General features: G+C 40.2%; 1 protein-coding gene and 1 long non-coding RNA gene across 2 annotated transcripts; one reads left to right on the plus strand and one right to left on the minus strand.

Moving 5' to 3' along the window:
- Positions 1 to 11,305: 11,305 nt before the first annotated feature.
- MTX3 (metaxin 3) lies at positions 11,306 to 20,445 on the minus strand. Its single transcript, XM_081088788.1, has 9 exons — positions 20,335 to 20,445; positions 19,767 to 19,836; positions 19,309 to 19,385; positions 18,027 to 18,119; positions 17,374 to 17,556; positions 17,152 to 17,228; positions 16,495 to 16,652; positions 15,046 to 15,134; positions 11,306 to 12,123 (listed from the first exon to the last, which is right to left on the minus strand). Exons 1-9 carry the CDS (start codon positions 20,413 to 20,415, stop codon positions 12,013 to 12,015), a joined length of 939 nt encoding a protein of 312 aa, XP_080944914.1. The 5' UTR covers positions 20,416 to 20,445; the 3' UTR covers positions 11,306 to 12,012.
- Positions 20,028 to 47,763, plus strand: LOC308517584. Its single transcript, XR_013995855.1, has 5 exons — positions 20,028 to 20,473; positions 41,828 to 42,008; positions 43,180 to 43,281; positions 45,315 to 45,398; positions 47,355 to 47,763. It is a non-coding gene; the product is annotated as an uncharacterized lncRNA (long non-coding RNA).
- The last annotated feature ends 9,142 nt before the right edge of the window (positions 47,764 to 56,905 follow it).

Consider the following 56,905-nt stretch of genomic DNA (forward strand, 5'->3'; position numbering starts at 1 on the left):
TTGATTTTCCTCTGATCTCATTGCTGCTTCTCTCCCTGATCTTTTAGTATGCAGAATGTCCCTGGGCTCATTTCTAAGTTTTCTTCTTTTCTGACTTAAACCCCCTTGATGATCTCATTCTGTCTCATGGTTTTAAATAACATCTTTATCCTGATGACTCTTCTATGTGTATCTCCAAATTTGTGTCTCCTGAACTCCAGACTCATATCTACTCAAGTGTTTACTCAACATTTCCACTTGGATGTTTGAGGCCCCACAAACTCAACCTTTCAAACACAGAACTCCTAATCCCCCTCAAAAGCTATTCTACTCTGTCTTCCCTGTCTCAGTTGATGGCAACTTGATCCATCCAGTGCTCATGTCAAAAGTCTTAAAGTCACTTGACTTCTCTTTCTCGCACAACTCACATTTAATCAGTCAAGAAAACTTGTTGATAGTACCTGCAGAATATATCCAGAATCCAATCCTTCTTACCACTGCTCATTCACCTGAACCACCACAGTCTCTTAGCTGGGGTACTATAACGTAGTCAACAACTTGTCTTCCTGCTTATATCCTATCCCCAGTGCAAAAGCTCAGGTAATCCTTTTAAAAAGTAATAGTGATATCACCTCATTACACAAAGGCTTACAAATGCCTACAAGTTCTTACCTGGTCTGCTCTCAGCCCTGAGCTCACTGACCTCATCTTTTTTACTTTCCCCTTTGCTCATTCCCTATTTCTCAGACATGCCAGACAAGCCCTACCTTGGGGCCATTATTCCACCTATACCCAATGCCTGGAAGGCTCTTTGTCAGATATCTGCAACCCAACACTTCTTTCAAGTCTTTGTTCAAATGTCATCTTCACAATGAAGTCTACCCTGCCATATTTAATACTGTCACTTGGCACCAACCCCAGCACTGCCAGCCCTTTTATCCTGCTTTATTTTTTCTTTCCCATAACATTTATCACTTTATACTATATTATATCATCAGCTTATTCATTAGGTTCATTATTGTCTCCTCTGCTATAATGTAACTACCGCAAGGACAGAGATCTGTGTTTTGTTCATTGATATATCCTCAGTACCAAGAACAATGCCTGGAAATAGGAGGCACTCAGTAAATACTTGTTGAATGAATGTTTTAGCCACAGGGGTTCCTGTTACAGACAAATATTATTGGGAGAGGTGACACATTTAGCTGCAAACTTCCAATTGAGCCACTAACACATCTTATAAGCTAGAACTGGAACTACAAGTGACATATCTTTGACATCTCTCCTTTACAGCTCATTCCTTCAACATATTCTTTGCACCAGTGTTCTGGTCTTCTCCTCAGGATGGGGAATAGGTACAGTCAACATCACTTGCTTAGGTTTGTCCTCCCTAGAATAATTTGGTCCTTTTCCTCTTCATCTCTCTGGAGTCCTCACTCTGACCCAGTTCGGCAAGTCCATATAACTGAAAAAATGAGAAGTGGTGTCTCCATTAAAAATAAATAAATAAAAAATAAAGGAGATTCCTAAATTAGGCCAAATCTATAGCTTGAACAAATCTGATTTAGCTTATTGACATCTAGAGAAAATACAAATGGCCACTAGACTTTTATAACAAGAGAGAAGGATAAGGGATAGTAGTAAAACCAGCAAAGGGCTGGGATAGGAGCTCAGTGTTACTAGAGGTTAACATGAGAGCACTGGAAGCAAGAGAGATGAGCATGGATGGAAGGAATGGACCACCTCATGGGGCAGCCATTGTGAGACACAGATCTTATTTTGGCTTAAGCTGGACTCCTGTGTTAACTCACCAAATGTTTTATGGGGCCACCATAGTGCTGCTGGATAACCTAGAGGAAGCTGCTCCAAGAATTCTTGGAAACACCCACTGAATGAGAAATGCCCGTAGAAATATAGCAAATAATCTTTCCTGCTAAAGCTTTTCTGAAGATTCCAGGCCACTTCCACAGTGCTCTCTATACTATAACACTCTAATAACCATATGGATCAACCAGAGGGGAGCTGAGTTCTTGCTTCATTAAGTACTGGGATCTTGCACATAATAAGTCCTCAAAAACTCTGCTTCTTACATAGCACTGAATTTAACCTTGGTCCAAAAAAAAGAAATCAACACTGAAAGTATCAAATCATAGTAGTGGGCATATGTAAGCATTCGATAACCATTAACTCCTGCTTCCTCTTATTCTCCTCTGGTACCCAACCCATCTCCTTCCCCCCCCCCCCCCAAACCTCCTTTGAGATGACTATGTTCCATGTTTGTCTCTTTCATGGTGTATCTGTATTTCTTATTTGGCCCCAGATGTCAGATTGGCTTGCATTACTCCAGGATGAATCATTTGATTTCCTGTCCATGTTCCTAACCTTTCCAGCTCCTCTTGTATCATTTCTCAGTCATCCCTGCTGTTTACAATACCTCTCAATTTAAAGCCATCTGCAAATCTCATTAACGAAACACTGATCCCTCTCCCCCACAATCACAGGACATGTTGAATAAAACAAGACCTATTCTCTTCCTTCCATTCGAGGTACTAGCACCCTAAGGTACTTTAATTTATTACCATTTTTAATATGACTATATTATGCATTTGCTTCTATTCTCTGCAAATCTAATGTGAAAATCAGGATTAATCATTTTTTAAATTGTTATTCACTTTACAAAAAATGTAATACCTTTAACTAGTCATATTTCTGAGTATTCTTACTCTTTACCTTACAAAAAATAATCACTCAACTTTTCAAGGCTAGGTATAGACTTGGATATAGGTATTTAATGTCCTTTCACCACTTCAGTTTGTAAGAAATTGCTTCTTTGTAGAGTTTTGAGAAAACTTAAATTCTTCTATTTTAATAGTGAGCTTCTGAGGAACCCACCACTTTTCTCACTGCTGATTCACTGGATCTTGGCTTCAACTTTTCTCACTCTTTTTCCTGATATACTAAAAATGTTTTCAAGTCTTCCTTCCTTCCTCAAAAAACTTTTTGAACCTTTTCAATGTTCCAAGCATTGTGCTAGGTGTGGGGATAATAGAGCTCCATCTTTTATGATGTTCTTGATCCAGGAAAGAACCTGAGGGAAGTAACACTGTTGGCACCTGCCATATTCTGGATCTGCGGTGTGTTGTCCCATTTACCAGTAGACCACACGAAAGCCCCATTTTACAGGTAAGAAAACATGTTGCAGAGAAGTCCGGAGATTTGCCTTTTATGTGGAATATGAATAGACAAGTCACAGAAATACAAATGGACAACAGCCATATGGGGAAACATATTCAACCTTACTAATTATCAAATAAATGCAAATTAAATAAATAAAAATATTATTTTTTACCCATGAAGTTGGTGAAGAGAGAAGGAATGTGTAAAGCTGGTGGGGTTGCAGTAATCAGGCTCCTCCATAGGGCTGCAGAGAATATAAAGTTCAATCTTCCTGAAAACAATTTAATATGTAGCAAGGACCATTACAGAGGAACTTACTTTAATGTCCCTCACAAGGAAATGAAATAAACAATGCTACATTTATACAATGAAATTACACATAGCTTTTAATAATCATATAGAATATGTAATGACCTACAAGATTTTCTGAATACTAATTGAAAAAGCATATTAAAGAATAGTACATACTATGGGATTACAATATATACAGGGTTGTTCATGTGTGTACTAGTATATAGAAAAAAAAAAAGACTGGAAGCATAGATACCCATGTTAACAGGGTTTTCATAAGAGGTGGAATGGGGCTCTTTCTATTAGTATCTTCTACATTTTAATCATTAAAAAAACAAACACATAAAAATGTTCATTCATTCAGATTCAGTTATTCCACTGCATTGCAATAAACAGTAATGCAGATTAAGAATCAAGTAATTTGCTCAAATCGCCATTTTGGTATCTTGTGTTAAGCCTGGCTTTCAACTCTAAAGTCCACTGTCTTTCTACATCCCATTCTTCATCTCCGTAGTTCCAATTATATCATATCTAAACTTCTTTGTGTGTGTGTGTTTTCCTCTTAATTTCTACTCCTACTATACCTCTTTTCACCTTCTTCTAAACCATTTTAGAAGTAAAATAGTCACCCTCTGAATTAGTTGCTATATGTAATATAAAATGTAAAACATCTTCATCATATAGATGAAAAAGGAAATTTCCTCCCTCATGGTAAAACTGGGACAACCCATATCATCAGAATAAGCACAATCTGACAGTCTTCAAATAAGTTAGTTTGCTTCTTGCATTTAAAATAAAACTGAAATCTGTTTGATCTTAACTGTGATATTTAGTAAGTGTCATCTTTCTACACAAAAAGATTTCTTAACTTTTTCAAAGTGGGAATTCTTGAGAGGATCACCTTTCCCAAACTAGGATCTGAGCAACCAATCCTTAATTGTATTCGCACATGTTAACATTTTCCTATTCTTTTCACTCCCTTACTCAAAAAGTAGGATAAATGTAATAACCTCTTTCCCACTTGGAAGAGTACTTTTGGAGCCTTGAGTTGGCTGTGTTGGAAATTAGAAATGTCTTTGATGATGCACAGCCGTCTTCATTTCTTAATCACACAGGTCTAACGCATTCCAGGAGGCTGACTAATGTACCTAGAGAAAGGGACCCTAGTTTCTCATTCTTTCTCCTAAAGTCTTATCAGTTAGATCAAGAAGGGACCAGTGTCTCCTTTGCTCTACAACTGGAAACTTTCTGACATGATGATATTGAGTCAGACAGATCCTTACATTTCCCCACCACCACCCCTTCTTGCTCTCATAACCAGTCCTCTCAAACATATGGGCAGCACTCAGTGATCTCACAGGTTCCCTTGATCTCAATCTTCCTGCTATGGAGATTCACTTAGGACAAGATCCCATTATGGCAGAACTTAAGTTTTCCTACCAATAGCTTCTATTAGTGGCAAAGGAAAAACAGAGCACTGTTTATCTTGTAGCGTACCATCACTGGACAAGTAGTTACCCAGGAGTTTCTGAGCACCCAAAATGGCTCCAGACCAAAGTCAAGCCTCTGAGCTGGGCAATTAAGAAGCAAAGTTTCTGAAGTTCTTTGTTGTATGGTTCTCTGGTTTGTGACTCCAAATGCTGTCTTCCCTCAAAAGAATTCCATTATTCCATGATACTATTCTTTCCTGCTCTTTTGCTGAAGATAAGTAATCATTGTCATCCACCTCAATCCACCCAAGGACTGTTCATCTGGAACCCAAAGTTCATAAGCAACTAAGATTTGTGTTCTTTAGGGATAGCGGGCATCTCATATGAGAAAAATATATACTTACCTGAACAGCTCTACTTGGAAGACTGATGCATTTTACTATATGTAAATTATACCTCAATTTAATAAAATACATTCTAACGAAGATACTCATTCTCTCAGGGAACCTGCCCTTACTTGACTAACAGCTCTACCACGGTTCTCTATACCCGTATATCCTACTCCAGCCAATGTTGCTCAATGGTTGAGCATCAACCTATGAACCAGGAGGTCATGGTTTGATTCCCAGTCAGGGCACATGTCGGGGTTGCAGGCTTGGTCCCTGGTAGGGAGCATGCAGGAGGCAGCCAATCAATGATTCTCTCTCATCACTGATGTTTCTGTCTCTCCCTCTCCTTTCCTCTCTCTGAAATCTATAAAAACATATTTTTTTTAAAAGCAGAAAAAAACGTATCTTCCCTCCTAACTAAAATTGCACTGTTTTTCTCAGTGTATGTCTTCCATTCAATTACATGGGACATTGCTGGACTATCTAGGTGGACAAAAGGGAAACTTTTCAAAAACTTAGACTGCCAAAGGGATGAGATAACTGTAGCCCTGAGAAGTTGTGTGAGTTGTCTGAGGTCATGCACGTACCAGTGGTCTAGGGAGCAGGCCACTAACCTCACTTGGCCTGGGTGGAAGGAGCACAAGTGATCTCAATGCACCACAGAAGAATAAACATTTTAAAAAGAACAATCCCCTACCTAGCTCAGCCCCAACACTGAGTAACTGTTTCAACCACCCAAAAATTCACCTCAAGGAATAAATAACATCAAGTCAGGATTTAATAAACATCCAGGCAATTAGAGATTTTATTGTGAAAACAGCTATTTTGACATTATATCCAGTTTCTCATTTATCAGAATAAATTCTTTACAACATTATCTTCATCACCAATTCTGGGCATTTATATATTGTCTCTGAGTAAAACATATTCACACTAGACAAAGCTAGAATATTGAAATTATGACCAAAATTGCTTATTTTAAGATTGTTTATAACAAAACCATAGTATTTGTACTGGAACTGATATTTAAAATGTTTACCATTCAAAGATAAGCTTGGTGGATCAAAGCCAATAATTATGTACACACATATATTTCTTACTCATCTTCTCTGCTGTCCTTCTTCCAGAAAGCTAAAGTTACATCCAAACACCTCAAATTTCCACTTCAAGACAAACAGAAAAATGGAAAGACATTATTTCCTATTTTACAAAATAAGACATAAAATCAAAAGAGAAATAAAACTCATCTTTATGTAATTAACATAAAAGCTTGAGTACACCTTCCTTTGCCAAGAAATAAAGACGCCAGCAATGCAAAAGGAGCCAACAGTGCAAAGAACGAAAGGCCAGCACTACCTTCTCTGTAGTTCAGGACTCGCTAAGCACTGATGCAAATTCTGGCACGTCATTTTCCTTGATCTCCAAGGATCTGGGATATATAAACTCAATGATTAAAAGGCATTTCTCTGACTTTGCATGAGGAAAACTGAAGAATCAGAACAAAGGTTCAACTGCTTTTCACATGGCTAGATGTTCCCCATTACACAACTCAAAACCCAAAGGCAAGCTTTCCATCAAATGCACTCCAAAGCATTGCAGGTGTTCCAAATCTGCAACTGTACACACTACAGAAGACAGACAAAAGCATCCTTGTACCTGATGAGTAATCTGGTTTTATACTGGAAATGAAATTAAACATACTTAGTCCTCTGCAATGTGGAGGCTAGTGAGGTTTAAAATTTGGGGGATATAGAAACTGCTGAGAATTTAATAAGAACTATAAACCCTCATGCCAAAAAATATACAATTCATGTTTAGACTGTCTTCAGGAATGTCTATCAGAACTTGAAAACATTAACCTTCCTTTGCATTGTTCTTAAAGCAACTAAACTTTCTAGGACACTGTGTGTGTGTGTGTGTGTGTGTGTGTGTACGCGCGCGTGCCCGCGTGCATGTGTGTATACACACACTTATATACTAGTATGTGCATGTGTATACATACTTATGTGTGTACATATTTATATATATATATATAAAATAACCAGCTTGTATGTGACTTCAGTGCTATAAAAACGGTTTGGACGATTGTTCTGGAATTCCAAGTTGATTCCCTCTATCTCCTAGATGCCTATGAACTGGTTAGTTTTCTGAAACCACCAATTCACAAGCCGACTGGGATTCTAGGGAAAGTGGTGCTCGACAGGCCATGGATCTACCATGTGCCTACCTAACCAACCAGCACACCTGCAGCCACCCATCTCTCAATTTACGGTCCAAGGGGGTCTTGACCTGTCTCTTCCCATGTACCACCATTCACCAGAGGGACACCAATGGGAAACCTTCGCAGTGAACACAAACACCCAAAACACTCTAGGGCAGCATTTCCCTAAGTGTATTTCTCAGAACACAAATCTCACAAAACAACTATTTAAAGAAATTCACACAAAAATAAGATACAGGTACTTCTTGGAGATTGAAACCACACGATAGCCTACCAAAGGTTCTGAAAGGCCTGCAGTAACTTAACTTTGTCTAACCCAGGGGTGGGCAAACTTTTTAACTCGAGGGCCACAATGGGTTCTTAAACTGGACCAGAGGGCCAGAACAAAAGCATGGATGGAGTGTTTGTGTGAACTAATATAAATTCAAAGTAAACATCATTACATAAAAGGGTACGGTCTTTTTTTCAATAGTTTTATTCATTTCAAACGGGCCAGATCCGGCCCGCGGGCCGTAGTTTGCCCACGGCTGGTCTAACCCGACACTTCCCAAACTTATTTTACTTTATTCATATAATAACGATATATGCTGCCAAAATACACCTTTAGGAACTACTTCTCCAAGAAACTAAAACATGTCTTTAAAAAACTTACAGTATAATTTCCAATCAATAATAAAGATACAAAACGACTTATTTTCCTGTATAAAGAAACTACTTTGTTTTGCTCTGAATACTTTTCTATCAAAACAAAAAACCCATTCCCCTCTCTATTTAAAAATGGCCAAGTCAAAGTTACCCTTTCTTGTATCATTGTTCAAGAATGTTAATTCTCATCATTGGCCCCTTCATCTGGAACAAATAGCTGCTGTCCATTTTTGATTCTGAGATTACGTCTCCACCTCAGTCACAATAGTTTTAAGTCTAGGGCAGGTAATCTGCATCCCAACTACATCCCAACAAGAGTTTGGGCTAAATTATTTTGCAAACCCTTATAAAAATATGAAAACATTGAAATGTAAATTCCACAGAACTGAACAAAAAGAAAGGCAAAAGATATAATTCCTAACACCAACAACATATACAAAAAGTCCATCCTCACAACCCAAATTATACTCTGTGGCTGTGCTCAGGATTTCAATTAATAAATAAGAAAACCAAGACAAAGTCAATTACTAAATCCCTGTGAGCCTAAACCAGTGGTCGGCAAACTGCGGCTCACGAGCCACATGCGGCTCTTTGGCCCCTTGAGTGTGGCTCTTCCACAGAATACCACGTGCAGGCGCACACGTACAGTGCGATTGAAACTTCAAGGCCCATGCGCAGAAGTCGGTATTTTGTGGAAGAGCCACACTCAAGGGGCCAAAGAGCCGCATGTGGCTCGCGAACTGCAGTTTGCCGACCACTGGCCTAAACAAAAAGCACAGAGGCATGCTGCACCTTCTTCATTGGAGTGAGAACCCCCCGTTCATCTCCGAACTCTGGGCGGTTAGAGAGGTAACACATGCAAAGCAAAGGACTACCACCTGGAGACACAGAACTATTTTCAAAATATTTTATCCTCAAGAGTAAACCTAGGTACCAAAGGAAGAAAAAGATAAAAACATTTGTCTTTTTTATGCCTTTTTAATACAAATCATAAATGACAGTTGATGTGGGATCTTTATCAGGTGGGAATCGCCTGACAATTTTCTAATACTATACCATAAATATAAACACGAAAATAGTCTCTTTTATATTCTCCTCCACCATCACCTCCAAAAGAAAGTAGGTCACAGCATTTTGTTTAAGACTGTGGACCATTTAGCTCAACAAACTCGAACTTTATACAAAGCATATCCTGACAGGCTGATCACAAGCTCTCTGTCCAGTCTGGAAAGCTGTTTCTAGGTATGCAGCATCTCTGCGGTGGTTTGCGCTCACTGATAGCTTCCTAGTATCTCAGTGACTTATACCAAAAGAGCTCAACTAAGTAAACCAACATATAAATTTTCACCTATCTAAACTACATTTTGCATCTTAGAAGTAGTCTGGAAGCATCATGGCCTATGTAGTGTAAGGCTAAAGGCAGTTCAGAGCAGGAATGACCAAAAGGAAATAAATCAAATTTAGTCATCTTTACTAATAAAGGACAAATACTTGTTATTCTAAAACTAGAGGCCCAGTGCACGAATTCGTGCACGGGTGGGGTCCCTTGGCACTGGCTGGCAATCGGGGCTGATCAGGGCTGGCCGGCCAGCCGGCCAGGGAAGGGCCCGCGGGAGGTTGGCTGAGGGAGCGCGCGTCATAGCGATCAGTCGACCGGTTGTAACGATCGCTTAGGCTTTTATATATATAGATGATGTCTTTTGATTAAACTTTCAACACATGAAATCTTACAGTATGCTTATCGGCTGAAGTCTATGTTGTAAGAACATGAGCTCCCACATTCTTATAAAAACTTAAATGCATTTTTGTTATTCATGGCCATTAGTGGTTTTACTGACATAAAAACTTACATAGCCCAGTATTATCTCTTTACTTTGCCTATAGAGAAATTTGGAATTAAATTTACCATTCAATTTTATAATCTGTTAGTGTTGGGATAGCTCTTTCTCCCACAAATTTTTTATTTTTTAAAATTTTTATTTTTATTGCCTGTTTTACATGTGTTTGACAATTGTAAGCCACTTCAAATGCATTTTGGAAGTTTTAATACAAATCATAATGAAAATGACGAACCCTGACTAAAGCATAAACAGATGTCTAGTCAATGTGCTAACCAACCTCTTCCAACATACATCAGTCCTAGAAGACAACACAAAGCCCTCTGATCATGATTTCTAATGTAGAAATATTCATATGGATTTTGGATTGCTGGAAACTAAAGAAGATTAATGCATAATGTGTGCACACTCACTCTCTCCCACCTGTTGCAAAACTTACATGAAATTCATTAGTTACTTTCCCTAAATGCATCCAAACAGATGAACAAGATATTGAAGACCACCTTGTTTCTCACTTTTAAAAAGAAATATTTACAAGGACTTAAAGACTCCTACATAAATAGTTACTGAAATACAGAACAAATTGAGAGATGCAGGTCAAACACAGCTGAGCTCACATGAGACAAGTCTTGACTGCAAAGCTGTTTTCTTAGCCTGTGCGTTTCTGCAGGACGAGATAAGGTTTGCTGAGCACCATAGTAATCTTTTAAGACACTAATCAAACACAGGGTCCTATATTTTAAAAATCCCAGAAGTGGTTTTAGGACAACAGAAGCACCTCAGCCACTAAAGTAAGATTCTATTATAAGTAAAATTACTTGCACAGCAAATCCTTTAACAGGTCAGCATCCAATAAATAGAAAATATGCTTTAAAATGTACTGCTATTCCCAATTATTCCACTGGATCCTTTAACTATAGTTAAACTACATAAAAAATAATTAGTTGTCATGAAATTTTTAATTACATGATATGCTTATTATGAAAGAGCACTGGTGTGAGCCAAGCATGATGAACTTGGACTGGCACACAGTAGGTACTTCTATTACTCTAGTGGGGTTCCTTTTCAGTAGTGTCTAAGAAAGGGACAAGTTTCAATAAAACTTTACAGCCTGGCATAATAACGATGAGCAACACATTCAGTTCTCCTGAAATCGATTCCAGAAAGAGATGACCAGAGTTAAAGATATACTGAAATACAAAGGTCTAAAGTTGCCACATTCACCCAATAAACTAAAAGAGCCCTTACTAACCTAGATTGAACATGTCAACAAATACTAAAGTGCATATACATGTCAACAAATGCTAAAGTAATACTGAAGTGCATATGGTCAGATTTATATTTATATAACCACTTTTAATATTTACATATGGTACTAACCCCCCCAAATGATTAGTCTTATGAGAGCATAATTAAAAAGCACATTCCTCATTGCTTTTTACAATTAAATACAGGCTTTTCTATGGAAGTAAATAGAATATTAGGATAGTATATTTTTCCTAATGTCTAAAATTAGGCATCTAATTTCTAAAAAGAAGTAAAAGGCCTCAGCCATAGGACCACATATTAGTTATTTATACTGCTTTAAGAAAACTAAAATTAATAAATTAGCTTGAATAAATTAAGAGTGCACATTCAGAACAGAATTGTAGCTTTTGGTCAGCAACATGTGAACCATGTTTTAGCACAACAGAAGCACCTCAGCCACTAAAATAAGATTCTCTTATAAGTAATTTTTCTTTGCAAAAGGCAAAAATCTGCCAAGATTAAGACTGGTTGTTGTTTTTTAAATATATACAGTACATTATGTTTTCTTTCCCACCCCACCCAAGTTCATTTAGTATTTATTTTGGTGGTATTTAAAGTGCATTGCCAGCTAAAAGACAAGCTTCCTAATTTAAAAAAATAGATGTCACAGAAAGTTTCTCTTGCTTTAGAGTCTTCCTCATACCTATTAGCAGCATTTTCTTTTTGTTTTCACACAATTAGTATAAGAGATTACTGCAATGATCATATGACTTTGACACAAAGCATGCTGTCTGTCAGGGTGATAGCCGCTGTAAGGAATCGCTTATTTCTGCTGCTGGAGTCAATTTAAGTGTTGGCAATTTCCGAGGAGGAAGTTGAGGGCTTTGGCGAAGATTGTCATCCATCTGTGGAAAGCACAAAAGGTACATCTGACTAATGACTGTGGCACCCCTTATGTGGACTGCGGCTCCCCATCCAAACTATAGCCTAGAAGAGTACAGAACCATATGTCTCTAAAACTGCCAGAAAACCTTTTTCTTGCAAATAATCTCTCAAGAATTCTAAATGTCATACCTCAAATACCAGCTGAATCAGTATATGTAAAAAGCAATATAGCTCATCCTTGGTGCCTTCACAGTATTATAGTAAATCCACAAAATGAATGTTCTGTTGAACTCAACCATAGCATGACTTGGTTTAAGAGGTCTTCTAACAGTAAAAGCAATACTTCTGTTATTAAGCTCCACAGTTTACACAGTTTGTACACATACAATACCTCATTTGTTTTTCCCAACATCATTGTGAAGGAAAAAACAGATACAATCATTCCCTATTTTACAGATTAGCAAAACACAGCTCAGAATGGTTAAGGAATTTGCATTCAGTTGCAAAGCTAATATCAGAGCTGACATTTGAACATAAGTCTTCTAGAGAAACAAATTAATACGGAGCACATTGAAAACATGTCCAAGGGTTTCAGACTTACCCTTAGGAGTACATTAGCATCCCTGGAAACACTAGGAGAGGCGTTATTTAGAACTGAGTCAGATCTTAGAAAACTACCTTTAACCAGAGTACCCTGCAAACAGGGCTCAAGACTCCAGTGCTGGTGCCGAGCTCACTGTCAGTTTCACTTCAAAAAGACAGCTGCCATCAAAGATTCAAAGCCAACAGAATATAGCATCTTTTTACCCACTTGATATGCATGTTTTTTAGAGTTTTGAACACAACTTCCTTTTATCTTCTCAAGATGTTCTTATAAAGCAGAGTGCAAATGTTTCAGCAGAGGTACATAGGACTTGCAGGACAGGAAAGAGAATAAAAGATTAACTTTTAATTTGCCAATGAAAAGAGTATCTCCAGTGAATTCTTTGAATCAACTGTGTTAAGATGTCTTCTTTTCCTTGCCAAAACTAAGTTCCTGAAACATAACTCTTAAAAAAAAACACTCTAGATTTTCTGTCCAAACAGTGAGCAATAGTAGCCATTAGGATTTGTTGCTCTAATGCAGCGGTTCTCAACCTGGGGGTCGAATGACCTTTCACAGGGGTTGCCTAAGACCATCGGAAAACACATATATAATTACATATTGTTTTTGCGATTAATCACTATGCTTTAATTATGTTCAATTTTTTTTAAAATATATTTTATTGATTTTTTACAGAGAGGAAGGGAGAGAGATAGAGAGTTAGAAACATCGATGAGAGAGAAACATCGATCAGCTGCATCCTGCACATCTCCCACTGGGGATATGCCCGCAACCCAGATACATGCCCTTGACCAGAATCGAACCTGGGACCTTTCAGTCCGCAGGCCGACGCTCTATCCACTGAGCCAAACCGGTTTCGGCTATGTTCAATTTTTTAACAATGAAATTGAGGGTCACCACAACATGAACTGTATTAAAGGGTCGCTGCATTAGGAAGGTTGAGAACCACTGCTAATGACTTGTAGCAAACAGTGAAGCAAACTGAACAGCAGGTATGAAGGGGTGGGGCAGTGCTGAAATAGGGTCAAAAAACTTCCATATATTGATGATGACCCAAGATGAAGTGTACATGAATTTGCCGCATATAGACAATGGAAACTATACTGGACAGCTTTCACTTAGCAGATAATAGTTTCAGAAATCTTTCCATTATCCATACTTAACAGAATATATTTCCTCTCATGAGAGTTACTGGTTTAGACAAAGAAGTAAAACAAACTAGGCTTTTACTTAGCTTACCCAAACTTTAGTAATGAACTCTTACAATTTTACTGCCGTTTTACTCACTTCTCAAGTTCTAACAACACATAAAATACAATAAAAAGAAACAGAACTGTCATTCCAGAGAGTGGCACTTATAAACCTAGTAGTACTAGTAATGGATACATAATCTCATCCATGAGTTAGATGGCTGACTAACTGCAAAGCCCATGCTGGATTCCGATTTCTAGGGTTCAAACAACCTCTCTAACTTTTGTCACCTGAATGACCTTGGGCAGGTGACATAAGCTACTCTTGAAGCTTTAGTATCTTCATCTGTAAAATGGGGATGATAAAGGACTTGTACGCATAGATTAAATGAGATAACTCTTATAAAGCTAATACAATATAGTGCCTCTTACTGCTAGCCAGTGTCATTAGGGTACACTGCTCCATTAGTTTTTGAAAGAATTAAGTATTAAGGATAAAAGCTAGCTTACCAGACACTTGCGGGGGAGGGGAGGAGAAATGCATAACTCTCTTGTAATTTCCCAATTAGAATCACCTTTGAAATTTTCATTGTTGGCTCTCTTGCCTACCCAGTTCCTCAATATCTCTCTCACCAAATGAATACCCCAAAATGGCAAAATATCCACACTGATAAAAAAAATTGTGCACCACTTTTAGAACAGAGAAGGACAGGAAGGAGAAAATATAAAGCAGTTCATGTGGAAGAAAGAACAAGACATCATAATACAATTAACAAGAAAGGATAAGCACAGATGCTTCCAATCTCAAGAAATGTTAACTTTTAGAGACAAGCAAGCAAGAAGTATTTTTGTCTTCTTTATTTTTAAGCCAGGCTTTTGGTCTCCTAATTTGAAAAATACTAATTGTGTGGTAAACGTAAACCAAAAACCATCATCAGATCTTTCCCCAAAGTTATCAAGCCACTTTTGACTTCAAAATACTATATTATACTATACAACTTTAGTAAATGTATATTTAAACAGCTTTCTGAAAAAAAAAATTAGCTCTTTTTAAAGGTAAAGTTAATTCATAACCTAAATTACAATATTAACTACAGAAAGGGAAATACTAAATTACTACTTTAAAAAATGATTGAAGTAAACCTGACCTTTTCAATCAAGTTGGATTCCTTATTTACAAGCTGTGTGAGTTTCTGCAGATTTGCATCTACCGTTTCTTGTCCAGCAGGAGAGATGCCTAAGAAGCCAGGGACAGAAATCAGAAAGACAGGAAAATTTGAAAGCCTTTAAAGCTGTTTACATTAAAAGAATTTTGACCCTCCAAAAAAAGGCAAAGAGAAAAACCATTCTGCATTCAAAAGCAAACTTAAGTGGGAAGCAATACTCCCTAAACAAAAGGACTAAATTTGTCCACAGAGTAGACAAAGTAACAAAGTTGGCCAAGTGGGTTGCAGCTAGCCAAAGTGATTAGTAAAAAAGCACAGCACTCCTCATTTCCTTCTCAAATTTAAGTAGTGCCTTTTCCCCAACCATTCCAAATATGTCTTTAGTTACAACTATTTGGATAGCTTTCTAAGGCAGTGACTCCAAACAGGTATCCATCCACCTGACATCCAAAGTATTTGGAGGGACTTAAAAAAGAATACGGATTCCTGGGATTTATCCTGAAAAAACTCTAATTTGGCAAATCTGGTAGAGGACCCAAGCTTTTGTATTTGTCCTGTAGACAGGTCTGCCAACCACTGCTTCAAAGTAACAAAGTTGCCTGGCCAGCTGTGGCTCAGTGGTTGAGCGTTGACCTATGAACCAGGAGGTCACGATTTCATTCCCAGTCAGGACATATGCCCGGATTGCAGGCTTGATCCCCAGTGTGGGGCGTCCAAGAGGCAGCTGATCAATGATTCTCTCATCATTGATGTTTCTCTTTCTCTCTCACCCTCTCCCTTCCTCTCTGAAATCAATAAAAAAAAATATACATTTTTTTTTAAAAAGGACAATTTCTGCCAAGTCTTCCAATACAAATTTGGTATCCCAATCACTTAAGCGTAAGGCCTTACACTCCTAACAAATCATTTTCTAAATGACAGGTGCCCTCTGTTTACTGTACCTCCAGTCTGATGTAATCAGTTTTCAAGTAGTAGAATTATAGGGGTGTACCTCACCAAAATCAATCTGCTACTGATTTCTGTTCATGCATGAAAATGCTAGAAGCAACATTTAAAGTAATTGCCCATTTGCATTAGGAAAAATGCTATCTAGAAACACCTCAATAAATATATGTAATTTAAACTTTTTGAAGAAAATGACCCACTTCAAAGGGGCAATATTTAAAGAAGAACAAAAAGCAAGAAATGTATAAAATCCAAAAGAATAGGGAAAAAAAGCAAATATTCATTCCTCTATTTAAATAAGAACTAACATATGGGAATAAAAATAAAGTTGGAGAAATGCAACTTTTTGAAGCGCTATATATAAACCAGCTTTTAAAGACAATACACAAACTTCTTTAGTAAGTAATGAATCTTGCTTATGTGTCCTTAGGAAAATTTGCAAATCCTCTTTACAAACAAAGATTAGCTGAAGAGAAGCCACCTTACCTCCAAGACTAAGCCTAAAATAAGTGTTGAGGATGTCATCACAAAAGCGACACAGGTTGGAGAGCTGTTTCAAATGTTCTTGTAACTGAACTTTAGGGAAGCGTACTTTATAAAGAGGTGCGAGAAAACCAAACACATAGGCATCCAAGGTAGAAGGCCTAAAAATAAATTCAGGATTTTTTAAAATCACTTAAGAAAATATTAACTTGGGATTATAAAAAAAAATTTTCTCAAATATAGTAATCAATTCTGAAGTATACAATTTAGTGTTTTAAAAAGTTTACTATCCATTATAACTTATAATAATGATGCAAGCAGAATTTTACTCAGTTGTTTTTTAATACTGTAACCATTTATTTTATTTAGAAGAAAATCAGTTGCAAATTAAAATGCATTTTTACTCACGTGTATTATATAGTAACTGGAGACAGGATGGAAATAGTCTTAGATGTTTTCAATATATATATGCAGTATATTAAGTCAATGTTAGATTACCACCAACAGAAAGTTTCCCCATAGTAAAAATCCATTAAATGTTTTTAAAGTGAAAAACTCACTTTTGGGAGAGCAGGAAGACAAGAGGACTTGCTTTAAATAATTGCTCATTGAATATATGCACACAAAACATCAGAATGATTTTTAAGGGAATGCACTCACGTATCTCCAAAGAAAAACTGAGATGTTCCCAATCTGTTTGACAGAAGATTTAGGCACTCCTTGGCATCTCTGTATATCTAATAAGGATGACATTACATCTCAGGAGGAGGACAGATACTCCAGAACTCCTTTTTAGGTAGGTATCTATGGATTAGCTCATCTCTGCATCTCTCTTGTCCCTCCTCAGGAGGGCCCTCGCTCTGATAGTAACCTCGACCGTACCTGTGCTTCCACTTCTCGGAGGTGGTAGAGGGGAGGCTCTCCTCTGGTCAGGAGAATCCTAGTCAGTGCTCCCTTAGACATTCTTCCAGGAAGGATCAAACTCAAGGGAAAGGGAATTCGTGAAGCAAACCATGGCTTTGTCACAGTAAAGTAATTGTCACTTTCAACCCAGAATGTGTGAAGCTGCAAAAGAAGAGAAAAAATACTACAATGATGTTATTTAATGAAAAGGTCACTCTATTGATGTGCAAATTTTTCATAAACATCTTTGTATAAAATGACTTCATACAAATTTTCCAGGTAGAAAGACTCAAGGATTAAACAAGATTTTAAATGTGAGTTTTGTTGGTTACTATATCCCAGGCACCCAGAACCAGGCCTATCACATAGAAGGTGCTCAATAAATATTTGCTGAATGAATGGAATATATTTCACCCAATTCTATATATGGAACAATAAACTCCACCTCCCAAAAAGAATTTTTATTTCCAAAATGACATTATTTTTCACTTTATTGTTTTGCATACCAGTTGAATGTCTAACAGAATAAGTGAAATTTCCTCTCTTAAGCCCTTTTCATTATTTTCCTTCTAAACAGACTAAGTGCATTTTTGGTAGATCATTAAAATATTGTAATATTCACCAATGCTTACCACTGCAGGAAGAAGCTTCTCTTCAAGGAGAGCAATGTAAGCCAGGGTATCTGCCCCTTGTCTTGCAGAGAGTTCATAATCAGCATTATATTTCTATTAAAAAGTATAAAATAAACAAAACACCTCAGAAGTCAAGAGCATCCCCAAAGAGTGAAGCTAAATAAATTAGGATTCCTATTTATTCTTCCACAAAAATGGCAAACATGATATTAAAAGGGGGAAAAAGAAATATAAATTTAGTAACAAATGCTGTTTAACGCAAATGTACAGTATCATGCACACAGTAAAGTCAATAACTTACGATTTTTTATTCACTACTACTATTTCAGTAATTATTAATGACCAATTTCGTACAAACTTATTAAAAGAAGCTATTATTATTTTTGTTAACAGTAAGGATAAAGTTCTAACTGGTTACATTTTTCCCAGTAAAAAAAGAAAGAAAAACTTCCAATTTAGAAAAATTCTAAATTTTGTTGCTGCGAAATTTCTTTAAGAGGAAAAAAAAAAGTGGCCCTGGTTTGTGTGGCTTGTCCCATATACCAAAAAGTGGCGAGTTCAATTCCCAGTCAGGGCACATACCCAGGTTGCCAGGTTAGGGGTTCAATCCCTAATAGGGGTGCATGTGGAAGGCAGCCGATCAAAGTTTCTCTCTCACATTGTTGTTTCTTTCTCTTTCTCTCTCTTCCCTCCTCCACCTCTAAAAAAAAAAAAAAATCACTAGAAAAAATTTAAAGTATTGGCAAAATCAGTGGTAACTTTTGCATTTATATGTCTTAACATATTTATACATTTTGAATACATCATAAAAATCTTTACATATTCAAATATCTTGAATATAGTATTGCATGAAACATTTAACTACAACTATCAGTTAAGTGTTTTTTAAAAACTAAAATAAATAGTTGCTTGTTGGTGGGATTCCAGATGTCATACCTAGCACAAAATGTGTAGCAAGTATGTAACTAAATTGACAATCATGTCAATAAGTGTAATAGCAAAGATGGTTAAATTGAATCTGCTTATATCTAAACTTCAATAAAATCTAAGCAAAGTGCATAAAAATATAAGTGGACTATACCTCACTTTATAACTTCCAAAATCACATTATAACTCATGACTTGAAAGTTTTTTTATATTAAACTCCAGGTATCCTCAGGTGTCTACTAACTTGGCAAAAAAGAATTTTTTAAAAATCTGCAAACCTTAAGATGTGTTGTGTGTGTTTTTTAAAGCAACATGCAGGGATCAACAATCTACTTCTTCAAAAAGAACCACCCACCTGTTTTCTTAAAAAGTTCAGTATTTTTGCTGGTTGAGAAACAATCTTGTCTTCAGTGGTCAAAATTGGTACATCTCCTATAATCAAAACAACAGTCTACATACAGGAAACATTTTGATCTCCTCTTAAGATATTCCAGTACTCTAAACACTATACCAATTGCACATTTGAAGGGGGGAATGAGTAAGCTCATCTTCGTTTTTTGCAATTTCACAAAGAGCACTTGGATAGAACATTTTAATTTCTCATAATTTCCACTGATTTGGCTTGCACTTTGAAGTATTATTCAGAATGATCAAATCATAAGCAAAACACAGCCAAGGTCATGGTAAAAAAAAAACAAACAAAAAAACAAACTAAAATCCCAAGGTACTCCATGGCTGTATGCTTCAGCGTTTTAAGGGGGGGGGGGGGGGCCTTAAAGAAGGTAGAAGGGGCGTTAAAAGTTTACACTGTACCTCTTGAACCTCTCCAGGTGTTATCTATGACACTGACTTTCAAGGGTGCGCCAGAAAATTTGGCGTAAGCCTGAAACAGAGTTTGCAATAAAACCTTTTAGACTGAGCACGTAATGCACATCTGCAGAGCTGCTTTCCTTCACAGCCGGTTCGAAGACAGAACCTCTCGCCGAGGGGGCGCGGCCCTTCCCCCATCTCTAGCCCCGGGAGCACGCGCGCCGCTACCCGGCTCTCGGGAACCTAGTTCTTCCCCGGAGGATGGGGGGGGGGGGGGGGTAGGAATGCGGCGCGTGCCCCGCTTCGGGCTTTCACTCCACCGCCCAGATAGCTTTGCAAGGACGAGAATAATAACGCGGGAGCCGGGAGGAGGAGCGGGGAGTCTCCCGCCACGCCTCGGCGGGGTCGCAGGCCAGGGGTAACTCTTCAGCTGCAGGCAGCCCGGGGCCGTGCAGCGCCCTGCCCGCCTCAGCCCGCGGGAACCGCTACCGGCCGCGGCGCCGGGCCGGCCAGCCTCGCGCCTCCGGCCCCGCCCCTTCCTGCCCGCCCCTGGCCCGAGCAGCGGCCTCACCATGACCACCAAGGACTCGCTGTGGACCGACGGGAGCCCCCAGCCCCCTCCCCAGCAACTGAGCTCCAAGGGGGCCGCCATCTTGCCGGGGCCAACCTCTGCTATCCCGGAAGTACTTCTGCTGCCCGATTTCCGGCAGGTGAAAGTGAGGGGCGGGGCTCGGGAGGGAAAGGGCGGCAAGGGCCGCAGGTGGGTACAAAGCACGGTTAGGACCAGCTTGGCCTAGGCGTTAGGAGTCCGGGGCCTTAACTCAGACCCATCAGTCATTCTGTAAATATTTATTGGCTGCCTAATGCGCCCCAAACCCTTAAACCTTACTACCCTGAGCCTAAACTAACCTGTTCGTAAAATAGGTAAAACAGCTTATTCACAAGATTGTTGTGTTTAACATTATGACAGGGGGAAACATATTTAGCATACAGTAGGCACTTAATAATTGCTCAACCCCTTCACCCACACATTTGGCCTCTGCCTCTTTCCACGCTCAGTCTCAACTATGTCATCCTCATGTTAACTTGCTCCGCCCTCCTTGAAAGGAACCCTGTTCCTGAAATTTGTCAGGTGAATTCTGCTGTCTTTCAGGATAAATTATGTTTGTTCCCTGCCATTGCTCTCTCAAAAATGAGCTTAATTGTCACTTTCCCAGGGATGATTTTACAAAGTTAGGAACTTCTAGGTTCCTGCAGCCCCTTGTACATATTTCAATTGTAGCTTCTATCCCTAGATACAGACCTTTTGCTTTTCACTTCAGGAAGCTCTTTGAAGATGGGACAAGGCTGACTTCATACTAGTAGAAGTGAGACCTGTGCATTCGCATAGGGCCCTGTGCTTAAAAGGACCCAACTTCCTTAATGTTCTGCTGTTATCATGATATTCTTAATAATTTTTGAAAAAGGGACCCCGCATTTTTATTTTCAATTGGGCCCTGCAAATCACATAGCCAGTTGTGTCTGTGAGCCTAATGGGCATGAACTAAATGTTTCTGGAACATCAACTAACAATTTCTCAGAAAACTGTTAAAAAGAGAAGATAGGTCTTGCGAATGCCATGATCCTAACATGCTTATGGGGCCCTGGAGTTAGGACTCGTGTTCTATGTCTTTTTTTCTAGAAAGCACAGTAGTCTTTCTGGAATACCCTCCCAGTCATTCCTCTCAGTTTTCTTCCTTACCTCTGCCCAGCTGAGATAGATGGGTCCCCTTAAGCAATTGAGAGCTCAAAACAAACCTCTGCAACATTTCATAAAGTTACAATTCAACAAATAATTGTAGGCACTCCCTTACTGTTTACATATCCATCTAAAGCTTTTTGTCATGTTTCAAAGGCAAGAGTTCTCAGAAATAGGAAGGAAAAGGCATGTCAAAGGTGGAAATCCATTAGTAATATGGTGTAATTGGGAGATAGCTAATATATGTATTATCAAAACTAAATATCAAAACATTTATTGTGCAACTACTGTGTCCAAGACACTGTAAGGCTCTGGGAGAATACAGAGATAAATAAGTCACGAATTCTATCAGGAGTTTATAGTCTACAAAGGAGACATACAACTAGGTGTAACAAGTCATGTTACCATGAGTAAAGTTAGAGATATAAATAAAATTTTATGGAAGCACAAAACAGGAATGATGCCTCCACTGTGAGACTAGTGGAGGCGCTCTCTTCAGTTTTCAGTGAACAGAAGGCAATTCAACTTTCAGGGAACTGTTTTAAAGGTCAAAATTCCAAACCATAAAGTTCAGAATCCATATATTACAATCAGGCATTTTAAATATCATACACAAAGAATGTGACTTCCCTGAGTCTTGTCTGTGGGGTAGATGGGGGTGGAAGTGGATGCACATTCCTAGTGGATACATAATTCCTCAGTTTAGCCTTCTCCCTTACTGCTGCTGTTACACATGTCAACTGCATTTGTTTTAAAGAAAAATTAAATTTCTTCTCTTAGTATTGAATTAAGACAGAGAATAAATAGCATGCTGTTGCATCTAATGAGAGAATCCTTCTCACAGGTTTATTTGTGCTTGTTTAATAGCAATCTTTTATTGCTGCAATTCCTTTTGAGAATCTGTATTTGCTAGATTGAAGTTAAAATCAAAGTACTGCTGATTTCACAACAGGTTGAATATTGTTCCAGAGAACCACACAGAAAGCTGAAACCTTCAGGAATTATGCCTGGTATGGGTAGTTGGCCCCTGTGTCTTTTTCTGGCTGCTAAAGAGTATTGTTCAGAGTTCATCAAAATCATTTCAGATTTCTGCCAGGAAGCATACTATCTGCAAAACATTCATGTATGAGTGGGATGACCTGAATCACAGCTTTTTAATGAGTATTCCAGACAATGTTTTCCCTGCAAAAGAACTGTTATTTTTCAAGAGATGGACAATAAAAATGACTTCATGTAGTCATAGTCATCTAAACTCAGGAGACCTGACCTTGGCTTCTATTCCTACCCCTCATGAATTTCTTAACTTGGGAGCCATGGTGCAGGTTCTACTAGAATCTGTTTATCTGGGTGATTAAGCATCTGTGAAATGGTGCTATAGGCAAAGATGAAAGGTTTGTGACAGTGCTCATGTAGTGTGATCCCTTATGGGGAAGTTGAACTAGAGAGCCTTGAATGGCCCTTTCAACTCTAAACTTCTATAATTCAATTCCATGTTTAGACATAGAATCCTTGGGAAGGAAAAAAGCAAACACTGAGTGCAAGTCAGGACAGCTGGTTTCCTGGCTGAGTCTCCAATTAGCTATATGAATTTGTGCCAATCATTTTACCTTTAGTCCTCAACTTATTCACTTAAAAAGCAAAGGTGTGTGTGTGGGGGGGGGGGGGGTAGCTCTGAAATACTATCCTTCTATGTGTAATGAACATTTAATAATAGATTATATTCATGGAGCAATTTCTATATACCAGAAATTGGTTGAATTATCCAAAATAACTCATTGGATCTTTATAATGACTCCATGTGGTAGGTACTATTATGTTCCTGTATTTCCAGGAAAGGAATTAAGGCATAAAGATGTTAATGAACTTGTTAAGGTCACCTAGTTAATAGGTGATAAAACCAGGATTTGAACCCAGCCAGTCTGGGCTTATACTCTTCACCACTATGGCATACTGCCTATAGACTTCTACGTAATTCATTAAAAATCCTAGTTTCACTCAAACTGGAGTTATCAATGCCATAATATTGCTATTACAGTGGGGCCTTGACTTACGAGTTTAATTCGTTCCGTGATGGAGCTTGTAACTCAAATTACTCTTATGTCAAATCAAAAAGTGAACGAGTGAGACACGTAATGCTGGGCTGATGTTGTGGCGTTCACTGTGACGTTCGCTGCACCAACTAGCAGTGGGGTATCTGAAGTTGGTTCGTAACCCGATTTTTAGCTCGCAACTCAAAGCAAAAAATCAGCCAAGAGACGGCTCATATCTCGAAAAACTCGTTAGTTGGACACTCATAAGTCAAGGCCCCACTGTATTAATTCTTTTAGTAGTATTAAGTCACTAAACAAGTTCACTAAGCAACTTCTATATTTGCAGCACACTGTAGGCCAGTGGTTGGCAAACTGCGGCTCGTGAGCCACATGTGGCTCTTTGGCCCCTTGAGTGTGGCTCTTCCACAAAATACTACGTGTGGGCGCACATGTACAGTGCGATTGAAACTTCGTGGCCCATGCGCAGAAGTCGGTATTTTGTGGAAGAGCCACACTCAAGGGGCCAAAGAGCCGCATGTGGCTCGCGAGCTGCAGTTTGCCGACCACTGCTGTAGGCTATCAGGGAATAAAAACGCATGTTCATAGTTGATAAAACAATGCCTACATATTTGAGGTAACTGTAGATGATTGGGAGGTACCATTTTGTCAAGCAGATCACAAGTCTAGTGTGGTTTTAGACAAAGGCTTTCACATGCTGCAATGCTTGGCAAAAGCCTAGCAGACAAATTAGGATGTTAGCTGACCTTGGAGCGTACATTGGATTTAGAGCATGGACTCCGCTGCAGGAGCAAAGCATAGAGATGGAATGACTATGGGAAAGAATCTGAAGATAAGTAAATGGATGCTAGATTCAATAAAAATTTGGAGAATGATTAGAAAAACTGTTGATTGATTAACCTGAGAACCAGAGGTGGTGAGAGTGAAAGGCCTGGGGATATACAGTTTCGAGAAGGTAAAAAGGAAGAGTAAACATCCAAATACAGTATTAACGGATTCACATTTTCATAGATGAAAGATGGAATGCTATGTTGCGTAGATAATATGAACCCATAAATTGTATTAAATTAAGCAAAATGTTGTGATAAATGAAGTGAAGAAATGCTGCTGCATTAGAAGAAAGTTACCTGGCACCCTTGCACTGAGCATTTTTCATTGACTAGGTTGTTACAAATCAAATGGCAAGGGATCTCATAGCTACTCCCCACTCCAGGAAAAAAGAAAAAAACTGCAAAGAATAACTGAAGAAATTGGTATTAGGAATAGGGACCCCTATGGTAAGATCATGAGGAATGTGACACAGATAAAGGAAGGAAAGATAATGGACAGGAACAGAAGACCCAAAATAAAGTTTTTGCAGGAGATGACAGGGTAAATCTACATACATTGAAGGTAAAATTGGCTACTTGTGAACAAAAGCCTTAAGATGCCAGGGAGAACAGGGATGGGATCCTAGAAATTACCCTACAAGTTAAAAGGCTGAGATCAGTAGCTTGAGCCGTGGAGCTGGCATTGAAAATGAGAGACATGCTTTCTCTCTGACACTGGAGAAAGTTTCAAGGGGAGCATGGGATGCTGAGTTAGCTCAAGTCAGTTACCTTCAAATTTCCCTGTTACATTAGGAAAAAATGTAAAAAGCCTGAGAGAAAGAGATTTGGGCTTTGAAAGAGAGAGAATAATTTAGAGAATGTGCCAGGGAGTTAGTAAAGAAATGAGTGGAAGAATTGCTGACGGTGGCAATGTTTAAATTTAAATTAGTATGAAGGAGATAAATCAAGCGAGAACCATAGGCATGCTAATAATTAGGTGCCCTTTCAAACAGATATTCTTTAAATATTTATTCAACCTTTTTTAAAAAATGGAAATTAAGTTAGCTAGAGAATGTAACAGGATCAATTTACATTTTGCCAATTCTGTCTGTTAGAAGTTCTATGTGGTGACCTGGGCTTAGTATCCCTTAAAGTTGGGTCCTGAGAATGATGTAGGGAAGAGGGAGGAAACAGTCCTAGGAATTGCCCTAGGAATTGACAGAAGATGGAATCTATAACTTCAGCAATGGGGCTCAGCCATCTGTAAATCTAGCTAAGGTAGCACAGTTGTGTGGAATCTCCCTATGGTACTGTGCTGTCCAGAAGTTTAAGTGGGGAGACAGGTTCATTTATTCATTTGCTATCAATTTATCAGGCAGTGATATAGATTAAAAGTGATTCATTTTGCTCCTCTAGCATAGTAAGCCTATTGTCTGTATTTTGTATTAAAAAGAATTACATGAAACAAAAATAATACCTTCTGATATAATGATCAATTTATGTAAAAACAGGAATATTATATTTTAAAAGTGAGGATGGTAAAGGGTCCTAAATGGAAATAAGGTTTCTATGCATCATTCAAAGTGATAAAACATCATATACCAGTAGACTGTGATAAGTTATATGTGTATATTGTAATACCTAGAGAAACCATTAAGAAAACTATACAAAGTGACATAGTCAAAAACACTAAATAAATCAAAATAGATTTCTAAGAAATGTTCAAATAACCCACATAAAAGAGAGAGAGAAAAAAGGAATAATTAAATGACTAGCAGGGATCGAACAGAAAACAATCAAATGACAGACTTAAACCCTACAAAAATCACTAATTTCTCCAAATGTAAATGGTCTAAATACATCAATTAAAAGACAGATTAGCAGAGTGAATGAAAAACAAACATATGCTATCTACAAGAAACTTCAAACATAATGACATAGACAGGTTAAAGATAAAAGGATGGAAAAGCTATACCATGCAAATAATGATCAGGAAAGAAAAGTAAGAGTTGGTATATTAATGTCAGATGAAGTGGACTTCAGAGCAAAGAAAAAAATGCTGGAGACAAGAGGGTATCATATAACAACAAATGGGCCAATCCACCAAGAAGTCATAGCAATCCTAAATGTGTGAACTAAACAACAGTGCTTCAAACTACATGAAGCAAAAACTGATAGAAGTGAAAGAATAAATAGAAAAATTATAGTTACAATTATTCCCCACTCTCAGCAATTGATAGAATTACTATACATAAAATAAGCAAAGCTCTAGATAAATTAAACAACAGGATCCAATTGACATTTATCGAATGTTATATCCAACAACAGCAGAACCACATTCTACCAGGGTAGTCCATATACTGAGTCATAAAGCAAACCACAACAAAAAATTTTAATAAAATCATACAAAATATATTATTTGACCATACTAGAATCAAGCTAGAAATAAGTAACAGAAAGACAACAATAAACTCTCAAACACTTGAAAATTCAACAACATACTCCTAAATAATCAATGGGTCAAAGACAAAGTCTCAAAGGAAAAAAATACATACAATTAAATAACAAAAAAACAAATTCTATTAAGAGAATGAAAACATAAGCCACAGACTGGAAAAAATATTTGCAAAACACATAAGTATTAAAGGACTTGTGTCTAAACATATACAAAGAACTCTTAAGGCCCCACAAGAAAATAAACAACCAAATTTAAAACTGGGAAAAAAGATGTGAATAGACACCTCATCCAAGAGTATCTATAGATGGACTAAGACACCTCATCCAAGAGGATCTACAGATGGACTCGACATCATTTGTCACTAGGGAATTGCAAATTAAAGCAACAATGAGATATCACTATACACCTGTTCGAATGACTAAAATGGAAAAAGGAAAAAAAACTGACAATGGCAACTGATTTACAAGGGTGTGGAGCAACAGAAACTCTCGTTCACTGCTGACATGAATACAAAACTGCAAGACAGTTTGGCAGTTTCTCCTGAAGCTAAACATTGTCTTACCATATGTTGTAAGTTGAATGTTCCCCTCCCCCTAAAAAAAGGTATTCTGAAGTCTTAACCCCTAGTACCTGTGATGCGACCTTATTTGGAAATAGGATTTTGCAGATGCAATGAAGTTACAATGAGATCATACTGAATTAGAATGGGCCCAAATCCAATTACTGTTGTCATAAGGAGAAGGAGACGGAGAGACACAGACACGTACAGAGAGAAGATAGCCATGTAAAGATGGAGGCAGAGCCCAGCCAGCATGGCTCAGTGGTTGAGCATTGACCTATGAACCAGGAGGTAACGGTTTCAATTCCCAGTCAAGGGCACATGCTGGGTTGCAGGCTTGATCCTGTGTGGCACCTGGAGGAGGCAGCCAATCATCGATTTTCTCTCATCATTGATGTTTCTCTCTCTCTCTCCCTCTCCCTTCCTTTCTTAAATCAATAAAAATATATTCTTTAAAAGAAGAGGGAGGCAGAAATTGGAGTGATGCACCAACAAGCCAAGTAATACCAAGGAATGTGACAACAACCAGGAGCTAAGAGCCTTTTTGTGCTGAGCACATGAGTACAAGAGATATTCAGAAACTTCAATGAGATGGCAATTAAAAATGTGGACCTTTGTATTTAGGACATCTTTTCATTAGCAGGGCCCTGAGATTTAAATGTTTTCCCAGAAGTGCTGCTGAGTGATATTCAGCTGACCACTGAGTGATGTTCAGCTGACCACATGGCTCTCCACAATTGGTAATGATGAATAAGATGTACAGCTGGGATTAAGGAGCTCTCCAGGACACAATTTTAGCACTAGATAAACTCCTGGGATTGAGTCTACCTTGGGAATCATCCATATGATATACAACTAATCCAGCATCCTCTATTTTGGCTAAGGACACATTTTCAGAGTTTTCTTAAAGAAAAAGAAATGCTATGTTTGAATGTATATACAGAGGTGAGCAAAAGTAGGTGTACAGTTGTGAGTATGCCAGTTTATTCTTGTATTATTATTTATTTATTATTATATTATTTATTTTTATACAACTGTAAACATATTTTTGCCCATGCCAATATATCCAAATATATTACATACTAGAGGCCTGGTGCACGAGATTCATGCACTTGGGGGGGGGGGGGACGGTCCCTCAGCCTGGCCTGTGCCCTCTCTCAGTCTGGGAGCCCTCGGGGGCAGTGGGGCAGCAGCCCTCTGGGGCAGTTGGACATCCTTAGCACTGCCGCCACCACAGCTGTGCTTGCCAGCCGTGAGCAGTGAGCCCAGCTTCTGACTGAGCGGCGCTCCCCCTGTGGGAGCACACTGACCACCAGGGGGCAGCTCCTGCATTGAGCGTCTGCCCCTGGTGGTCAGTGTATGTTGTAGTGACCCATCGTTCCGCCATTTGGTCTATTTGCATATTACCCTTTTATTATATAGGATATTCAATTCAGTGGAGGAAATATAAATGAATTTATATGTATACTAGAGGCCCAGTGCACGAAATTCGTGCACTCAGAGGGGTCCCTCAGCCCGGCCTGCACCCTCTTACAGTCTAGGAGCCCTTGGGGGATATCTGACTGACAGTGGGCCTAAGCCGGCAGACATCCTTAGTGCTGCCATGGAGGCAAGAGAGGCTCCCACCGCCGCTGCTGCGCTCGCCAGCCGTGAGCCCAGCTTCTGGCTGAGCAGCGCTCCCCCTGTGGAAGCGCACTGACCACCAGGGGGCAGCTCCTGCATTGAGCGTCTGCCCCCGGTGGTCAGTGAGCATCATAGCTACTGGTCAAACAGTAGAATGGTTACTTAGGCTTTTAAATATATAGATATTTATAATGTACATATACACATTATGTTATAAATAACATAATTACATTTTATTTATATAATATTTTATATACTTATATGACAATTAATTATACTATATTTAATATATATTAATTATATATATTATTATATAATTGTGATATTAAATACAATTATGTTTATAAAGTATATTATGCAATAATTTATATGTATATAAATTTATTTATATTTCCTTTAGTGAATTAGTCCCATTTACTAGGAATAAAACACATTAAATTCACAAGCCTCACTTTTAAAGGTGGTAATTAAAAAGTTATGAACAAAGTATAATTTGCTGAAATGTTTGAAAATTAGTTGGTAAAATAATCCTAGTTATTTCCAGAACTTAAGTCATTCCATGGTATTGTTCAGTTGTGAGGGAGCTGTAGTAACTTTTCCAGGTTAATAGGCTACCAGTAATAATGGAGAACAAATAAGCACTGCTTTGTGAACTTCTGCCATCTGGATAAGTGGGGTTCATTATTGAGGCATTCTTCACTTTATACATAAGTTGTTTTATTTTTTTAAATTAAGATCTGTGTGTTTAGTTTATTTTTTACTATATATTTTATTGATTTCAGAGCAGAAGGGAAAGGGAGAGAGAGAAAAAAACATCAATGACGAGAGAGAATCATTGATTGGCTGCCTCCTGCACACGCCCTACTGGAGATGGAGCCTGCAACCTGGGCATATACCCTTGACTGAAATCAAACCCGGAAGGAACCCTTCAGTGCACAGGCTGATGCTCTATCCACTGAGCCAAACCAGCTAGGGCTATACATAAATTGTTTTAAATAGCAAACTCCCCTAGCATTTAGAAATTAATATATATATATAATTCTATCTATACACAATTATATCAGTTGTGTAAGATGACACATATCTGGTCTGAAACCCCACTTTATTCCTATTGAAATGTCAACCATTACATCAATGCTTTAAATGTCATCTTAGCAGACTAAAAAGCATTAGTGTATATTTTGAGCAATGGAAGTGATTTGGAAAGATGAAAGAGTCCAATGAGTTTGAAATGGTGTCACAAGACAGTTTTACATCTAGATTATTCACAGCTCTTAAAATCTTCTGCTTCCCATAGTCATCAAGGTGTTGAAGCCACAACATTAGAATCAAGCCAAAGGTATATTTAATAGGTATATAAGAGAATATATGTTGACTACTTGGTGAAATGTCTCTGTATGTGAATACTTGTGAATTACTATTCATTTTGTATTACTGTATCTACTCACACCATACGGTAGCCCACACATAAATGTGCCTCTGGTTTTCTATTTCAAATGCAGAACTAAGTCTTATATCCCCACAGCCCTCAGCAAACACATAATAGATGCTCATAGTTGAAGGAGTTCCCTTAAAGGGGAGGGAAGGACACAACACATGTTCAACTATTTAAAAAACGGAACTTGTATTGCCTATTCAGTTTGCAGTGTCTGACTCATCCATTGCTTCTCATCACAATGTCTACCACTCCTTATAGTGGTTTCCACTGACGTCTGTTCTATCTTTCCATTGCATCTTCTCCCCCACTTTTGGAATCTTCCTTCTTTTGCTGATCCCTGTCTCCAAAAAGTATATCCATCCCTTTGCTTCCCAATACTTCTGTTTCTGTCACCATAGCCTTCCATTTCACACGTCTGATTTCCATTATAAGTATGGGACAATAAGACTATTACATCAATAAACACCATTTCCCCCTCTTTATTGGAGTAGATAATTAAGTGACCTTGAACTTGCATTCAAGACTAATTAAATACTGAAAACCAACAGGATAAAGGAGAATGAGCAAGGCAAGTCCAGAGGGGATTCTCTTGGGTATATTTTCCACTGTGGAACAGTGACTCAGTATAGCCGGAGTGGTGCTCCAAGAACATGTATGTGTGTTCAGGGGTGGGGGAGGAAGGCTTACAAGGCAGGAATTGTTGTAGAAGCTTCTTCAGGCAAAAGAAATATTCCCAGAGGATCTCCATTTTGAAAATTTTATTTTTGCTGATCTTTTTATGTGTAGATGTATTCATTATGTACATGGACCTGTTTTTAAAACAGTGTCTTTTTACATTTATTTTTAAGATAATTTGAATCTTTAGCACAATATTAAAATATTACTCTATAATTCAAGGTCATATTTGCACTGAATAAATTAGCTTAATTCAAGTGTCACATTGACTAGGAATATTAAGTATATGAGCACATGTTCTTAGTGCTTGGAGCACACAAGGAATTGCTAGGTAATCTTTGGATGTATTGGCATAAACATCCTCTTCAGAGGAAGGAAGATGTTGTTTCTTGACTTTCCTTGAGTTACAGAGTAAATTCCTCATTGGTTGGAATCTGGAGAATGTCTTCCTCATAACCATCAATGATTATTTGAAACATGAAGAATGAAGTACTTCTTGAATATATGGTAAATAAGAAGAAACTCTAGGCATTCTAGAGCAGTGGTTCTCAACCTTCCTAATGCCATGACACTTTTATACAGTTCCTCATGTTGTGGTGACCCCCAATTTCATTGTTACAAATTGAACATAATTAAAGCATAGTGATTAATCACAAAAACAATATGCAATTATATATGTGTTTTCCGATGGTCTTAGGCGACCCCTGTGAAAGAGTCGTTCGACCCCCAGAGGGGTCGCGACCCACAGGTTGAGAACCACTGTTCTAGAGAGTGGGAAATTGCTTAGCATTTAAAGGGATTCTAAAATAATACAGGCCTACAAATTAGTTGCATAGACATTAATTTCAATCTGTAATGCAATAAATAATCTTCATTAGACATAAAAAAGATAATTTGTATTTACAGATATGGCCAACAGTTTATAAAAATTAACACAGACCAGTTGACTCTAAATTAAACTGCTCATCTGGTTCATAAGTATCTTTCTTCTATTTGGATTTCATAAGCCAAATGGTGTCTTAAAATTGGCAAGCATAGTCCCAATTCTGTTGAATGTATTGAACATATTTTTCTATGGAAAAATGTTATGAGTACAAAAATGACATCTAGAGGTGACTGTCAATATATATATTTTTTGCATGTACTTTGTATTTGTTTTTATATTTGAAAAATACCTTAGGAAAAGTTTGGGTAACAGAATTAGCAATAGAATTATTGGATTCCTCCTCACAATAACTCTAGGGATAGTATTATACTCATTTTATATTTCTATCTCTTTCAGTTTAACAAGCATTTATTGAGTTTACTAAATGCTGGCACTAGTGATACCAAGATAAGTATGATGTAGTTACTGAATGGTTTATTAAAGAAAATAATATGACATCCATTCCATGTAGTTCATGCTGGTGGGGTAAGTTCAGGGTGTTATGAGATATGGAGGAAGGATAATTCATTCACCCATCTGCAGAGGGCTTGGAGATGAAGCAGTGTCAGGTAAGCTCTCTGCAGGCAGCTGACCGGGGGAGGAGTTCTCGGCAGACATAATAGCTTCAGTAAATCCATTGGGCAGAGAAATAGTATATGTGGTTTCAACATTCAAGAGGGCAAAGTGAGCAATAAATAATGATGAGAAATAAGACCACATAGTCAGAGTCCTATGTAGCCACCCTAAGGAATTTGGGCTTGGAGGCACCAAGAGTAAATATTTTATCCCGAAAAGTCATTACATGAAAATTTATTTTTATTTTTATTTTTTTTACCCAGTTCTGTTTGTCTCCAAAGTCTATACCATTGATGGCGAACCTTTTGAGCTCGGCGTGTCAGCATTTTGAAAAACCCTAACTTAACTCTGGTGCCGTGTCATATATAGAAATTTTTTGATATTTGCAACCATAGTAAAACAAAGATTTATATTTTTGGTATTTTTTTATATATTTAAATGCCATTTAACAAAGAAAAATCAACCAAAAAAATGAGTTCGCGTGTCACCTCTGACACGCGTGTCATAGGTTCGCCATCACTGGTCTATACTTTTTACACTAAATCATACTTACTTCATAGGCATTCTCAAAGTTAACTATTTACCAAAGGTGTAAATAAAATAAATCATATTATAACAAGGACAAAATACTAATTTGGAAAATAATATTATTTGCAAAAGCTAGTATTATAATCCTACTTTCAACATTCTTTGAACTTTGAGTCATTGATTAGACATCTTTTACTCTCATATTTTATACCATACTATGCACTCTATTTGGTTTTGTTAACTGTCATTAATATTAAAATAGCAAACTCTCCAGCATCTAATATTGGACTTACACTTGGTGGCTGCACAACAGGCACTACTGCCTTCAGTAGCTGCCGGACATAGATGTGCACCTGAGACTAGACCTTCACATCAAGGGCACCTCCTTCAAGGCATATCTGCTGGGCCTGATGGGAGCAGAGGTCTCTCCCAGTCCTGGCATCAGGGATTGACATCCCCTCAACGGATGTCAGGGGAGGCCCAGTTGCTAAGGATGACTCTGCTGCCCCTAAACCATTAGCATTTCCCAAACAGGAACAGAGGCCCAAGGACTCTGCCCTCGGCTGTGTTTACCAGTCATCCTGACCCAGGAGGGCGGGGAAGCACCCTTCTGGATGACCTCATGCTCCTTCCTAATGTGAATGGTCTTCATCCTTTTTTACCAAGTCATTTAAATAGAGAGGGTGCCGAAAAAGTGAACTATAATCGCTTGGTGCGGAGCAGAGAGAGAACATTTTATATTCAAGAATAAATTGTCCAAGCAGTAAATGTCATTGGGGTGAGTCCTGTAATGAGTCAGGAGAAAAACATAGGACAGTTGAGAAACTCCAGAAAGAGAAAAAAGGAATGCCTGAGAACTAAACAAAAGAGCATTAAATGCATACAGATTCAGAAAAAGACTTCCTCACACAGTGCACTGATGGGGAAGCCTAACTGGTACGTACCCCTGCCCAGGAAGTGGGTGGAGGAACTATTATTTCAATGAAAGTTCATTGCAAAACTTTTATTTCATATTTATCTTTATAAATTTAATTAAATGCCCTGATTCTTATCATAAAACCAGGGAATGTAATTTTTCAGTAAGAGCAAGTTTGTTTTTTTTAGCACTTTGTATTATAGCCTGTAACAGGTGAATGAGCTGCAAGTTCAATATTGTGGTTAATTCCTGGGATGGAGAATGAAGAGTGGAATTTTCAGGAGAGAGATAGAGAAGAGGCTTCAATAATTTGTTGTAACAAACAACTGAATAGTAGGAATGAATGTTTGTTATATTATTTCTTACACCTTTATAAATGCCTGAAACATTTCATAACTTTCAAAAAGTGAATTGGACATTGGGGCAATAGTTAGGGAAAGGAGAGATGGAGCAAGACAGGTGTCAAAGGGGTAGGAGATGAGACCAAGAGAAGAAATAGGGAGAGAGAAAAAGAGAAGGGAATATTTTAGACCCGAAGAGCTTTGTGAAGGGTTAGAGTACAGGTCACACCATGCTGTTTGCTAGGGATTTGCCCTGCCAACTATTGCCCTGATTGAATAAGCTCTCCAACCATTTCTCACCAAATATGAGGCCAAGCAGCTGCCCATGGCACTCTGATATCTACAACCCAGACACAAAAGAAGTTCTTCCAAAGAAGGAAAAATGGATAGCAAATGCAATTCCCTCAAAAAGAAAAGAAAAAAAAACAATGAACATGTAAGTATGAATGAACCTAAAGCAGCTCTAAACTACTCCCTTTGGGGGCAGAAGCAGATGCCTCAGCCCAGTTCAAAGTGAAATCCTGTATCCCTCAGGACCCCTTTCTTGCCATTACATATAATTTACATGCAAGTTGTCTGCATGGTTAATCTTCCTCTATAGCATCTGGTGTTTATAATTAGAAACAGATTGGTGAGAGATTTTGGAGTTCTTCATATATTGTGGGTTTTGAACATTTCTCTTCAAGTCTGTTTATTTAAAAGTTAAAAGTGCAGCTGAGTACAGGGAGATATGTGATGGGAAGTAGGAGGACAGGTCATTCATACTTGGGGCTCCCCTAATGTGGCATAATTGAATCACAGCCAGAGAGGCAAAAATAAAGGAAACTAAAAAGGACAACTCTTTTAAAGGGCTTTGAAAGCCTTCCAGCTTAGCTTTCTCACTTTCTGCCCACAGCAGGTAGCTTCCACAAGGAACCCTAACTACAGTGGCTGAGCTGAAGTTGGAGTTAGGTCTTCTGAAGTGTTGTTCAGGGTTGCCTTAAGGTTTTGGTTTTCTCTTCAAATTAAGAAAATGGAAAAGTTTTAGGGATCAGCACTGCATTTGACTGGCCTGGGGAAATCAGGATTCTATACGTTGGGGCTAATGCTTTCAAATGTTGGTGACATGGTGCAATTCATCATGCTCATTCTCAAGCACAGGTCTGGGATCCTGCCGGACACATCATGCGGGCTAGGCCTTGGCAGGACACTAGGTTGGACCCTTCTTGCTTCTCACCTGCTGGAGTTTCCCTTTCTCAGTGGCCTGTGGATTTGATACAGAAATTCAGAAAAATCTAGAGATAAACAAGTAGATGAAATATGAGAGAAGTGTTTACCCACTGGGGCAAAGCTGCAACTTAGAGCATTTTAGGCCTGTGGTAAATAAAAAGTAATGATCAATTAAAAATTAGGATAATAATGATAACTCAGAAATGACAGTAATTAGACAAAGTTCATGTGGGAAAGTTGCCCTCGATATATTTTGGTGCCACAGAATTCCAGTGAGTTTCCTTGTTGTTTTTCTTAGCTCCTTGTGTGAACATTTATCTTAGTGCCTCACAACCACTAAACAGAAAATTCAGAAAACAGTATGAATGCCTTCCTTGTTAATGTAATATTCTCCAGCTTTTTCTATATTGGCATAAAGTAATACATTATGGATTTTTTAAAGCTTAGCAGCTTGTGGTTCCATATGTAATAAAAATAAGTATAAAGGGTAATGTAATTAGTAAATTGGCAGTTATCTGAATTAACTATTCTTTAAATTTTACTTTATCAGACATGCCATATTGTGATTAAATTAAGTCATCTTTAGTATATTCTAATATTCCTAAACCACAAAGCATCTTCAACTTGGTAAAGAGAGCCTGGCTAGGAAGGAGGGGCACTAGATGTGAATTCTGGTGAGTTGTAGTCTGGGCCAGGTTCTGCCGTGTGTTGGCCTGAGGGGTTCACTTCCATTCTCTGAGCTTCAAAGTCCTGTTTTATGTAAAGAGGGGCACCGATCCCCCTTCTGCCTGGCTGGTGCAGAGCTGCAAGAATCCAGAGAGATAGTACATGTTAAACTTGTTTGTAACCTGGAACACTATGCACACGTTTATACTTTGTGGCATTGTTTTTTAAGTGAAGGGTTTTGTATACATTTTCATTTTCCTGAAAAATAATAGTTTCCAGAAAAGGAACGTGGAAACTCCTTTTTTGTTGTTACAGCTATAAAATACAAGGAGGTTTCATTTCCCAGCTTGGTCAACTCTCCTCTGCTCTAGTTCTTTTTGGAGCTTGACCTCTGCCCTCGGATTCTCTTATCCGTCACCGTCAGATTGGAAACTGTTCCTCCATTGTAACTCAACACCACCCTGCTGGCACGTTCCACAGAGAAAATGTCTGAAGTGGAAATGGCTGAGGAAGGATTCTAACTACAGTTGCAAAGCTGGCTTGGAATGAAGGAGGCATGCCAGTCATTTATTCAGGAAATGTTTACTGGGCACCAACTATGTGCCAGGCACTCTTCTGGGTTCACAAATAAACAAAACAGGCAAAAATGCCTTCTGTCATGGAGCTTACATTCCAGAATATGAGACCAAAGACACCGAAGTCCCAGGAGGATCAGATAAGGAAGGAGAATGGATGATGCCCAATGAATAACAGTATGAAACCCAGGAGGTGTTCATCCTTATTCATAGCTCCACAGCCCATAGACATGCACAGACCCAGACTTGACCATATTGGGACTGGATACTAATAGGCAGTCATTAAGCTTATTTTTTCTTATGCATTTCATAGACATATATAATAACATGGTCTAAAAAGACTAAATTAAACAGTAGTAGTTTTTTCTTGTGTGAATACTTATTTTAGTGCCTCAATGCTACTAAACAGAAAATCCAGAAAATAGTATGAATGTCTTCCTTTTTAAGTAATACTTAGTGTCATTTACCACTGGTGCATCTGCAACCTTGCAAGGAGATCCTCCATGCTGTCCCGAATCATCAAAAACAGAGCTTAGTGCCGGGGCATCCTCGCACGTCCCGGAATTCGTTTGTACCATGAAGTCAGGTAGCTAGTATTCAAGGTTAGCTCCCTCTAAGAAGCAGACATTCCTCTGCTACCCACTATGTATGCCCGTTCTGTAGGACTCAGCAGCTACCCAGGTCCTGGTTCTCAGTCAAGTTCAGCCTCAATACTAGAATCCTGTCAATTGACACAGTTCTTGAGGCCCATCTGCCTCAGGGGCCCACCTTGTCTGTGAGTGAAACTGAAGCGCAGAGAATTGATGAGAAGTTCAGGGTGAGCCAGTGGCAGAACCTCAACCAGGATTCAAGTCTTCCAACCTCAGCTCATGTTGACATAGCATTTATTTTTATGAAAAACAAATATTATAGTTTGGGTCTTGTTGTCACTTTTCTTCTGGTGATGTGAATGGTATATTGGATTTTATCTGAGACTAGAGGCCTGGTGCACGGATTTATGCACCGGTGGGGTCCCTCGGCCTGGCCTGTAACCTCTCTATCCAGGACACCTTGGGGGATGTCAGAGAGTCGGTTTCAGGGCCGAAGAGGGACCATGGGAGGGACCATGGGAGGGGCCATGGGCGGACTCCAGGGTGTGTCCAGCCTGTCTTGCCCAGTCCCAATCGGCCGGACTCCAGCAGCAAGCTAACCTATGAGTTGGAGTGTCTGCCCCCTGGTGGTCAGTGTGCATCATAGCAGCTGGTGGAACAGTTGGATGAATGGTCAGACACTTAGCATATTAGGCTTTTATTATATAGTAATTATCAGTACTGATTATTTATATTCTTCTCAAATAATAACTACTTAGTTTTATTTTAAGGGTGAAGAAAGTAGTAGATGCTCCTACAAAAAAAGGAATGGAAAGACCCTGATTTGTATATTTGGGGTAAAATCTTAGGACAAATTGGGCCTAGGTCCAGAATAAATTGGACCATTCCTATCAGAGCATAAGAGCATAAAAATGTTTATTATATCACATCAATGTTAACAAAAATCAGATTGATAGACTTTTCAAAGAAGAAACTAAAGATAATCTCAGGCTGTGCTCATAGTAATATAGTCTTTCTGAAAGATGATTAGCTTGTTTACATACCACGTTAACATAAAAGATTTTTTAAACCAGTGAGCATCTTTTAATTAAAATCTGTGCTTTAAATAAAGACATAAAAGCAGTTCCAGCAGTGAAAAATTAAGGCAAATGTCTCCATCTAAGGTGGGGCTGCCAGATAAATACAAGATGCCCAGGTTAATTTGAATTTCATATGAATAACAGATGATTTTTTTCATATAAGTAAAAACCAAAAATCTAACTCAGCTTCCTGTATTTTTACTTCCTAAATATGGCAACTATAATCTAAGGGGGCAAATTCTGTTTCCAAATACTGCTCCTGAATAAAATCCAAAGTACATGATAGACAAGTAATTTGGAAAATAATTTTATATCTGACTGAAACAGGGTTCCTTGACATCAGCACAATTGACATTTGGGGCCAGATAATTCTTTTTTTTTAATATAGTTTTTTATTTATTTCAGAGAGGAAGGGAGAAGGAGAGAGAGACAGAAACACCAATGATGAGAGAGAATCATGGATCAGCTGCCTCCTGCATGCCCTGCACTGGGGATCGATCCTGCAACCTGGGCATATGCCCTGACTGGAAATCAAACTGTGACTTCTTGGTTCATAGGTCAATGCTCAACCACTGAGCCACACCAGCTGGGCAGGGGCCAGATAATTCTTTGTTGTGAGGCTATTCTATGTATTGCAGGATGTTCAGCAGCATTCCTGGCCTCTACTCAGTAGATGCCAGTAGCATCCCTCAGTTGTAACAACCAGAAATATCTGCAGACATTGCCAAGGACACTCCTGGATGGGGGAGGGGTGTCTGTGTGTGGTGGGGGGGGAGGGGCAGGAGGGGGGAGGGGGAATTAACCCTGTTTGAGGACCACTGTTCTGAGGGAGGAAACTTAAGTAAGTGTGATACATGTATTTTAATAGAAAACTAGCCTGTCCTGGACTTGAGGACAGAAGAGAAAGCCATACTCTGGTTTCTTCCTTCCTTCCTTCCTTCCTTCCTTCCTTCCTTCCTTCCTTCCTTCCTTCCTTCCTTCCTTCCTTCTTTCTTTCTTTCTTTCTTTCTTTCTTTCTTTCTTTCTCCTCACCTGAGGATATTTTTCCATTGATTTTTAGAGTGGAAGAGAGAGGGAAAGACAGAGAGAAATATTAATATGAGAGAAACACATCAATTGGTTGCCTCCTGCACACGTCCCATCTAGGGCCTGGGCCGGGGAGGATCCTCCAACTGAGGTACTTGCCCTTGACCAGAATCAAACCTGCAGTCCGACACTCTGTCCACTGAGCTAATTGGCTAGAACTCTGGTTTCATTTTACAGCACCTTGGGAGAGACACCAACGAGAACTGATGGGAAGTGGTGAGAGGTTGCAAAGCTGGCGGATGTGGGATTGCTTTGCAATCTGAGGCACTGTAGAGAAGGTCCTGCTTCTCAAGGGCTTTGAGAGGAAAAGGCCGTAGGAAGTACTTGTGAGAAGGCTCTGATTCCCAGCATAGTCTCATCCAGGCTCTGAAAGAACAGTTAGTACAGAGTCTGCTGATTTCTGGAAAAGGAGTGTTTTATTTGGATAGCAATAAGTGAAATTCCAACCTAGACCACCTAGCTGAATAATCATGCGTTTGTGTCCAAAACAAACAAATTGCCAAGAGATGTGTAGAGAACCAGAGTGGGAAACTGTTTACGACATGATTTTCAGAAAACAATTTGACAGGGAATTTTGCTAAGGTGCTGTTGCTTTTATTTTCCCCAAGAAAACATATGAATTTAGTTTGCTGTCTAAACCAAAAAGGTAATGTGGTTATGCATATTATAGAGAAGTTTTTAAAGCATTAACCTTTCAAGTCCTTGTGACTCTAATTACTGTTCTTTGTTTGTATATAGAGAGTCACTAATCATTCCTTCCTGTAAGGAATTTTCAGTTCTAATCCTATTTTCCACTCAAATTCTGCATGGTTGCCAGATTGGAGTGAAAAATCAAATCCACTTCCAGTGAAGAGAGACTCGAAAGAACAGTAGTTCAAAGAAAATTCCAAAGAAAATGCATGAACTTCTTATTCTGCCTTTATTAGTTTTAAATCTACAACTTCATATTTTGTGAGGATAATGCAAAAAAAAATTTTTAATTGAGTCATTCTAATTTTTCCTCCTGCATGCCCTCTACTGGGGATTGAGCCCTCAACCCAGGCATGTGTCCTGACCAGGAATCGAACCAGTGACCTCTTGGTTCATGTGTCAGTGCTTAACCACTGAGCAACACTAGCCAGGCTAATTGAGTCATTCTAACTAAATGTAAGAGATGTATTCCTATTATGTCAAGACAATTCTGCTGTAAGGGTGAAGAAACTCAGTTCTTGTCCTCAGTTCTTTCTTTAGACAAACAAAATAAATGATGCCTAAAGATGCAGCAAAGACCAATTGCCCTTAAGATAAAATCCAGAATCCTTACAGCAGTCTACAAGGTTCTAAATTATCTGACAGGAATAGATCATTTTCCCCAACTCCTAGGATAAACTCCTCTAATATATAGAGCCCAATAGAATAGCTCAAATAAAACAAATTTGACCAATCTCTCTTATAACAGATTAGAAGTATGCAGATGGTCAGTGGTCCAGGATTCATGGGGAGCTTGATCCATGAAGTCATCCACTGACCCAAGTAAAGGGTGTCCCAAAATTCACGCAAGAAGTAATTTTGATAGAAAACACAGGTTTATAATTAAAAATTGTAAATTTTTTATTGATTCATAAAGTATACAGTATAGGGTTATGTATGGAATAGCACATTGGGTAAATGGCCTCCACAAATTTGCTGGCACATACGCAAAGCCATGGTCTTCATTGGTCTTCATTGTCCCTGCTCCTGGGCCATAACTGGTGCTTGGTAATGCTTATCAAATTGAAGGGATTGAAATCAAAAGGCAACAGATATTAGAATCTGATTCAATAAACCAACTAAAATTAGGCTTTTATTTTTTGTTGTTGTTGTTAATGCTCACACAAAATTCAAATCTTGCGTGAATTTTGGGACACCCTTTACTTTCTATCTTGTTGCTCTGAAGTCATTCTCCTTATCCATATGTTCAAAGCTGGCTCACCACTGAGAGGGCAAGGGCTACGCCCTCCATCTTACCCCGGATCCTCCATATTTAGGCAGCAGCCATCAGCCATGTGCTCGGCAAGGAGCTTCTTCCCAGAAGCCCAAGCCTCTGCTCTTTAAACTAACCAATGATGATCAAGGGAAGTGCGCACCATAGACACAACCACATCCTGTGTAAAAAGACCCCGACTTGCACCTGGCCAATTGGCAGGGCCCACAGTCCTCTCTCCTCCCCTTACTCCAACCCCCCTATAAAACCCCTCTTCCCACAGAGCTAGGTCTCTCTCTGCCGCTTGCCGCTGCGTCGGTGAGTGTGGTCGGGGAGCCGAGATAGCTCGAATAAAGACTCTATCTGCTTTTGCATCGGACACGGCGCTCCCTGGTGGTCTTTTGGGGATCCTGAAATCTGGACTTAACAACCACCACCCTTCTTGTGTTCCAACCTGTAGAAAGGTAAGCAGAGAGGTGGGCAAATAGCTTTCTTTTAAAGATGTGTTACAGGGTGAGTTTCCTAGGAAACAGACTCTGTGGTGTGCATTAGTGTGTAGGAGGTTCCTTAGGGAGTACTCCTGAGATCAACACCTGTGGGGGTTGGAGAAGAAGGGGGAGGAAGCCTAACTGGGCAGAGGGAGAAGTTAAGCCACAGGATAGTCTTAAGGTCTCAACTGACCTTTTGGGGAACACTGATGAAGACATGGCCCTTAGAGTTGGGATTTGAATTTGGGCCTTGTGTCCCTTGACCAGACTCAAGCTATTCCAGGAACGGGGCATGGCCTTGGATGAGTCAGCTCTTTTCAGCTGAGGCAATTCCCAAAGATGGCTGTCAGCTAATAACCTTCCAGGTGGCTAGGTGGCAGCACAACACAGCAGCTATGAAAAGATATAACCTGGAAGTTGCAGAAACCCATTCAACTTACATCTCATTATCTAGAACTCCTAGGGCAGCCACCATAGCTGCCAAGTTGGCTGGGAAATACAGTCCCTGGATGGAGGCAATATACTCAGCTATGAAGGGGAAGGAAGGGGAGAGTGGACATTGGGGAACAGTTGCAAGAGGGAAAGAAAATCATTGCTTCAGTTTATTCCGTTTATTGACTATTTTAAATCAAAAACTATTTTACCAAAGAAGCTACCCACAAAGCCCAGAGGCAGAAAGAGAGCTAAAAATGGGACAAGAACTGAGAGGTGATGTCTTGAGTAATGATGACTACACCAAACTTAGTTAGATTTTGCGAATGAGCCATCACAGATTTCCCAGAGCTCTGTACAAAGGGGTTCCTGTTCCCCACAACCCCAAGTCACGAGGAGAACTAAATGAAGCAATATCTGACTTTGAGCTCTATTTCTATTTCTACCTCTGGAATTAGATGCTTCTCTAAGACCTTCTACATATCAGAGCAAGTCACTTAATGTAGAATATAAAAGGTACTGAAATGTGATTCTGCTTCTATAAAGAAAACAGTAATTATATTGACCGAAATCAGACACAAATCAGATAGCACTAATACAAATTAATTACTTTCTATTAGTGGTACTTGGGTATTTGACATAATAATGGTGTGTGGAAAGAAAGGAAACTAAGAAAAGCTTAAATGCCTGCTTCCCCTCTTTCTAAACAAAACAGCTGGACAAGTTCCTGCCACTGACTGGACCAGGGATTGGAACCTATTATGAAAAGCGCCATCTATATGCTAAGCACAAGATCAGCAGCCTCTGAAGAAGCCTGGTAATAAAACTCTTACCAATAGCAGCACTGTATTAAGTAGCATGGGACTAAACAGCCAACTGATTCTCTCATGAAGTTGGAATATGACAGAGAGAGGAGCCAGTGTGCAGGAACAGGAAATCATAGTAGAACTGTAGAGACAAAAACTGAGGGAGATGAGCGACCAATTTCTGACTTCTACAATGGCCAATGGGCTCCTGAAAGTGCTTTGTTTTCTTCTTTGAGGGCAAATTCCAACCACAAGTTGAAGCTAAGATGCTTATGAAGCCCCAGGGCTTCTTACTGAGACAGCCCCCCACTCCCTAAGGCTGTAGATTCCTGTGCTTCTCTTGCCCCAGCATCCTGACCTCCAGCATCCATCACTTGAAGCTATCTGAGTGACTCCACAACTAATAACTTAAACATGCCTAGTGAGAAAGTCTCCATCCCCACCCACAAGTATGGTGAAACTAAGACCCAAGTTTACAGCTCAGGAAACTTCATTCCTACTGAAGTTGTGGTGTTAATATCTTCAGATTAAAAGGTATCTTTAGGAAATAGTCAGTCTTTCCACTGGGACCTCATCCTAGACTCTCCTGCACAGCACTCGACTCTGCCAAAGATCCTCTCTCCTCTTCCCTCTGCCTCGTCCCCCTCCTCCCACCACACCAGTGCTGGCATCCATGGGACTCCTTAGCTGCACATGAAGGGGCCTACGTGGAATCCTATCTCTCCCCACCTCTGGGATTTAGCCATAGCCAAGCACATGGAATAGGTAAGAGTAAGAATTCCACAGGTCTGGGTTTAAATCTTAGCAGTGTGGTCTTGGAAAAGTCATATATCCGCCCCAAGCCTCCAACTCCTCATTTGTAAAATAGGAACATAATAAAAAGTATGGACTTTGGTAAGAATTAAGTGAGGTAAAATTAGCTCTTGGCACAGGGCCTAGAATGTAGTAGGTACCCAATAAATGACAGCCGTAGCAGTAGCTACCTCATAAATAAGCCTATTTGGAGGAAATTTACCCTAAGGTAAGATGAATGTGAACTTGACCCAGTAATAAAACTTCACAAGTAGAGATTCTGAATATAGATTGGTGCCCAGCTCTTAGTTCTGTCTCCTGGCCCAGTTTCCCAATAATTCATTGTCAAGCCCCCTATAGAGGTGGGGTTATACTAGTAAGTAAATTACGAACAGAGCTGTTTCATTAAAAACTCATTGAAGCTTTTGGGTGTTATAAGGCAGTGTTGCTTTGGCACCACCACAACTTCCTAAAATATATATACACCACCTAACCAGGAAAGAGTCAGTCTATCAAACTGCACTTCAAAATGCTGCACAGCTTTGGAATCTCACAGGATCCAAAGCATCAGAGGGTACTCAGCAGATTGGCACTAGTATCCAGCAGACATGACTATGGTCCCCAGCTGATGGGACAACAGTACCTAGTAGACATGAGTATGGTTCCCAACAGATAAAATAATGATCTCCTACAGACATGACTGCAGTCCCCAGCAGGCATGACAGTGATCCCTAGCAGAAGTGGTGGTATTTCCAGAAAGAGCAGAAGAGTGCTCTCTTGATATAGCAGGACTCTTGGAAGCAGCAACCAGCTCAAGCTGATTGAGACCAAGAGCAGTGCTGGAGCCCAGGGATGTGGTGCTGGCCAATGGTTGGGAGAAGAGTGGAAGAAAATGGGGTGGCTGCCCATATTTATTTATGAACATATGCATATTATAGCCCAAGGTCCAATTTGGGGTATGAGTGTAGTGGAGGAGACTGTGAATTGAAGCAAAGTGAGGAAAACAGGCAGGGAGCTATGGAGTGCTCTTCTGTTGCCCAGGATCCTCATAAGAGTCAAATGAAGACCTTCATTTACAGCCCAGTATTTCAGTGAGAAAGTAGAAGAGCACTGGTCTTTCCTCCCAGTCTGCTGCTGACTCTCTGGGGGAAGTAAATGAACACCTGTGGACCTCAGCTTATCCATGGAGGGAAGAGATTGTACTCATAACTGAGAGGCCCTTTCTTTGATGATTTTATTCCATCACTTCCAGATTCAGATAAAACCAAGAGCTTCCTCATACTCCTTCCCTGTTGAAATGTTTAACTCCAAAGAACTTGGAAATGTTAGCATTCCGGTAAGTCATCTTTTAAGGGACACTTTACATCCTTTAAAATAATTAACATTCAATACTCAACCTTAGAACATTATCCTAATTTAGATGAGAAAAGATGAAGCAAGGAAAAGGTGTTACCCTCTCATGGTTTTATTTTTGGCATTAAAACAAAGCTCCAATAGGAGATGGGAAGGTTTTGTTTCTTTAGTACTGAGTTGGTGGCAGCATAAGCTAAGTAGGAGTTGACTGTCTCAGGTATGGACTTCTCCTAAGTGGCCCAAGTATCAAGTGCAGCCTAGATGAAGGATGCCCAGGGGCTTGCATGGCCTGGTCACAAGCGGGAGACCTTCTGTGAAGGTCTACAAGTCCCTGGGGAGATAGGAGGGCATATTCTAAAGAGCTGAAGCTTGCCTTACTGTTGGGGGTGGGAGTGAGATCATCAGTAATCTTCCCCACCACCGCTGCCTCCTGCATGTCCCCTACTGGGGATCAAGCCTGAAACTCAGGAATGTGCCTTGACCGGGAAATCTAACTGTGACCTCCTGGTTCATAGGTCAATGCTCATCCACTGAGCCACACCAGCCAGGCCATCATGTGTTTTATTGAAACTACATCATTCACATCATTAGTAAAATGAGTGCTGATTATTGACACTCATGGAGCAGGTCCCCGGGAGGCCAGGTGTCACAGGGAAGACTGGCAGATGGTTCCTTTTCATAGAGAACAGTCTGTGGATTCAGCCTCGGAGCTGAAACTCTTCTCCTGTCAGTGTGTGAGGGAGGCTGAGGAATCATCAGCAGACTAACACTATTGTCATTAAAAGGTTTCTCTTTCGAGATGGACATCAGCAGCAGCAAGTCCTAGGCCAGTGGTTCTCAACCTTCCTAATGCCGCGACCCTTTAATACAGTTCCTCATGTTGTAGTTACCCCCGTCCATAAAATTATTTTCGTTGCTACTTCATAACTAATTTTGCTACTGTTATGAATCATAATGTAAATATCTGATATGCAGGATGTATTTTCATTGTTACAAATTGAACATAATTAAAGCATAGTGATTAATCACAAAAACAACATGTAATTATATATGTGTTTTCCGATGGTCTTAGGCGACCCCTGTGAAAGGGTCGTTCGACCCCCAAAGGGTCGGGACCCACAGGTTGAGAACCGCTGTGCTAGACAAACTACAAGGAAGCCAATTTAATTGAAAGTTGCTCAGCAAGCAACAAGGCTGATGTTTAATTGGATCAGCTTATAATTACCTGATGCATCCATTTGCACCATGTGGCCTGTCTTCCTCTTGGACCCGAAGGGCTGTGTGTGGGGCCAGGACAACCTTTCTCTGGACAGTACTCGCATGTCCACCGCCAGCTTTTGCCTCACTGACTCTATCCATGCTACCATTCCCAAACATCAGTGTGTGACCAATTCCCTTTCTGACGGAGAAAGTCTTTCCTTAGATGTGTTAAAACCTTTCATGAGGACAGGTTAAAGTCAAGTCTCTCCATTGCATGAGAGGGGACTGCATACTGGGTTACCCATTACTTGTGCTCAGCTGGCAAAAGGCTATTTCCTTCCATAGCCTAATTCTCAGGGTCACCCCATTGTTGCCCTCCTCCTATGTAACACCTACACTGTAGTCTTAAAATGTCACTTTGTTTTATTTCATTTCATTTTTATTTTCTATGTTCTTTAGAATGTCTCCACTGTTTTTTTGAGTGGGATTGCTCTGGAAAAGGTTGTTATATTTAGCATAAGTTGAATCAAGTGAGATGACAAATTCAACTGCCATAATCAGCTTTAATGCATCAAAGGAGAGCAGATTCTGTCCCCATTTCAATTTCAATTTCAGAGACAAAACTGTGTCCATAAATGATGAGCAAATATACTTACATTATTACTACTAGCTCTAAAAGTTGGTCAGTAAAGTATTACAACATGAGGTAATAAGTTTTCATTTCTCTTTTTCATAATAGATTTCGCTTGTCTTGTTAGAGGCTTGCACTAGCAACTGCTGAAAACCCACAAACATGGACAAATTGCTTTTAATTCCAACCTTGGATGAACTGATTCAAATAGGATGGATTAATCTATTCCACACTCTCTGTGCTGCTGCTAATGAAGAAGACTAAAGAGCAAATGAAATACCTCTCACCTTTTCTTTTGTATTGTTGTTGGGCTTGGGATGCTCCAGACCAAGCTACTCTATGAGGTTGTGACACTTCCCTTAACACAAGCCTCCACTTAACAGCCAGGGGAAACCTTTCCCCTAGATAGCTGAATAGGTTACCATCAGTTTCCTCAGCTGCATGAGCTCCACCTCAATTGATAAACAGGAATATTTATAAAGAAAAATAGAGAAATAAAGGAAAAGTAAGCAAACGTTATCTATTGTGCAACAAGCAAATCTCAGAATCATAGCATTCCATGATACCTCACAGCCCGTGACAATAGAATAATTATTCCCCAGTGTCAATGGCAGGTTATTTTTATTCTGGGACCTTACTTGGCCTGAACCAGCCCCCCAAATTCTCTATTTTTCTGATCTGTATGTTGGCCAACGTATCTAGCTGGACCTGTATACAAAGAGTTACCCAGCAGTGAGATTTCTCTGTGTTTATATATAGTAACACAGCTTCTCCCCTGATTTGGAAACTCAATTTTTGCCCTAGGTTACCACAGGAGCCAAGAGCACTAATTCTGCTTACAGTCAGGGTACTTAAAATTTCCTCTAAGCCAGCGGTTCTCAACCTGTGGGTCGCGACCCCTTTGGGGGTCGAATGATCCTTTCACAGGGGTTGCCTAAGACCATCAGAAAACACTTATATAATCACATACTGTTTTTGTAATTAATCACTATGCTTTAATTATGTTCAATTTGTAACAATGAAATTGGGGGGCACCACAACATGAGGAACTGTATTAAGGGGTCGTGGCATTACGAAGGTTGAGAACCACTGCTAAGCCCTGCTGTCCTTTTTTTAACAAGAGGGTTTGGTGCCCCCTTTCTCAGAGAACACACTCTGATTATTCAAAGATTGTCACGGCAACCTACTGCTTCCCCACTCCTCTCATTTAGGCCCTGGGTAATATATCTTTAAAAAGTCAATTACAAATAGTAGTATCTGAATGAGAGAGAGAGAGAGAGAGAGAGAGAGAGTTAGAGAGAGAGAAGAAAGAAGGAGGAGGAGGAGGAAGAGGAGGAGGAGGAGGAGGAGGAGGAGGAGGAGGAGGAGGAGGAGGATTAAACAATATGTGCCAGGAACTTGTTTAAATATTTATATTTATTCTCTCACCTAACAAGTGCTATTGGCATCTTCACTCAGCTTACAACAGGTACCATTAGCATCTCCATCTTACAAATGACATCCCATCTAAGGAATAGGGCCATTTAATAACCTCCCAAGGACATACAGTGATGGAGCTAGGATCACAGCCAGATAGTATGGCTACAGAGCCTGCTGCATTACTGCTTGTTTTCACCAGCCCTTTTCAGAAATATTTCAAATTCACAATGCCCTGGGGATTGGCTTCAGGAAACTGAAGTAGATCCCCAACCCTGGAATAAACAACTGCTGTTAAGTGAGAGCCACAGTTTGTAAGGCACCATCCTAGACCTAATTCTCATACAGCTCACACAGTAGGTGTCATTACCATGTCCCAGTGAGGAAACAAACATCACCTACTCCCCAGACAGGAGTTTAGGGACCACTCAAAGGCCATACACCTAGTAAATGACAGGTGGTGTGGCTCTGTGTGCCCTTTCTCCAGATTAGACACAGCATCCATGCATGGACAAGGCTGGGCCATGACATACTGCTGACCACAGCCATTTTTAAAAATATATATTTTATTGATTTTTTAGAGAGAGGAAGGGAGAGGGATAGAGAGTTAGAAACATTGATGAGAGAGAAGCATTGATCAGCTGCCTCCTGCAAAGCCCCCACTGGAGATGTGCCTGCAACCAAGGTACATGCCCTTGAATGGAATCGAACCTGGGATTCTTCAGTCTCCAGGCCAACGCTCTATCCAGTGAGTCAAACCGGTGAGGGCAACCACAGCCATTTTTTAATGGTCTTTGAAAAGTATAGAGGAAGAAAAAACAAATACTAGAAAACTGAGTTTTTGGCCTCACAAAATCCTATCCAATAAAAGAGAAACATGGTAATTAGCGTACGACCGCTACCCTTCCCATTGGCTAATCAGGGTGATATGCAAATTAACTGCCAGCCAAGATGGCGACCTGCAGCCAGGCAGCTTGAAACTAACATGAGGCTTGCTTGCTTCAGTGACGGAGGAAACCAACATTCCTTGCCTGCCTTGCTGGTCTCTGAGCCTGCAATTTGAAACATTGTAACAAATATAGAAGCTAAACAAAACCCCAAAACCTGCTTTCAGTGAGCCGGGATCTCAGAGCTGGAGTTGATACAGAGTTTCGATTATAGAACCTAAACAAACCAGATACCTGCTTTCAGCAGCGGAGGCCTAAGAGCTGGAGCCTCAGAGCTAAAGCTGGCCCAGAATAAAAAAGAAAAAGAAAAAAAGGAGCGGTTGGGAGCTTCCGTCACCCGCCAGCCTGAAAACAGCCCTCAGACCCTCACCCAGGCTGGCCAGGCACCCCAGTGGGGACCCCCACCCTGATCCAGGACACCCTTCAGGGCAAACCAGCTGGCCCCCACACGTGCACCAGGCCTCTATTCTATATAGTAAAAGGGTAATATGCCTCTTAGCACCGGGATCAGCGGAGCCACGAGGCCTCCCGGCACCAGGATCAGCATGACGGGGGCAGCGCCCAAACCCCCTGATCGCCCTGCGGCTCTGTGTGTGACAGGGCGTGGGGCCACAACCTCCCTATCGGCCCTGCTCTGTTCCTGACAGGGGAAGGCGCCCCAACCCCCTGATCGGTCCTGCTCTGTGCCTGATAGGGGGGTAGCTCCCCAACCCTCTGATTGCCCTGCAGCTCTGTGTGTGACAGGGTGCGGTGCCCCAACACCCTGATCGGCCCTGCTCTGTGTGTGACAGGGTGCGGCGCCCCAACGCCCCCCCCCCCACGGGCCCTGCTCTGTGTGTGATGGGGTAGAGCCATAACCTCCCCATCGGCCCTGCCCTGAGTGTGACAGTGGCGGCGCCCCAACCCCATGATCAGCCCTGCTCTGTGGGTGATAGAGGGTGACACCCCAACTGCCCCCCACAGGCCCTGCTCTGTGTGTGATGGGGTAGAGCCATAGCCTCCCCATCGGCCCTGCCCTGAGTGTGACAGGGTGTGGCACCCCAACCCCCTGATCCGCCCTGGTGTGTGTGTGACAGGGGGCGGTGCCCCAACTCCCCTATTGGCCCTACTCTGTGAGTGACAGGGGGAGCTCCCCAACCCCCTGATGGGCCCTGCTCTGTGCGTGACAGGGTACCGAGCTCCAACCCCCCTGATGGGCCCTGCTCTGTGAGTGACAGGGGGCAGCGCCCCAACCCCCTGATTGGCCCTGCTCTGTGTGTGACAGGGGGTGGTGCCGCAACCTCCCCATTGACCCTGCCTTGAGCGTGACAGGGGGTGGTGCCCCAACCCCCCAATCAGCCCTACCCCGAGCGTGGCTGAGGGTGGCATCGCAACCTCCCGATCCGCCCTGCTCTGTGCATGACAGGGGCGGCGCCCCAACTCCCCAATCGGCCCTGCTCTGAGCCCGACCAGGGGCTGCACCTAGGGATTGGGCCTGCCCTCTGCAACCCGGGAGCAGGCCTAAGCCAGCAGGTCATTATCTCCCGAGGGGTCGCAGACTGCGAGAGAGCACAGGCCGGGCTGAGGGACCCCCCCTTCCCCCCGAGTGCACAAATTTTTGTGCACTTGGCCTCTAGTCTATATAATAAAAGCCTAAGCGACTGTTACGGCAGAACGGCCAGAACGACCGGTTACTATGATGTGCACTGAGCATGAGGGGGTAGACGCTCAACACAGGATCTTCCCCCTGGTGGTCAGTGCACTCCCACAGCAGAAGGGCTGCTCAGCCAGAAGCCGGGCTCATGGCTGGCGAGTGCAGAAGCAGTGAGGCGAGCGGTAAGGAGCAGTGAGCAGGCAGATGGTAAGGAGCGAGGGGTCCCAGACTGCAAGAGGGCACAGGCCGGGCTGAGGGACTCCTCCTCCCAGTGCACAAATTTTGTGCAATGGGCCTCTAGTATATTAGAAAGAAATAAGTTAAATTAACAACAAAAAATTCATCCTTAGGACTTCACTTCACCTAGTCTGCCCAGGAAGCAGGGTTTGTGCATTGCTCAGATGCCCATTCTCCCCAGGGCTGTGCAGCAGAGTAGAGGAAGCTGGGTTGGGTCAGGGGCGTGAGCGGGCGTCCAGGCTCTGGCATTTCCTTGGGAAGCTTGTTCACCCTCCCTGGCCTTTAGTTTTCTAGACTGTACAATGGGAATTATAACCATCCTCATTGTCTTACCTCATTGTCATGTAATTAGGTGAGATCAAATATAAGGCAGGGCTCTATAGCCAAGATATTTAAAGTTGATTACTATTATTATGTGGGCTAGCTACTAAGATGCTTCCACAGAAAAGAGAAAAAGATGGGGTGGCCCGAGCTAGTTTGACTCAGTGGATAGGCCTGCGGACTGCAGGGTCCCAGGATCCATTCTAGTCAAGGGCACATGCTCAGGTTGCAGACTCGATCTCCAGTAAGGGGCATGCAGAAGGCAGCTGATTGATGATTGTCTCTTATCATTGATATTTCTCTCTCTCTTTCTCTCTCTCTCTCTCTCACTCTCTCTTTCTCTCTCCGCCCCTTCCTCTTTAAAATATAAAAGTATATTTTTTAAAAAGTTTCACTCTCCTTTAAATAAAAAAAAGATGGTGTGTGCGCCTGTGTGCTTATGCATGTACATGCACATATATGCATGCATGAATGTGTGTTCAGACCCATATGTATAAGTAAGTTATGTTGTACAAATGAAAATGAAAAGACTAGCTGATGAAGTGTGCTAGGGCAAGTCTGCAGGCTCCTGATTTTAGCTGCCACACTCTCAGATTTGCAGACAATGTTGAAAGCTTGCTGCTGTGACCAAGATAAGACGAACAGTAGCCCTCGAAGGACTAGCACCACAGCCTGTGACCCCACAGCCAACTTTAGGGAGTTGCAATGGACATGGAGCTCCACCCAGAGGGCCCTGGGAAATGAGAGCTTATATTCCAGGGAATGTGGGGATGGGGGCGGGGTGAAAGATAAAAATATTAAATGGGGCATGGGACTCTGACGGGTACTTTAACAGGAATGATCACTCAGTCCCCCTGGATGAAATAAGCTTGTCCTTGAGGGATCCTATACTGCTTCCCACCTTCCCTCCCAAAATCCTTCCTCACCCCTTTTCTCTCTTTCTGTTCCCCAGTTCCTCTGCTGTGTTTCCTCAACTCTGTTTTTTCTGCTAAAACTTTTACTTTATTGGATTTGTCATGCCTATTTTCCTTACCTGCTGTCAATCTTTGACTGCAGCGATGAAAATAATCAAATCACTAGCAACCATATCCACGCTTGGAATTACTTTTATGAAGGGACATGCCAGAACTCCATAAGGTAATCTCTTTCTGAGAATTGTATAAGTTGGATTTTTAATTTACATGTATGATAAAACTGTAATGACTTGTGCCCTTCAAATCATACGTCTGAGTACAAGTCAGGAGTGTAAGGAATGGAGTATCAGCAACGAAGGAGTCCGATGGTGTTTGCTTCCTCTTCCCATCTGCTTTTCTGCTTAATGAGTAAGTCTAACATAACGGGTAGGATTGCCAGAAAATGTAGGGTCTAGAATAGGGGTCAGCAACTTTGTCTGCAAAAAGCCATTGAGTTAATATTCTAGGCCTTCTCAGGCCATACGATTTCTGTTGCAAACATTTAACTTGGTGTTATGTCACAAAAATAGCCAGTGAACATGGCTGTGTTCCAATAAAACCTACTGACAGACCTTAAAACTGGAATTTTACATAATTTTAACATGTCAAAAATCATACTTTAAAAACATATTTTTCCAACCATTTAAAAATGTAGAAACTATTGCTAGCTTGCTGACTCTGCAGAAATAGGCAGTGAGTGGGCCAGATTTGGCCTGTGTGCCACAATGGGCCAATCCCTAGTCCAGAACATTTTATATATTAAGTATATTCTTTATATTAAACCCATTGAAATTGAAGTTAATTATCTCTTTTTGCCCATCCACTTCCCCTAAGTCTGTTAATTTCTTTTAAATATGTTTTTATTGATTTCAGAGAGAGAGAGGAACATCAACGATGAGAGAGAATCATTGATTGGCTGCCTCCTACATGCCCCATACTGGGGATCAATCCCACAATCTGGGCATGTACCCTGACCAGGAATTGAACCTTTTGGTTCATAGGTCAACACTCAACCACTGAGTCACGCAGCCAAGCTATTAAATTTTTCCCCACACTTACCTCCTATTCTGATTTACCAGTACATCACTCTTATCTACCTTCACCTATTGTTTTTTTCTCCCTATAAACCTCACATAGAATGCCAAAGCCCCACCTGTAAGCACCCAGCACTGTGGTGGGCACTAATAAAGTGCAAAACACAGAGCCTATGGCTGACCATGTTGGCACAGTCAGTTCTCCATTCTCTTCTCCCCCTTCCTTCCTAGTCCAGTCCAGTCCCACAATAGAAGCTGAAAGCATCAGTTCTCACTTTCCCAATCCTCCCTGGCAGATAAGACGTGGGTATGTCTGTGACCCACTGTGACCTGAGGAGAAGTCTGTTTGGGTGTTTCTAGGAATGGGTTTGCTCTGTGAAGGGAGGCAGGGTGAGAGAGAGAGAGAAAGAGAGACAGAGAGAACAAGAGCAGAAGCCTGACCCTTTCCTTGTTTTCTACTTTTGGATGCTGTCATGTAAAGAGATGATGTTTGGAGCTGCAGCAGCCACCTTGCACCTCAAGGGGAGTCCAAAAGCTGACATAGAGGCATAATATTGTTAATTCACTGAACTACTACTACAACTCTCTGGACTGCATGTTATAGGAGATAAGAAACCCCTAGGGTGGGAATTCTGTTACTGTCTTACACAGACAACCTTCATTTTGTAAAGCTTATATTGTTAGAGGGGTGATGTGACACATAAAATGCAAAACTATTAGAGGAAAACACGAAATACTTTTAGTGCCCCTTGATTAAGAAAAAGCACATATCAACTATTCCCTCCTTGACAGCCCTAATCTACAATCATCAAAGCCCTACATCAAAATATGTTCATGTCTCTCCTAGTAGTTCCTGGTCTATCTTCACCTTCCACTTCACAGGCAAGCTTCTTGAAAGTTATTTTACTTTATTATTAACCTTACTATCTCCACTTCCTATCCTATCGTCCTCATTCCTCAAATGGCAGTATTCTGCTTTTCTTTCATCCACACTGCTCCATCAACCCGCTTTCAACAGTCACCAATGACTTCTGTGCTGACTACCCAAGCACGGTTTTTACCTCTTATCTTGTTTGACCTCTCCACAGTGTTGATACTATTCACCAGGCCTCCCAGACGCTGTACTTTGTTGATTTTCTTTTCCATCTTTACATCTTTATTGCTGACTTCTCCTTATTGACTGGTCTCTGAATGTTAGTGTTCCTCAATGTTCTTCCCTCATCTTACACACTCTTCTCAATTAGTCTCATCTGTCTCTATGGCTTTAGTTGCTACCTATAAATTAATGATGCCCACACCTATACACCTCTCTCCCATGTAACTAAATGCCTAATGGACAGCTCCATTTGAATGTGTTGATGATGCCTTAAACTCAACATGGCCAAGCCAAATCATCACCTCCCCCCCGTATCTCAGGGAACAGCACTACAACATACCAAGCTGCCCAGGTCAGAACCCCAGGCATCAGGACGGGTATCTTGACATCTCCCTCCTTAGTCACGCACATAACATGCATTCTCTCGCTTGCAATGTTCTCCCCTGACTTTGTCACATGGAGATCGTCTCCTCGTCCTTCACGGCCCAGATGAACAGGCAGCTCTTCTAGGAAGCCTTTTCTAAATCTCTCTACCTATAAGCTGCTTTCTTCTCAGCATTTCCTTCTTTCTTAGGACATGTGTCTATGACAGCTTTTATCATACTTTTTATATCACCTGCTTGTCTGAGTAGACTATGAGCTGGAAAACAAGAACTGTCTCATCCATCTTTCTATGCAGGGCACAGTCTAGACCAGCGGTTCTCAACCTTGGCTGCACATTAGAATCATCTGGGAATCTTTTTAAAATCCTGATTTTATGAGGCCCAGAAATCAGGATTTTAAAAAGATTCCCAGGTGATTCTAATGTGCAGCCAAGGTTGAGAACCACTGGTCTAGAAGGTTGTCAATAAATATTTGTTGAATTAATTAATGAATGGACACATAGTAATTATTTGTTGGATAATTGATTACATTAATGAGAAAAAAGTTATAATCAAGCTTTCATGCCTGATAGAAAAAATATTCTTTCTAACACAACACTTTTGTCAATGATTGGATAGCAAACCCACATAATTTTTACATTTAAGATTGAAGAAAACTGCAGATATCCAGATCAGCTGCTTTAGGGCTTATTTGTAATTAGCAGTACTAATTTTCCTGGTGACAGTTAACTACTAAAACCTTTCATGTGTTAGTTCTTTCAGTTAGGTTAAACATGCCCCGAGGAATTCAAGTAATATTATTCATTTGCTTATAAACCTTTTCCCCCTTAGATTAACTTCAAACCAATTCAAATCAAATTAGCTCAAATTCAAAACTCCAAATGAATAGAATTTTAGCACATTTTGCAAATTTGCTTTATATCTCATTATTTCATTGCACGCTGCATCATACTTTCATAGCAAATACATTCAGACATCTGGCACTAAATTGGGGGTTTTCCTGGCTCAGTCATCATTATTATCACTGGACATTGCAGGAACTGCCATGTGGAAGGATTTTGTATTGTTTAATGAAGGAGAGTAGTTACTTTAAGAAATGCTAATTGTCAAAACGCTCTCTGGAGTTCAAGTTCAGTAGGCATAGTTACTATTTGTAACAAATGTCCTCACAATTGTATTTCTGGTTATTTTTCTAAGGAATGTTTGCACAGTTTTTTAATAAAGTATATTAAAGAAGTTTAATGAGAGTTTTTGGTTTGTTAGAAACATGCACACCCTCTATCTCCTCAGTGCTCTCCTGTGTAGACATGCGGTGGCTCATTCCATACAGTGACTGCTGTGTAATGTGGCATTAAATGAAACCTGGATTTGAATTACGTTAGACCTCAAATGGAAAAGAGCTCTGGAAATAGCTGGGAAGGCTCCAGGTCATTAGCTGTAAGTAGAATCATAATTGGCGAGGGGTTACTCCTGCACAGTTTGGAAATAAGCTGGTGAGTTAATCTTCCTGTTTGTGGCAGAGAGCTTCTTAAACTTTGAAAGAAATTATTTGAGACATAAAGGTAGGGATAGAAATACTTTGCTGGATCTTCTCCATTCGTCAAGATGGTTTTGGAGGGAAAAGTTTGCCATTGTTCTG

The sequence above is a fragment of the Myotis nattereri genome (genome assembly GCF_964212035.1).
Source record: "Myotis nattereri genome assembly, chromosome: 4".
NCBI lineage: Eukaryota > Metazoa > Chordata > Mammalia > Chiroptera > Vespertilionidae > Myotis > Myotis nattereri.

What these genes read in the sequence shown, in the direction of transcription:
- MTX3 (XM_081088788.1), bottom strand. Translation starts at nt 20,415, where the DNA reads ATGGCGGCCCCCTTGGAGCTCAGTTGCTGGGGAGGGGGCTGGGGGCTC. An exon ending in AGAAGCTTCTTCCTGCAGTG is followed by an intron (nt 17,557 to 18,026) that starts GTAAGCATTGGT and finishes CTTCTTTTGCAG; the next exon opens with CTTCACACATTCTGGGTTGA. An exon ending in TCCGAGAAGTGGAAGCACAG is followed by an intron (nt 17,229 to 17,373) that starts GTACGGTCGAGG and finishes CATCCTTATTAG; the next exon opens with ATATACAGAGATGCCAAGGA.